Here is a 72,089-nt window from a genome sequence, read left to right as displayed (position 1 = left end):
CTTTATGTTTTCTTGGGTATGATGACGTGGATTTGTTAGTAATTGATTAAGTCAGATTATAGATTTGACCTAAATCCTCCTCGAGCAAGCATCTGATGACCCTTGGCTGATCCATATGGACAAGTTCACTATACTAAATAGTTGTCACTGATATGTGCCTGGACAATTGACAAATTCAATAGACTAAGGTCCTTTTTTTTATTTATTAATGACGTACGTTGCATTTAATAATGTTAGGAAACTATTCTATTATTTCCGGAAGCGGCATACATGCTAAGGGATTCCTCTTGTTTCCTTGGAAAAATCGATGCAGTCCAAATTAATTGGGTACGTTCACGATGGATGGTACTGCTGCTGATACTATATATATATATATATATATATATATATATATATATATATATATATATATAGTTTAATAATTCACATGGCATAAACAAATAAGAAATCACCAGCAAAATTATCTATCAAATGTCACGATTTAAGATATATCGAATTGATCGTATGAGAAGGACAGTCTCGGGCAGGAAAATGGTGCGAGTTTCGTTGAATATTGCATAGTAATATTGAAGTGATAGTAGACAAGTCCTCGCAAATTAATAAATAGGTTCGAAGTTTGACCAAAGAAAATGGTAGGTGAGATTTTGATTTACGTGTTTTTGGCATCGCAATTGTTTATAAGTACAATATTGTTAGCTATGAGGCTAAACAATAGTTTTTCTAACACATGTTTCTAAGAATACATTTATTTCGCGAAAAAATGAATAATTTAAAAAATATTTTCCTAAAAGTGACCACTTATATTGCCTACAAAAATGAATGAACCAAAAATATTTTAATAGTCATCGATAATGTTTAGACATAAATTATTGTTGATAATAAAAATATTTTTTATTGACTAATTATTTCATACGATAAAAGCAATTATTTTTATGAAAATATTTTCCAAATCATTCATTTTTCTTAAATCTTGACAATTATCTTAATTTTGTAAAGATCTGAAATAAAATATATTTCTCATTAATTGCAAGAGATAATTTCGTATAATTCATGATCGGAAGGGATATTAAAAGTAAAAGTTCACTAATCCACTCATTGATTATATTTGATGGTGATCCACCTAATGATCTGTAAATGTTGATATATGCATTTGCTAAGTAAAGTGAAACCATTGTATAATAAGCATGGGCTTATGTGGTCTTGTGTAGATATGGATCAAAGCCCATTAATGTTTCTACATATTTGAGTTTGATGGACAGATCTTCATGTCCGAACCTTAGTTTACTTCATATTTTATTAGTTTTATTCCTTGTATTCCTAGATAATTAAACTTCTTTTGATGTCGCATAACTGGTTTAATAAGGAAATTAAACACAATAATATATTATAATATGATATAATTACGAACAAATCTAGATAGACTTTACTAACCACGTGTGCAAGTGACTAATCATATTGTGTTTACATCTTAAAACTAACGCAGTCGAGCTAGGAGAAGGAAATTAGATTGTAATTGTGGACTATCTAGATGTAATATGGCTCTTAGAAACTCAGTTTGTTATGATGGTTAGATGATTTATCACTAAATATAATGTGAGTCAAAACTTTGATATGTGAATCTAACTCATCCTAATCATGCTTTTGGTTTTTGAACACATGATGCAGGGTGTGACCACACACATACAGCGAGAAACAATGCTGAACTTCCCTTATTTGTGAATAAGCTAATAATAATTAACTTACTATTGAGAAACCCAGAAAGAAAAATGAAAAGCACATTTGGAACGAATATGCATGTAAGTTAAATATTAAAATGTACGTGCAGGTTATATCAGAAAAGTTTCACATCAAAGAATTGAAGTGGGGTTAAGTAGTTAATAAATCATAATTGATCCATAACTCATTGGCTTAAGTTTCCCATTGAAGGTGGATTCAACTGAATATATTGATAGACTCAGATTTATGCTCTTTCTTGGCTATCTTTCTATTTAAAGGTATCGGATATTTGCCGTACGCTCTCAATAATATTGCCATGACAAAATAGCTTTGTTCGGGGAACATATGTAAAAAAGAAATTACTAAAATCGAAACCACAATAGGAGAATAATTCTTAAAATCAACCTCATGAGAAAACCTAAATTTGTGATTTGTTGATCATTAACCTAACTATGTTAAATAAACTAAACTAAAAGATCTTGAGGACCCATATTGAGGGTGAGGGAAAGTACACAGTACTTTCTAGTACCATGCTCCCAAAGGTATGTAAATGTACTGCTTTGTTTTCAAGTGTGATTAAATGCAGTGAAGTCTGGATCTTCCTCATACTCTTCTTCTCTTGCTTTCATCACGATCCATTATGCTTCTCAGTGACCTCCCACTCTCATTTATATGAGGTCACGAGTTGACACGTATCTTTCGACTGTTTTGTATGCTATGGTGCCAGGAGGTAAGCTTTTTTGCCTTGTTTTCAACCAGTTCAGTTTCTTGTGCTCCTTCATCTCACACATTCATGTCGTGTAGTGTAACCGATACGTCCCTAGCCGGAGCAGGCACACACACGGAACCCACATGCACAATTAATACAACTTAATCATCGCCCACACAGACGGGCCATTATTGCATGACAAAATTGTGCACTGGGCTTTGCCCTCGTTATATCACGTAACTCTTACATAGAATCCTCACGACAGTAGTGAAATCAAGCTTCCTTCCGCTTGTATATATGTAGTACATTTTCTTTCAATCCTTATGCATATCAGTTTGTTGAACTCATCTTTTTCATATCAGTTTGTTGAACACTGGCAGTATAATCTAATTCAACATCATTCGAAAGGCTTAAGCATTTAATTCAACATAGCCAAGTGGGTCAACCTCTTATGCGTTTGGAGTGATTGCACTTATCCATTCAGTGGGATAGTGCCAAAAGCACCATGCACTCCACCATGCGAATCCATTATTCCATGTCATCGACCTTTCTTTTGTCTTTCTTTCTTCTTTGGCACACCAAGCCTTCTTCTTACTCCTCTACTATGCATTAACATTCTTAATACTGCAGACATGCATTAACATAAGGTAGGAGAATTTCCAAAAATGTTCTAAACTTATAGTATTGCGGCCAATTTAGTCCTAAATCTTTCAATTGTGTCAATTTAGTAGTAAACCTGTAGACGATTTGCTAATGTAGTCTATTCGGCCAATTTTGGCCGGAAATCACTAAAGTGGACACTGCAGCCGGCGCTGATGAGGATAATTTTCGCAAATTTTTAAAAATCTTATGAATTATTTTTTTCTTTATTTTATCTTTTCTTTTCATTTTTCTTTCTTTTCCATTATCGCCGGCACAATGAAAAAGAAGAATAAAAGACAAAAAAATTCAGAAATTTTAAAAAAAATTGCAAAAATTGTCCATGTCAGCGCCAGCCGTGCCATTTAGGACGGTTGGCATTCACATCAGCAATTTCTTACCAAAATTAGCCAAAATGACTACATTGACAAATCATCAAAAGGTAATAAATTTAGGATTTTTTGGACAATTTTCCTCTACACACACATATATATATATATATATATATATATACACGCGGCCCTTATCATGTGCCATTATTCCTTTTTCCAAGAGCTCCATCCAAGTTTTTTTTTTTTTCACGTGATATCCCTTCAGTGTGACGAGAAATCAATTATTCAACTATTTGCGCGTTCAATTAACAGTTGTGTTACATATGTACCACATGCACACACAATAAAGTAGACGATGCTAAACAATTTGCCATGATTCGCGCAGTAAATTAATTAAAACGAAGACAAAGGTCGTCCATGACCCGCTGAGGTCGATCGAGATTCTTTTGGGTAAGGAAAAGGATTTTTTTACAAATTAATTAGTCCTTTTCGACTTAATTATTCGCGTAACTTTTGTCTACATCTATCTGGTTGGAATCAACTGAGAATGGGTTAGAGCCCGAGCCTTCATCTGGCGTGCCAGACTCCTCCTTTATCGGTCTCTAAGAAAAGCTGATTGATGCACGTTTCAGAAGTGTATCAGCGGGTCAAACATGAGCAACTTATATAAAAACGACAAATTTTTTACCTTCTGCACAACCTTGTCTACTGCATCATTCGTGCATATCTGTAACATGAGACTGATGCTTTATTTGGCTCCTGCCTGAAAGGGGTGGATCTGGTGAAGGCTTAAAGCTTATCTGGTTTACGTAAAGAGACTGGCTTACCGGAAGGCTGCTGTTTCCACATTTGATCTGGCCTTCTAGAATCCGGTTTGTGCACGCACTGTTTCTTGTCAAAGTCATATTCTCTGTAACTAACTCATAAATAAGAAAGAAATTTGGTTTTTTCTTCTTCGAATATTTCGTCTCAATGGATTGATTCCCAGAAATCTTGTAGTGGATCTTTTTTCCTTTTGGGCAAGTAAAACGTTGGACTGAATCATTGGCTTCTCTTTTGACTAGGATGATCTCATTTATGTTGTCAGGTTCCACATTATTTAACCTAAAACGTGTCTTTATAGCAAATATAATTATCAAATGAAACAGAACATGGTCAATTACCTAGTCGGCCCACGGAATGTTATAGTAAATCTAGAGAACAAGGTCGCTGCCATGCATGCGACAAGCTAATTTAGTCCACGATTGTAGTGACTAAGAGAATGGCCACGTTACGCTTATCTTCTATAGCCCCCACATGACCAACTTTAATAATTTAATCGGCAATCACGCAAGATAATTCCACTAGAACAAGCTTCATCGATATGACATGGTAAGCTCGTTTTCAGTGTTCCCAACTAACTTACCTTGTTTTCGTGCTCTTATTGTCATGTGATAGGACGGTCAATTGAAACGGTGTCTCGTGTCGTGGAGCGAACATGTCAATTGAAAAATGATTGCTTAAGGAATGAATTACACGCCAATGAAATGGTGTCGAAACCCAGTAGGAAACTTCCATAGGATAGGTTTGTGGCATCAATTTGAGGAAAGTGTCTACGCGCTTCAAATATATACATTGCCTTTCGTTCTCCCAACATTCTTTTGTCGATGCATCCCCAAAAGCAGAACTCTGACGAGGGAGATGTTTTAGATGCAACGTAAGACATTCCCGTCCTACCAAACTGATAAATTATGGGTCAAAGTTCATCAGAAAAAAATACACAACACTTAATATGTGATGATTCATTTGGATTGGTTATTGATATTGTGCGGGAGAATTACCAAAAAAGTCCTAAATTTATTGCATTTGTGTTAATTGAGACAAAAATCTTTCAATTGTGTCAATTGAGTCCTAAACCTTTAACGATTTGCCAATCTAGTTTATCCGGCCAAATTTGATGGAAAATCGCTGACATGGAACGGCTGCCCTACGTGTCATGGCCGGCGCTAATATAGATAATTTTAAAATGTTTTTTTTGAATTTATTATTTTTATTTTATTTTATTTCTTTACTTCTTTTTTTTTTTTTACAACTCTAGGCCGACGAAGGTCGAGGTCACCAAACCCCCACGAACTTGATCCTAAGCCGTCGTCCATGGTGTCTCAACCATAGATTCATGGTCGCTGAGCCCATACTAACTCGATCCGAGGTCATGGAAGCCATGGACAACCTTGAATGAGGTTGTCGTCCACGGCAGGTCGACCTTAGATTCGAGATCGCCGAGCCCTGAAGTCGTGGAAGCCATAGACTACCTCAATCGAGGTTGTCATCCATGACGGCTCGACCTTCTCTTGTGAAGCTCGTAGGCCGCAAATCTCGCTTGTGAAGATTTCCCTCGTCCTTGCTCCTTCAACTTTGCTCATGAAAGTTTCCCTTCATTTCTAGAAAAGAAACAGAGAAAAGAAGGAGATGATGAACAGTAGCAAGAGAAAGGAAAAAAAGGATACAAAGAGAAAAAGTAAAAAAATTCAGAAAATTAAAGAAAATGACTTGGTATCGATTGAGCTGTACATGTTAGATCGCTAGTCATGTAATATAGGATGGCCCGCAATGATTAGACCGTCCCGTCAGTGATCTCTAGCGGTAATTTACTGAAAGAACTAAATCGGAATTTCGTACAAAAATTTAGGACTACATTGGTAAAATTTGAAAGTTTAGAATTGAATTGGAATCCATCCAACATATTTAGGAATGGTTAGGAAATTCTCCATAAGATTTTATGTAATTCTTTTTTGAGATTGAGAAATAATTTTGTGACGAATAGTGAGGGTTAAATATTATGTGCGTTATTAGGTTTAATTAGGGGCTAGAAAAGATAATTGTTTGAGTGATTTGAGTATGGTTGTAATTTTCATTATATCATTTTATTTACAGTAAAATTTTGTGTTACTCTCCTCGTAAAGGGAGTCCTATCTGATGGAATTATATAAATTTAGTGTCCTATTAGTTTTCTTATTTTATTTATTTTGGGCAAAATTTATTTTGTTATTCGATGGCTTGTTTTTCCCAACATAACGTTGGACCACGGTACGGTCAAAATTTTTAGGCATGTCTCGCTTAAAAATGCTCCGAGTGAAGCTTCCCTTGGTTTAGAATGTCCCCGGCTTCCGATTGGGGGGGGGGGGGGGGGTGCATTAATTGTTGTAAAGAAAATTGACCAGATGTGTTATCCTCGCTACAATCCAGTCAAAGCAATATAATATGCAACTTGCCTAACGAATCATGATCACACCCACTGAATCCCTAGTCAAATCTTGATTGAAACGGCGTGCTCATCAATCAAATCTCGGTAAAGTTCGACCGTGTACACCTCACAGACGATTGGTAGAAGCAGCCATCGCTATAAGTCGTTACCTGACATCGGGAAAAATCACATAAAACCACAACCAAATTTGGCATTGTCTCCTTCTTTTGAAGGTTATGATTTGCACCATGAAATTCCAGAAAAAGAAAATTTGCACGTTGGAGCCTAAAAATGCATAGAAAATCTAAGGGTGCCAAATATTCTCCATAAACGATGCAAATTTGGGGGAAGAAACAAGTATAAAGTGAGGAAAAGTTTAAGATAATTTTTCTAAAGGGTTAATATTACAAAAACCTCAAACCAGTACATCTGTGACAAATTTACCCTCAATTAGTTTCCATTAAATCTTACAGTCAAATTGATGAATTGGATGACACGTGACAGTTAACGAGTGTATCAATTTAGGATTTTATCCATCTGTTTGTTACAGATTTACCCATTTGTTATTTTTCTGGTATTAATTTAATTTAATAGAGGATAAATTTGTCACAAATGTATCAGTTTAGAGTTTTTGGTGATAAAAAATTTAGTTTAGGATAAATTTGTGATAAATTTACCAATTTTTGGATTTTTCGTGGTATTAACTCTTTTCTAAATTCTTTTATGTTACAGGAGAATGGTAATTTTTGTGGTTTATTTTTACCTCAATAACCTAGGCAACTTTTGGCCAAAAAAAATGTATTTACGCACTTTAAAAGATTAGGGTTTCTGAAAAGGCAGTTATGCATTTTAAGGAATAATTGGATTGGTAAAATTTTTATTTACACATGTCATAGGAAAGTCACCTCTTAAAAAATTAAAAAAGTTTTCTTTTTTGGTTGCTTAAGCTGACTGAATAAATGCTCTCAAAAGATTCTCCAAATAAGAGAAGATATCATGCGTGAAGTGTCTGCATCGCATAACTGGTGACGCGCAATAAGGCACAACTTGCCTTCTTCACTAGAGCACCTAGAACATTAGCTAGAATTGTGTACAAAGTTATTCTTTCTCTTTTTATATTTGATAAACCATTATAAGAAAAAACGTTTTTCTCTTATGCTTTCATTTTTCTCTGCTGAATATCTCTTGCCAATCATGTAGATCCTAGCAACTATAAAGGTGTAGGGCTTGCGCAACTTACCAAACAAATCATAAACAAACCGACTAATCCCTAGTCAAGTTAATGATTCATACCACCTCTCATTAATCAAATCATGTCCGGATCCGCTTTTGTATGCTTATATGTCAAGAGCAAGATCAGAAGAGAGATTTCGTACACGTTTCTATTTCGCGAAGGAATTGAAAAAGCATGGTCTATAAACAACCCTACTACGTACCTTACCTAAAAAAAAAAAAAAACAACCCTACTACGTAGATCTTATAGAAAATGAGTAGAAGCAGCGATTATAAAACCCATTTTTTAATTCATATGTGATAGGCTGAGTTATTATATGGATTAATTATATTTAGTAAATGAGTCATAAATTGATTTAAAATGGTACAGCCCAATGAAATATTGGTATTAAATGAGTTTACAACTTAATTAGACCTAACTTACATCTACAATTCTCTCTTCATTTTCTCTCACCCTCACTCGAACTCGCACTCTCTCATTCCACACTGTCACGTCTCGCCTCAATTTATGTATGAATTTTTCTAAATTTGCTTAAATATTGAAGTGTTTTAGCAATATGGGTCGGATCGATTCAAGGTTGCCAGATTTGTATTGCATGTAAATAGGTCAAAATGGGTCTATTTGGGTTGGACCAAACCCAACCTGACTCGATCCGCCCGTTTGACGGGTCTAGCCATGACTATAAGCCATTATTTCACTTCAGAAAAATAAACCAGACTCGCTTTTACATTCCTATATTTTGCAATTTGCATTGTCTTCTTCTTTTACGAGCAATCCTCCACGAAAACATTGACGCCTATTGGTCTCCAGAAAAGAACGAAACAGGAATCGGTAGCGAGTCTTGAAGCAGTTGATGAGCGCGTCAAGAAAATGTTTTTTTTTTTTTTTAAGTTCTCTCTCTTTCTGGCTGGTGTGACTAAGTAAGATGAGAGAAGTTTGTCAGCTTGTTGCTCTGCGGTGCTCTTTAGCCAATCTTCTTCTTCTTCTTCTTCTTCGTGGAAACACCGGAAAACGAGCATGAGCCCTTTAAAAGACAAATGCCAATTTTTCTTGCTTTAAGTTTCATTTGTTGTGAGGTCAAAGGACACGTTTCTGTGGCCGCTACGACGGCTTCGTTAGTCAGACAGCGATTGCTAAACATTGAAAGAAGTTCCCTATAAATAGCCCCTTTCAATGGAAGGGGGAGGTCACAAGAAGAAAGAGACTTGAGCATAACACAAAGTCTCCTTTCTTAGTTCTGGATCAAGTGATTGGTACAAGTTCAGAGAGAGAGAGAGAGAGAGAGAGAGAGAGAGGATGGGAACATTTCTAGGGTATTCGTTCACCTTGACCCTGCTCTTTTGCATGGCTCAAGGCGAAGTCCTTCACTATGATTTTGTGGTAAGTAGGAACATCCCCTTCTTGAGTACTTGAAGTGCGTCTTTTTCGGGCCATACAGAACATTTAGTGACAGCTCGCACATTCGTTACAAGTTTTAGACTAGTTTTAAAGCATTACAATTGATCGTAATCTCATAATTCGTAGATGTTATCGTATTAGGGAATTCAATGTAAGAATCTCTTTATTTCACAGACGTTCTTTACAATTAAATCTTCAGCTAGCTAAGTCTTGGACTATGCCCGAGCCCGAGTATTACAGCTATCAAATACCAAACTACATGCATTTTTTCTGATGATTTCAACTTCTTGAGAGTTTGGTAGTAATCCCAAAATGTCTACAGCTGAATGGTTTATTTACTTATTCTTTTGGGACGCGCTTTCCAACCCATTTGGAATCTTTATTCGAGAAGAAAGTGCAGATGCGGGCCTTTGAATTAAATAATGTTACTAGTAAATAAGGATGTGCCAAAACGATTCTGCGTCAATTTGATAAGAGAGATTCTTTCGACGGTCCTAGTTGTTTAGGATGATTTTTTATTTGTTGCAGGTGAAGGAGACACCTATTAAGATGTTGTGTGAGACGAATCGGACCGTATTGACTGTGAATGGTATGTTTCCTGGGCCGGAGATCCGTGCTCACAAGGGCGACACCATCTACGTTAATGTCACCAATATCGGACCTTATGGAGTCACTATTCACTGGTAAAAATAAAACCACCCTTCCTCCACCCTCACCCTCGCTCCCTCTCTCCCTCCTAATATTGTACACACATGCAGGCACGGAGTGAGACAATTAAGGTATCCCTGGTCTGACGGTCCGGAGAACATCACACAATGTCTAATCCCTACGAACTCAAGCTTCCTTCAGAAAGTCATACTCACCGAAGAAGAAGGCACGTTATGGTGGCATGCTCACAGCGACTGGACACGTGCCACTGTACACGGCCCTATAATCATTTTGCCTGTCAAAAACATCAACTACCCTTACAAATTTGATGAACAATACACAATCGTGATCGGTATTCTACTTTCAACTAACTCAATTGACAAAAATAAGTTTTTCACTCACACACACAAATAACAGTTTGTATTGTTTTTCTTAATGAAACTATAATTTTGGATGCAGCTGAATGGTATGCGAGAGATACAAAGGCCATAATCGATGAAGCTCTTGAAACCGGTGGTGATCCAGACTTGTCCGTGGCCTATACCATCAATGGTCAACCAGGAGACAGTTATACATGCTCTAATGGTACTAATTCTTGTGTATATATATGAGTGTGATTTATGCTATTAATATTAAAAAGAATAGGTCTTATTCAAAGGTAATGAAGTAGAACCTTTTTACTCTATATCAATGAAATGAGATCTTGCGAAATTATTATGCCTTATAACTAATTAATGATGATTGATATACAGTACATGTAATTTCAAGATCTCCATCAATATTATTAAACAAGGTGTTTTCCTTTTCTTTTGCAGGTTCGATGTACAATATAACGGTTGTGCAAGGAAAAACGTATCTCTTTCGGATCATCCATTCTGGGATGAACGAAGAGATGTTTTTCGGCATAGCCAAGCACAATCTCACTGTGGTCGGAATGGATGGAGCTTATCTGAAGCCACTGAAGACCAATTACCTCATGATAACTCCTGGTCAAACGATGGACGTTTTGGTCACCGCGAACCAATCCCCTGGTCACTACTACATGGTTTTCAGTCCATTTGTGGACACCAATGCCCCATCCAATGAAAATGTCACAAGGGGAATATTCCAATACAACGGCAGTTATAACCATTTGGAGACTCCTGCATTACCCGAGCTTCCAAGTTTTACCAACAAGAGTGATGCCGGAAACTTCACTATCCAGTTGAGGAGTTTGAACAGCAAAGATCACCCTTCCACGGTTCCAACCCACATTACTAGGAACATTACGATCACGGTATCTGTGAATCAGCAGCCATGTCCTGCTAATAAAACATGTACCGGTCCACAGGACAGTATGCATTCGGCAAGCTTGAACAACATAAGTTTTTCAACTCCGTCAATTAGCATTCTCCAAGCATACTACAAGTAAGTAAATCATTATACTACCAACTTTGATCCTATTTGTTTGGATTGAATATTTTCTTAAACCAATAGAGTTGATTCGGGTTGAAATATTTTCCAAACCGAACCCATTTAACTGGTTAAAACCTCCATTGTCTTGGAGCGAAGGCGTAATTCAACATCCAAATGTCTCTATAACATTGTGTTTGTGGTGTGTGCAGCAATATAATTGGAGTCTACAACAAAACTTTTCCGAATAAACCACCTTTCGTGTTCGACTACACCGGGAATGTATCAGCCTTAGGGGAAGCTGCCTATGTAAGTACCGAAGTGTTGATGATTAACTATAACGAGGAGGTTGAAATAAGATTCCAGGGAACCAATTTCGGAGCAGCGGAGAATCACCCCATGCATTTACACGGCTATAGCTTTTATGTTGTCGGAATGGGCGACGGAAATTTCAGCGACTCCTATATATCAAATTACAATACGGTGGATCCGCCTTACGTTAACACCGTTGGACTCCCCAAAAATGGGTGGACATCGATCAGATTCAAGGCCGATAATCCAGGTACTATGATTTTATCGGTGGAAACGCATAGAAACATATAGTTTGCACGGATTTAGACTTTTATATGAATGCATAATTGACAGATTATTATTTCATGGGTGCTTGTAGGAGTGTGGTTCATGCACTGTCACTTAGAACGCCATGCGAGCTGGGGAATGGACACGGTCCTCGTCATCGGAGAGGGGCCGAACAAGGATCAGAAGATGCTTCCGCCACCCGAACACATGCCTCCTTGTTCCGGGCTTTAATCATGACGCCATTTGCTCTGAGTTCATCTACATAATAACATCGAAGATTCGCAAATGTTGGATCATTCTAACAAGTTTCAATTGTAAACATGGCAAACAACGTGTTGGAAAACTTTTGTTTAGGATTTATGACAGTGACATATAGTATAAGTTACGTAGCAAATAGCAATAAATTTATCATTTTAGAGGGCTTGTATACTATCATTTTATTGCCACTCTGCAATAATCAATGAAACACTATTTTCCTGCCCGAGACAATTCTTGTCAAGCAACCAATTGGACACATCTTAGATCATGACAAATGACAACTAATTATTGGCAATTGTTGACATCTAATTTTTAGCCGACTCGTCATTAAAAGCAGAAAACTCGAGATTAGGGTTTCCGATTGCGACAGAACCAGTTTCTTAAACATAAAGTGTCAATTTTTTATTCTGTTTGTTGGCCTAGCTTCTGTAGACGATTTTCTATTCATTTCATGTAAAAACCCGAAAAGTCAAATTGTTGACTTTCGCGTTGACTTTTTGATCAACCCTTTGACCAAAAGTCAACCCCGGGTCAAATTGAAGCTTTTCGCATAAAAAGATTCCTTTCAAATTCAATTTCACTTTGGAAGTGGAAATTTCAGAAAAATTCAAAGATTTGATCATAAAATCAAGCTCCTAGTGAAAGGTCAACCAGGATTTGACTTTTGATCAAACCTTTGACCAAAAAAATTGAAATATACAAAAATCCCAAAATTATCTTATTTTACATTCAATTTGACTTTGGCATTTGAAATTTTACAAAAATCGGTTTAGAATCAACTTTTTCCCAATTTGCGGAATTTGGTTCAAATTGGCCAAAAATGAAATTACTTCATTTCTAGTCATTTTTTAGGTTAGTTTCCTTCATGACATTTGATCTAGAGGTTGTATTACTTTCAATTTTGGAACCAATTTTGTGATTCCAAGCCAAACGCAAAAATCCCCAATTTAGGCCCTAATCAGTGATTTTGATCAATTCTTCATGATTTGTGCAATTGAGACACGAATGAGCCTAATTTCTTATATGAAATCCAAATTCGAAATCAAATTTGGAAGATTCACATGAATTTGAGCCAATTTGATCAATTTAGTGATCCAATGATTGAGGAGTCTAAGAATAATTGGTCCAATTAGTGCAATTCAACTTGACCCACTCTAGACTAACATTCAATTTGATGAATTGAGACTCAATTTGGCTAATTGGACTTCAATTAAATTCGCTAGTCTAGCTTGGCCATGCAATTAACTCAAATTCAAGAACAAATGAGCTAAACAAGTTAAATTGGATCAATTTGTGCATGAATTTCAAATTGGTTCAATCCAATTTAATCGAATTCAATATTGATTAGGTCAATCAATCATGATAGGGATTAAATTGCACAAAATTAGAACAAATTGGACCCGAATTGAACCGGTCTGATCGGACCGGCCATTTTCCGATCGAAAATCCGGCGGCCGGCAGTCCATTTCGACCAACCAAGGCCGGCCACATCCCTTTGAGCCCAAAATGACAAAAATGCCCTTAAATGAAAATTAAAAAAATGCCCCTAAGTGAAATTACTAAAATGCCCTTCCTTAAGGATTAAGCAAATTAATTAAGGGTAAGCAAATTAATCATGGCCATTCATTCAGAATTGATCATGGCCATCCATAATGCCATGTCACCTATCCTTAGTCCTTAAGGAATATTCTTAATCCTTAAGGAAGCATTATAGGCCATTAGATCAATCTAAGAGCTAGGATTGAAGGTTAAGGGGAGAATATAGGCTTTTTTCCCTCCAAAATTTTGGAAGGTCTCACATTTTTTCAGATCTAAATTCTCTCTCCTCCCTGCCCTCTCTCTCTGTCTAGCTCACGCTTCTCTCTCCCTCTTGATCTCTCTCTCGGCCGCTGGCCTTTCCACCTCCCGCCGGCCGTTTTCCGGCGAGCCACCGCCTCACCGCCGTCCTCCACGGCGGAACAAGGCTGGTCGCAAGACCAATTGTCCTTGCTGGTGGCTGGAACTGCTCTGTCCAGCGTGATCTCCTCCACGGCAACATCACCGGCATAGTCGCCGGTGATTGAATCAGCCGGTTCAAGCGGCTGAATCAGCTAGCCGGCAGTCCCTCCGGCGATCCCGAACCTCCAGCAGCCTTCCTTGGTGTCTTCACGTGGCTGTGGTGGCCAGCTTCCCGCTGAACAGCCACCGGATCGCTTCTTTCTACTTGATTTTTCGTTATTAGTTCATTAGTGCGAAATCGAGTCGGTTCTCACTATAGCTTGTCCACTCGATTCTCATAGGTTTGTCGAGCTTTCCGAGACTTCTCTGTGCTGCTCTTGATCTGAATACGGAGACCGGATCGCTCGATTGCGCGTCGAAGCATCATTATACAAGGTGAGTTCAAATCTGTCATTCTCGGATCCTGATGATCAATCTGCTCGTGATGGCGATTTCAGCTTGTAAACGTCGAAATCTTGCAAAGTGATGAACTAGAGAATCGTAAAAATCATCTCAAGCTTCGATTTGATATGTCGCATGCCTTAATTGGACATCGTTTGCTAGGTGAAAATCACTTCGTAAGCTAGGATCAGAATCTGGAATGTCATGTTCTATTCTGTTTTGATGATTTCCTGATTGACGTCATGCTGTTCTACAATCGTTTTTTGAAGAAAATTTCTTCATGAAAGTCATAGAACACATCGTAATCTGTTCATCATAAAAATTTCATAAAATTTCAAGCCTGTTAGGACAGGACGATTTACAACGCCATTTAGATATAGATCTGATGATAGATGAGTTTCTGACTGACCTTCGTGTATTCTTTGATTTTTATAAATTCGTGTGTTCAAAATATAAAAAAATGTTCTTCATGAAAGTTCACATTGAGATCAAGAGCTTTCCAGTGATACTAACTTTATCAAGATCGGAGTTCATGTGGATCTTCAAAAGGAATTTTCACGATTCAATCAGTATCTGTGTTCAGATCTGATTTTCATTCCTCTGAAATCCAGAGTATGTTTCTCCGAATTTGATAAAGTTAGAGTCCTCCTTTGCAAAAACTCAAAACTACAAAGTTGTTCATTGGGGTCTCATTGTGTTGACTGGAAATTTTGAGGGCCTAATAGCAATTTTTAGAGGTCAATTTGCTAAATATTTCATATAAAGTCTTCTCGGGTTAAAATTTGATTTGCAAATGAGTCCTTGGTGAAAAATGAATTTTATAAAAATTTGTAGGACTTTATAGCAAAAACTCAAAACATAAAAGTTGTCACACACGGAGAATCCTAACTGTGTAAAAATTTTCACACGGTTTTGATAAGGTTTGTTATTTTTTCTGCCATTATTTTGAAATTCCTAACAGAACCGGGTCCAGACTGTCACCGAATGTAAATTTATCATTTTCGTGAAAATCGGCGAGGAATCAGAAAAAATGGTCTTCTTGACTTTTGATCCTCATGACATAAGCTTTCATTTGTACATCATTAGGTGGATTAATCATATCTGAACAGAAATAATCCAAATTAGAAAATAACTGAATAAGTGGTCTCCTTATGAAGCCCACTTCTCATTGCTTGATTGATTGAGAAATAAGGCCCATGGGCCTGAATGCATGCTTATTTCATTGCTATGCATGTGCTTGCTAGATGTATGTTAGGCCCGATGTATATTCGGCGGGTAGCCCATTATGGTCACTTAAAATCCGACTTTAGGGGTTAATCGATATGAGTTGCCGTTTTTTGAATGCAAATGGTAGCCCGTTGTCATTAACCATTAATCAAATAATGTTAAATGATTAGGAGGGTGGGTGAATCGAAATGCATGTAAAGCAAAGGTCGACCCCTTGGCCGGTGTTTGATTAGTAAATTGTTTGTGCCGTTGCTTTTCTTTGGTTGTTCCTTTGTGTATTGTTTGTCGTGAATGTATGTTGTGAATCTAAACGCCGACACTCGAGAGGCAATCCATGGAGGGGATAATCCAAAATTGTAAAAGACCAAGGCGATAGACCGATGTCCAATCCGGTCTCAATTTGTATTCACTTGACGATGACAATAGACCAATGTCCGATCCGGTTTCAATTTGTATTCAATACATTCGTCCCTGATCATGTCTCGGGTTTTCAATTTGTATTTTAATAAGCACCCGACGAGTTGCGGGTTTTACTTTCTCACACTTAGAATTAGCTTGTCTTTTCAATACTTTGAGTATTTACTTTACGAAATGTTTTTTCAATACAATAGTTTGTTTCTTTCTTTTCTAGACTAAGATAGGATTAGTTTAGAATCTTAAATGAAAACACAAAAACAAAACGCATGATCACGTAGTGGACTAAGACTTTAACATGAAAATGGTAAAAAAATAAATGCACGACAACTTAGATAACAACCGTGATAAGTTTAGCGGTACTGAAAGGGCGGTAATAGAAATATTAACGTAAGCTAGTCCCCGAACTCATGATCTCTGGTTTTCGTAGAAACCGAAACGAAACTCCCGCATTTCGGTTGGGTATTATAGCCGACCCCCGACCTAGGCTAGTGGCGACTCCTTAAAAAAGATAAATCGATCCGCTGTCACGCGAGGTATGGATTTAGGGAAAATCCACGTTCATGATCAATGGACCATATGGATGACCAAAAGATCGATGCTTCGGTAAGCCGTCTTTTTATGATGTGCCAAACGAACCATATGGATGACTAAAAAATTGACGCTTTGGTAAGCTGTCTTTTATAATGTGCCATGCGGACCGTATGGATGACTAAAAAGTCGATGCTTCGTAAAGGTTATCTTTTGTGATGTGCCATATGGACCGTTTCATGAACACCCACCTCTAAACCCGCTTCATCGAGTTCGACCCTCAAAAAGTAGGTCACGACAGCAATTACTTACTTGTTTATACCACGTGCATTGTTTCTTTTGAGAAATATATATCTAAAATATAAGCTGCAGTACTGTGCAATGTGAACACGCCAAACTATGTTGGACTGCACGAGATTGCCAAAAATACAAGAGGAATACCTTGGAATATGTGCCGCTTCTGAAAATAATAGAATAGTCTCCGTGGTAAGAGGTTGAGAAAAAAAGTAAGTTAGGGTTTAAGGTTTTAGGTTTTAAGATTTAGGTACGCAATCAATACAAAAGGACCTTAGTTTGTTTAAAATTCAATAATCTCCGTATTTTCTACATTTCAATTTTTCGATGTCCCGACATACGTAAGTGACAATATTTAGTATAGTGTGACTTGTCCATATGGATTGGCCAAGGGTTATCAGATACCAAGTCAAATATATATATATATATATATATATATATATATATATATATATATATAATCTGACTTGATTAATTAATATATAAACTTTACATAAAAATCCAAGTCATCTTTCCCAAGAAAAAAATAATATAATGTAGTAGTTAAATCCAACTACTTAATTAATCGTTGCTGACTGCTCATTGACAAAAGAGAAAAAATGGTTGATGATTATATTTTTTTTTTTTGGCCATAAAACATAAAGAATAAATCAGAGGTGGATGCTTTATTATAGTTAATTAGGTATATGGGCATTACAAATTGGAAAAAGTTTGCTGATGTCAGTGGAATTAAAGCTAAACAGAGATCAAAGCAGGTAGGTGTCCGGCTGCCATATGCATTTTCGAATAGAGACAAATCTATTTTGATTTAAAATCTCTACATTGCTAGCAAAAAGAACACACCTTTATAGATGTGAAAAATTTTAAACAAAAATTTTATTGTGTAAAGTAAGAGTGCTGCTATTTCCACGCCCTATTTAGCAAAAACACACTATTCATATGTAAACTGACCAAATTACTTTCGTCACAAGATTTTGTTCGATATAATTAAAATTATCTCCTGTTTCTTCTTCTCTCAGTAAAATTTGGATCATGCTTATTCCACACTCAAATGAGCTACACACCCTAAACAATTAGGTGACAAAAGTACCTTAACGAGTCTACAATGCCTTTCTTTATCACTCAGCCTAAAAAAGACTTGCCCCTCGGCTGGCCTTCTCACTTTGCTGCCATCATACGCCACTCATCACTTGCCTACGCCCCAGCTCACATCTATGCACTAAAATTCTCATTCTCTCTCTCATTCTCTCTCTCTCTCTCTCTCTCTCTCTCTCTCTCTCTCTCTCTCTCTCGTGTGCACCTTGCCCTTGACCGGAACCCCTCTCTGTTTCAAGATCGAAGCGCATACGGTCGTGATCACTCGGATTGAGACTGTATGAACCGGTAAACATTAGATCGACCTAGAACTGGGATTGCAGAGGTCTTGGTGACAACCTACGTCATAAAGCTAGACTTTAAATTTAAGAGATTCTTAATCAAGACAAATAAATTTTGATAACTCAATAGAAAAAATTATATATTATAAAGAACAATTAAATATTGATAAGTAACCCAAATGAGACCTAATAACTTAAGGAAGTAAAACCATAGAAATCTTTTTTGATCGGTAAAATCCCAGAAATTGCTAACTGTGATATATAACCTAAACTAATTGATCTTGACGTCTTATAGTGACGGTGAGGGAAAGTACACTGTACTATGTAGTACAACTTATGCTCCTCAAGGTTTGGACATGTACCGCTTAGTTCTCTAGTTGGTGATTAAATGCAATGAAGTCTGGATCTTCTCCACTCTTCCTCTCTTTGCTTTCATGATTCTCAATAACCACTCACTCTCATTTATACTAGTTCTCGAATTGGCACATATCGATCGACTGCGCTGTATGTTATGGAACCAGGAGGTAAGCATTTTGTCTTGTTTTCCACCAGTTTCATTTCTTGTGCTGCTCCATCTCACTTATTCATGTCGAGTAGCGTAGCCGATACATCCCTAATTGGAGCGCGCACACAGAATCCATGTGCACAGTGAATAAAACTTGATCATCTCCCACATAGACGAGCCATTATTGCATGTATTGGATTTTGCACTGAGGCTTTTCCCTCATTATATCATGTAAGTCTTACATAGAGTTCCCACGACAATTGTGAAATCAAGCTTTTTTCCGCTTGTAAGCTTTATGTAGTTCATTTTCTATCAATCTTAATGCATATCAGATTGTCGAACTCAAATTTTTATGGTTGAGTTATGCCAACACTCCTTGTATGACAATTTTCGGTTCCAACTTCCAACTATATATATTCCCCTCCAAACAAAAATTAATAATTTCAATTTTATTAGGGAAAATTCTAGAAAGGGACTCAAAGTGAAGTCATTTTCTTAAATAAGGGCATGAAGTGCACATTGTTTTAAATAAGGGCCTGAAGTGGCTAAATCGTCTCAAATAAGGGCATGAAGTAGTCAAATCGTCCCAAATAAGGACGTTTAGCCGGTCGGTGACTACTCTGTTGTCGGAGAAGAGGTATTTTAGTCAAAAAAATTATAAGTATATATATATAGTTTACTTTCTTTTCCTTTTTCCTTTTTCGTTTTTCTTCTTCCCTCCCAACCATCATTGCGCTGGCCGACGACCTCCGCTGGCCTCCGGCAAGGGCTGCCCAGCCCGCGTCGGGCGAGGGTCGCCTCACCTATGCCAGGCAAGCAGGGGCAACCCTCGCCCGCCCGGCCCAGGCAAGGGCGACCCTCGCCAAATCCGGTGAGGGCCACCCTCGCCCTAGCCTGGCCTCACCAGCCAAGTCGAGGGCGAGGGTTGCCCTTGCCGACATCGGGTGACCCTGAGCTGGCCTCGCCCTCGCTAGCCCAGGCGAGGGCGGCCTTCGCCAGCGTCGAGCAAGGGTCGCCTCGCCTGGGTTGGCCTCGCCCTCGCCAGCCTAGGCGAGGGCGGCCCTCACTCGACGCCGGCGAGGGCGACCCTCGCTAGCCCAAGTGAGGGCCGCCCTCGCTTGCCCAGGCGGGGCGAGGGTGGCCTCCGCCTGAGGCCGGCGGAGGGAAGAGAGGAAAAAAAAGAAAAGGAAAAGGAAAAAACAGAAAAAGGAAAAAAAAAAAAAAGAAAAAAAATTTCAAAAAAGTAAAAGACGAAAATACCCTTTGGCCGGTGGGGTCAGGTCCTTATCTGAGACTGATATGGCCACTTCAGATCCTTATTTGAAAAAATGAAGACAATCCAGGCCCTTATTTGAGACAATGTCCACTTCAGACCTTTATTTGAGAAAATGATTTCACTTCGAGCTCTTTTTGGAATTTTCCCATTTTATTATTAGGATGTCTATCTTCATCCAAAGCAATAGACTGGGTAGTATAATCTAATTCAACATTATTCAAAAGGCCTAAGCAATTAATTCAATGTCGCCAAGTGGAGTTCTAAATCTATGGTATGAATGTCAATTTAATCCTAAATTTTTTAATTTTGCCAATTTAGTTCTAGACCTTTACGTAAAATTTCAATATAATTTTTTCGATCAATTTTCATCGAAAATTGCTAATGTAGCTGTCCAGTCATCACCGATCATTATACGTGACAGATGATCATGTCATCAACCTTTCTTTTGTCATTCTTTCTTGGGATAATGACACAAACAATTCTTGAACTTTGGCATAATATGCCATGTGGCCCCTGAACTTTTAATTTGTTCAATGTAATCCTTAAACTTTATCCTAATGTTTAATATGGTCCATGAACTTTTAATTTGTTTAATGCGGTTCTTGGATTTTTGGTACATGTTCAATGTAGTCCTTGAATTATATGAAAATATTCAATGTAGTCCCTGAACTTGAATTAACAGAAGGACTATATTGAACACTTTTTTTATAATTCAAAGACTAAATTAAACATGTATAAAAATTTAAGGATCACATTAAATAAATTAAAAGTTTATGAATGACATCACATATTGAGTTAAAGTTCAAGGATCATATTAAATAAATGAAAAATTTAGAAATTACATTACATGTTACGATAAAGTTCAGTAATAATTTATGTTATTTTTTCTTTCTTTCTTCTTTTACTCGTCTACAAATATCCTCCATTATTCCGTTGAACATTTTAGTGCTGCAGACATACGTACACATAAGAACAATGATTCTACTGCTCTCAGCACGGGCCTTTATTTCCTCTTTCCAAGAGCTCCACGCAAGTCTTTTCTTCAGGTGCTGTCCCCTCTTTCTGAAAAGTAATCAATTATTTAACTCTTTGTCCGTCCGAAGTAATAATTGGAAAGGATGCTAACCATTTTAGCCGTGATTCATGCACCGAAAAATTTCGATGCAGACAAAGGTGGTCCACGGCCAGCTGATCTGAGATCGAGAAGATCCTTTTGGGTAGAAAAAGGAGATATTTTACAGATTATTTAATCCTTTTTAAATAATTATTTTTATAACTTTTCTTTACATCTATCTGGTTAGCATCAACAGGAAATCGTACAACGAGCATGCATCTAGAGGGCTCGAACTAGACTCCTCTTGATCAATCTCTAAGCAAAGCCAATTGATGCACGTTCCATACGTGTGTCAGCGGGCAAAAAATGAGCTACTTCTAGACATAGGATCATCATTCGATCCGATGAAGAGCAACAATATTTTAACGCTAATCTTGTTATGGTGTTACATTAGAGGCATCACTGCATGCGTATTTTTATAGATAGCGTAGATCAATACCATTTCAATCAGTAATTGAAAAATTCACATAATCAATAATAGAGATGGACTTGATATAGATGATTTGTATATAAGTCATGCAATGTTTAACTTGGGTCAAGAGTAAAACCCTAGTTGTGATTAGTGAGCCGGTTTACTGCCTAGTTCGTCCAATTCCTGAACCGGAAACCTTTTGCTTCTACAGACGATCTGGCCTTCTAGGATCCTGTTTTTTCACGCACTGTTTCTTGTCAAAGGTTTTTTCACTACCTTGGACTGTATCATTTGGCTTCGCTTTCACCAGCATGATCTCATTCATGATGTCTAGTCCTGTATTATTTACCCAAAAACGTGCCCATAGAGCAAACATAATTATTATATGAAACGCAACATGATCAAACATACCTAGTTGGCCCACGGAACATTATAATAAGCTGAAGAACAAGGTCACTTCCATGCAGGCCACATGTTAATAAAGTCCAAATTTTGAGTGATTAACAGGTTAACCTTGTTACGCTTATCTTCTAATTGCCCCATACAACCTTTTTTAATGATTTAATCGGCGATAACATAAGATAATTCCACAAGAACAAGCATGATACGACAACGCAAGCTCGTTTTCAATCTTCCCAACCAACTTTATTTTTGTCTTCGCTGTCCTTCCTATACTCAAATAGCAACCTACTCCATTGGTTTCGCTTAAAGTTTAAAAATTCATGCAAAAAAATATAACATTTGTTAGGAATTATTTTATTATATTCTCGAGGACACTACTAATTCTTTGAATAATCTTTAATCCACATCCCTGAATTATAATAAAGACGTTTTATATAATCGTCATGGTAAACTCCCGTTTATATCATAAAGATGTCTTATTATTATATGCATTGATAATAAGCTCCGTGTATTTTTTTTCTTTCTTTTTTGCCATGATAATAAGTTACATTAGTCTCACCGTACTTTTGAAAATTTTAGTAGCGCCTTGACTAATTAAAAGCTACAACATTGTTGTCCATTCGTGCTCCGGAACATTGCATGTATCCGAGGAAAATATGTAGTTCCAATCATGGCGCTTGTGGTGTGAGAAACGTGTTTTTGGGTGTCTTGTACGAGCACGCAATGATGTCTTGTGTTTTGCACGGAACATGCCAATTACAAAGTGATTGCTTAGGGAGTGAGTTGCGTGCCCAGGAACTGGCGTCGAAATACACGAGGATACTTCCATAGGATCTTGTCTGGCTTCGGAGGCAATATCGGGAACAGCATCAATTTAAGGAAAGTGTCTACACGCCTTGAATGTATGTGCTAGGTATCGTTCTTTCTAGGGAAAAAACCACCAAAAACCCCAAATTTTGTCATCCGTGACACATTTACCCCAAAAATTTTTTTGTGACACCAAAAACCCCGAACTTTGCTTTTTGTGACACATTTACCCCAACGTATTTAGTCCATGGGCATTTTCGTCTTTTTTGCTTTTTCTTTTTTTTTTCTTTTTTTTGCCTTTCCGGCTAGGGGGGCCTCGCCGGCGTCGGGCGAGGTTCGCCCTTGCCTGGGCGAGCGAGGTCCGCCCTCGCCTGGGCGAGCAAGGGCGGCCCTCGCCCGATCCGGCGAGGTCGACCCTCGCCGGCGTCGAGCGACGGCCCGCCCGCTCCGGCGAGGCGGCGAGCCGTCCGCGGCCTCGCCCGGATCCGGCGAGGGCGGCCCTCGCCCGATCGGGCGAGGGCGACCCTCGCCGACGCCGGCGAGGATCACCCTCGCCCGATCCGGCGAGGGCCGCCCTCGCCGGCGTCGGGCGGCCCTCGCTCGCCCGGGCGAGGGCGACCCTCGCTCGACGCCGGCGAGGGTCGCCCTCGCCGGCTCGGGCGAGGGCCGCCCTCGCTCGCCCAAGCGAGGGCGAACCTCGCCCGACGCCGGCGAGGGCCGCCCCGGGTCGACCGCGCCTCGCTGACGCCGGCGAGGGCCGCCCTCGCTCGCCCGGCGAGGGCCCCCTCGCCGACGCCGGCGAGGGCGCCCGGATCCGGCGAGCCCCTCGTCGGAAAGGAAAAAAAGAAAAAGCAAAAAGACAAAAATGCCCATGGACTAAATACATTGGGGTAAATGTGTCACAAAAAGCAAAGTTCGGGGTTTTTGGTGTCACAAAAAAAAGTTCGGGGTAAATGTGTCACGGATGGCAAAGTTTGGGGTTTTTGGTGGTTTTTTCCCTTCTTTCTATTGTTAAATCCATATTCACTCAAAAGCTTAAACTAATAAGTTATGTGTCAATTATGATGATATTAACTGTTTCATACTATACCAATTCTCCGATGTGGAACTTTAATCCAACTCACCCGTGCAATTCAATAATTTACTCTTCACGTGTGAGCTTAGTGTTAGGATTGCTTCCTCTTAATTTCTTATACATCAAGACATCTCAACTTGATTATCTATCAACGCCCAACTTCATTCATAGTCTTTCTCCAGATTTAACCATGAAGTCTGTCGTTGGGTTTGCATTGCTATACCACAAAGCCCACCGCTCGAAAACTGAGTCGGTTACCAGAAAGACCTGACATCTTCACCTTGGGAGATTGTCAAGGAGGAGTCCAAATTCTAACACGTCAACATATCTAGTTGGACTCACATTTACTCAGAAACTTAAGTTAATGAGTTGTGAGTTAACTATGATAATATTATCTACTCCATGCCACACTAATTCTCCGATGTGGGACTTTAACACAACTCACACGTGCAACTCAATATTTACTTTCTTTTGTCGATTCACTGGTTGAAGCAAAACTTTGACGAGGGAGATAGTCTTAGATGCAACATAAGACATTCCCGTCCTCCCATACTGATATTTATGTGCCAAGGTTGATCGGCTCGGAAGAAAACTGGAAAATACACAATATTTAGTATGTAACGATTTATTTGGATGAATTGTTGATGTTGGGCAATCAGCAGTGTATATATGTTTCTATTGGTGGGGCGTAGAGGCCGTGATGACCGATCTCTAGGTACCATTGGCTTTTGGATTTCTTGAATTGACATCCTCTAAAGAAAAATAATTATTTGTTCATGTGTCAAATTCTAATTAAATTTTAGACAATCATGAAAAAGTTATATGTAAATTTACGTGTCAAATTTGTATATCGTGAGAGTTTTCGATATTTCGGGATAAGAAAAAGTCAAATATGTTCATTACAAGATTTAGATTAAGCAAAAAGAAAAAAAGAAAAAATTAGAGAATTTTCGATTGATTGGAGGCAAGGAGATTTCTAGTTAGAAATTAGAGGTTACAAATTCGAATCTCATTGATTACGTGTAAAGTACTTTGGATTAAGGCTCCTGCACAAGCCACAGATTTCGAATTAATTGATTGATGAAACGTGCATAGTGTTTTATGAATCTCTAATTAGCTATTCCCACGTTCGTGCTTTTTGAATGTAAAAAGCGGTGGTAATAAAATATATATAGAAATGATTTTAAGGTTTTCGGATGTGGCATCTCGAGGTTCACTGTTGAAGTAATAATCATGTCGGATCACACAAGCTTCGTTTCCTTTCATCTTTATTGGTCAATCGGCCGTATAAAGTTAACTCATGCTACTTTGAGCAATTTTCAGAATCAGTCGGTATTTGTCCCTTCGTGGCTCGAGTTCCTCGTTTTACTTTTCTCAGGACTTTTTAGAAATGGTGTTAATATTACAAAAAATTTCACAAAAAATTTTAAATTGATATATCGATGACAATTTTATCTTGAATTAATTTTATACCGTTAGAAATTTTAAACTGATACATTTGTGATAATTTTATTCCAAACTAATTTTTTGATCACCAAAAACCCTAAACTGGTACACCTGTGAGAAAATTTTCCTTCCGTTAGTTTCCGTTAAATTTTACTGTCAAATTGCTAAGTTTGATAACACATGGTAGTTGACAGGTATATCAATTTGGGGTTTTACCCCTCTGTTTGTCACAAGTTTACCAATTTGTGATTTTTCATGATATTAATTCAATTTAACGGACACTAACAGAGGGTGAATTTGTCACAAATGTACCGGTTTGAAATTTTTAGTGGTCAAAAAATTAGTTTGGGAGAAAATTGCCACAGGTGTACCAGTGTAGGGTTTTTGGTAGTCAAAAAGTTAGTTCAGGGTAAAATTATCATAAGTATACCAGTGTGGGGTTTTTAGTGGTCAAAAAAATAATTCAAGGTAAATTTATCACAGGTATACCAGTTTAGGGTTTTTGGTGGTCAAAAAGTTAATTCGGAGTAAAATTATTACAAGTGTACCGGTTTGAGATTTTTCGTGGTATTAACTCTTAGAATTGTTATACATAAAAAATTATACCAAAAATTCACGTATCGGAAAAGTTTGTACCCTAGCGTTTTATCATATGTACAAAAGCACACGTTAGGTATTAATTGATGATTCTATTGGGAGATTATACGATGCAATCACCAAGTATCAAAGTGAAGGGTCTTCATATAAAAAAAAGGAATGAATCTCGCGATGGCGTTTAAGGATTTTTCGGATACTAATGTTGCGCGACGATGTTTATGACATCAACTTATATCACTCGAAAAACGGTGTTTCACATGTACAAAGCAATCATGAACAACAAAACCCTTAATTTTTCAGGCCGTGTTTTTTGTTGAAAACTGCTGCGAGTGAATCATCCCTTGCCGCAGGGTCTAAATGATTACATGTCGAGAATAAAATCGGAAAAGAGATTTCGTAGGCGCGTCTGTTTCATGAAGGAATTGAGACAGCTTGGTCTAGGTAAAAACCTACAATATAGACCTCGTAGAAATTTGGTAAAAGTAGCCATTACCATAAGCCATTATTTTCAAATTGCAAAAATAGCATAAACCACACCCAAATTTGCTTTTACGTTCCTCTATAGTTTGCAATTTGCATCATCCTCGTCTTTTGGAGAAATTAATTTCCTCCATGAAACTCCAGAAAATGCTTTACTTCAATAATTTACACATTCTTTGGAAAAAAGAAGAAGGTATTTACAGGCTTTATAAGATAGAGGTATCGTAAGATTTCACAAAAGACAGGCAGCCATTTCAAGGAATGATTGGATTTGCAACACTTTTGTTTGCAAATGCCCCAAGAAAGTCACACGTTGAAACTCTGCAGAGTTCTGTTTTTTGATTGCGGAAGCTGATTGAATAGGCGCTCTGGAAATATTCTTAAAACACGAGAAAACATCATTTGAAGTGTCTGGAGTGCATTACAGCTGGAGCCAACAAAGATAGTTCGCATGAATTCCGGTGATTCTTCATTCAACTTAGGGCAAAAACTTGCCTTTTTGACTAGAGCACCTAAAACATGCACTGGACTAACTGTAGGAGTTAAATCTTTTTATCTTTTCGGTTGATAAACCATTAGAAAGAACAGTTTTCTCTTATGCTTTCCATGTTTTTGAAGGAAAAAAACCACAAAAAATCTCAAAATATATCTATTGTGATACATTTACTCTAAATTTTTTTTTGTGACATCAAAAACTTTAAATTATGCACATTATGATACATCGTGACATATCTATCCTCTATTACACTTCCGTCGAAAATCACCGTTAAAAAGCTAACGTGAATTCCACGTGACACTTTAAGAGACATGTGGTGCCACGCGAGGGCCACATTGAAATAAGAAAAAAAATAAAAAAAATTCACTGTTCATCGTCTTCTTCACAGCTTCGCGAGCACTGTTCATGACGTTCTTCGTCTTCAATCGGTTGGCCAAACTCCTCCGACGCTCTTGTTTCGCTGGCCACTGCTACCTAGACCTCCGGCGGCTCTCGTCGGCGGTTGCCCGACCATCCACCAACTTCGAAGATCGAGGTTCATGCCAAGCTTCGAAGCTCATGGCCGTCATCTTCAAGCTCGAGCAGTCATGGCGGCCGCGAGCTTCGAAGCTCGACCTTCAAGCCAAGCTTCAAAGCTTGGCCTTGGTCGCTTGCGACCACCCGGGAGCTTCGAAGGTTGAGGTCAGACCTCAAGTCAAGCTTCGAGCTAGAGCGGTCATGGGCCCGCGAGCTTCGAAGCTTGGCCATGGTGGCTTGCGACCACCCATGAGCTTTGAAGCTCGACCTTCAAGTTTCTTCGCAGCTTGTCCTTGGCGGCTCGCGACTACCCACGAGCTTCGAACGTCGAGGTCAGACCCTCGAGCCAAGCTTCGAGCTAGAGCGTTCCTGTCGGCCATGAGCTTCGAAGCTTGGCCATAGCGGCTACCACTCGCGAGCCTCGAAGGTTGAGGTCAGACAAGCCAAGCTTCGAGCTGGAGAGGCCATGGCGGTCTATCAAGCTCGACCTTCTTGAAACTTCGTTTTTGTATCGTTCTTCCTCGCGGGGAAGACGATGAACAGTTTTCTTTTTTTGTCCTTTTTCCAAGGCCAAGCTTCAAAGCTTGGCTTGAAGGTCGAGTTCGAAGCTCGCAGCCGCCATGGCCGCTCGAGCTCGAAGCTTGGCTTGAAGGTCGAGCTTCGAAGCTCGCGGCCGCCATGGCCCCTCGAGCTCGAAGCTTGGCTTGAACCTCGATCTTCAAAGCTGGTGGATGGTCGGGCAAGCGCCGACGAGAGCGGCCGGAGAGGTAGCAGTGGCCAACGAAGCAAGAGCGTCGGAGGAGTTTGGCCAACCGATTGAAGATGAAGAACGCCATGAAAAGTACGCACGAAGCTTTGGAGAAGACGATGAACAGTGATTTTTTTTTCTTTTTCCAATGCGACGCGCACGTGATGCCCCATCATAGTCATGTATCTCTAAAAGTGCCACATGAAATTTAGGTCAACTTTTTAACGGTGATTTTGGACGGAATTGTAACGGATTGTAGATGTGTCACAGTGTACATAATTTGAGATTTTTAGTATCACAAAAAATAATTTAAGGTAAATTTGTCACAATAAACGTAATTCGAAAAATTTGGTGATTTTTTCCCTTTTTTGAAAGACACAATGTTCTCTGCTGCATATCTCTCGACTTCTAGTGGCTCTATTATTCACAACTGAAACATGGGACTGCTCGTCTAGTGTCCAGGAACAAAAACATGGGTTTTGATCGGGAAACTTCATTTAAATTCTCTCTTTCTTGCCGGTACGACTAAATAAAGAGAAGTTTATCAGCTCGTTCTTCTGCCGCGCTCTTCAACCAATCTTCTTCTTCGCGGAAACACGGCAAAAACGTGCTCGAGCCAACGAAAGACGAATGCTCAATGTCATAGGACACGTTGTTTTGCAGGCAAAATGACGACTTTTTCTTCACGTGGGGGCAGACAGAAAGCGTCTAGACAGAGATCACCAAGCATCAAAAGAAGTTTCCTATAAGTAGCCCCCTTCGATGGAAGGTGAAGGTCACAAGAAGAAAGAGACTGAGCACAACACAAGTATCCTTTGTTGTTCTGGATCAAGGGATTTGTACAAGTTCAATTTGTCTTGTTGAGAGAGAGAGGAGAGCCGATGGGAACATTTCTAGGGTTTGCGGTCACTATGACCCTGCTCTTCTGCATGGCTCAAGGCGAAGTCCTCCACTATGATTTCGTGGTGAGTAGGAACATCCCCTTGTTGAACATTTAGTGACTACTTGAGCGTTTGATTGTTACCAGTTTTAGACTCTTTCAGAGGCATTAAAGTTGACCACGAATCTCGTCATTTCGACAATGATCTTCGCATCTAAATCTTCAGCTAGCTAAATCGGGGAGTATGCTCGAGACCGAGCATTATAGCATTCAAATACCAAACTACATGCAATTTTTCTGAAGATTTCGACTTCTTGAGAGTTTAGTAGTAATCCGGCAATATCTACAGTTGTATATGTTATATATTTTATTCTTTTGGGATGTGGTTTCCAACCCCATTTGGAGTCTTTATCCAGAAAAAGTTCAGCTGCAGGCCTTGCATCAATTTAATAAGATAAATTATTTCATGGATATAATGGTCCAAGATTCATAGGATGATTTTTGTTGCAGGTAAAGGAAACACCTATTGATATGTTGTGTGAGACAAACCGGACCATATTGACCGTGAACGATCTGTTTCCTGGGCCGGAGATTCGTGCTCACAAGGGCGACATCATCTACGTTAATGTCACCAACATAGGACCTTATGGAATCACTATTCACTGGTAATAATACAACCCTCTCTCTCTCTCTCTCTCTCTCTCTCTCTCTCTCTCTCTCTCTCTCTCTCTCTCTCTCTCTAATAATATACACACATGCAGGCATGGAGTGAGACAAATCCGGTATCCTTGGTCTGATGGCCCGGAGTATGTTACGCAGTGCCCAATCCCTACGAACTCAAGCTTCCTTCAAAAAATCATACTCACTGATGAAGAAGGCACGTTGTGGTGGCACGCGCACAGCGACTGGTCACGTGCCACCCTACATGGTCCTATAATCATCTTGCCTGTCAACGACACCAACTACCCTTACGAGTTTGATGAACAACACACAATTGTGATTTGTATGCTACTTTCAACCAACTTAAACAACATAAATAAGTTTTTCACTCAATTAAACACAAGCACATTTATTAATAGTTTGCATTATTTTTCTCAACAAAATTATGATTTGCCATGCAGCTGAATGGTATGCTAGAGATGTGATGGACATAATCACCGAGGCTCTTGAATCTGGAGGCGACCCAGACTTGTCCGTGGCCTATACCATTAATGGTCAACCAGGAGACAGTTATCCATGCTCTAACGGTACTAATTCTTGTATATACATCAGTGTGTTGTATACTGTTATAGTAAAAAGAAAAGGTCTTATTCTTTGCTAATGAAAGAAAACCTTACTGATCTATAATTAATGAAATGAGATCTTTGCGAAATTATGATGCCTTAAAATTAATTAATGATGATTGATATATAGTATGCGTAATTTCCGGATCTCCGGTAATACTATTTGATATGGTGTTTTTTTTTTCTTTCGCAGGTTCGGCGTACAACATAACGGTTGTGCAAGGAAAAACGTATCTCCTTCGGATCATCCATTCTGGGTTGAACGAAGAGATGTTCTTCGGCATAGCCGAGCACAATATCACTGTGGTCGGAATGGACGGAGCATATTTGAAGCCGCTTAATACTGATTACCTCATGATAACTCCCGGTCAAACAATGGACGTTTTGGTCACCGCGAACCAAACCCCTGGTCGCTACTACATGGTTTTTAGTCCGTTTGTGGACACTACTGCCCCGTCCAACGAAAACGTCACAATGGGGATATTCCAATACAATGGCACTTATAATCACTCAGAGACTCCCGTGTTACCCGAGCTTCCAGGTTTTACCAACAAGAGTGATGCTGGAAACTTCACTATTCAGTTGAGGAGTTTGAATAGTGAAGAACATCCGTCCATGGTTCCGACCAACATCACTAGGAACATTACGATCACAGTATCCGTGAATAGCCAGCCGTGTCCTGCTAATAAAAATTGTAGTGGTCCAGATGGCGGTATGCATTCGGCAAGCTTGAACAACATAAGTTTTTGGGCTCCGTCAATTAGCATTCTCCAAGCATACTACAAGTACGTAAATTGCTAGACCTACCAATATTGATCCTATTTGTTAGGATTGAATAATTTTCTCAAACCGATAGAGTTGATTAGGCTGAAATATTCTCCAAATCAAACGAATTTAACTGGTTAAAACCTTCATTGTCTTAAAGCGAAGGCATAATTCAACATCTAAATGTCTCTATAACATTATGTTTGTGTTGTGTGTGCAGCAATCTAAAAGGAGTCTACAACAAAACTTTTCCGGATGAACCACCTTTCGTGTTCGACTACACCGGGAATGTGTCGGCCATAGGGGAAGCAGCCAATGTGAGTACCGAAGTGTTGATGATTAACTATAATGAGGAGGTCGAAATAAGATTTCAAGGGACCAATTTAGGAGCAGCAGAAAATCACCCCATGCATTTACACGGCTATAGCTTTTATGTCGTCGGAATGGGCGATGGAAATTTCAGCGACTCCTATGTATCGGATTATAACACGGTGGATCCACCCTATATTAACACCGTCGGACTCCCCAAAAATGGGTGGACAGTGATCAGATTCAAAGCCGATAACCCAGGTACTACGATTCCATCGATAGAAACGCATAGAAACATATAGTTTTCGTTTTAATTGAATAGCATTTATTATCATGTATCTACCATTTTGGCATTAGTTTTGCACGAATTTAGATGCATATGAATGCATAATTGACAGATTATTCTTGTATGGTTGCTTGTAGGAGTGTGGTTCATGCACTGTCACTTAGAACGCCATGCAAGTTGGGGAATGGACACAGTCCTCGTCGTTGGAGACGGGAAGTTAAAACATCAGAAGGTGCTTCCGCCGCCCCGAGACATGCCTCCTTGTACCGTGTCATAATGTGGATGTTGTTTGCTTTGAGTTCATTGCTAGCGCAAAAGGCTATTGACATGCCAATGGGAATAAATCATCTGTATTTTGTACCGAAGTTTGCACGTTTGCATCATTATAATAAGTTTCTATTGTAACATATGTTCGGCTTGTAAGAAGTTTTTGTTTGATTCAGAATAATGTATTTTTGTTCTATAAATGATTCGAACCGTATTTGTACATTGCCGACGATGACTCCAAATTTAATCGATAGGGGCAAAATTTGGGAAAAGTGCTGAATAAGTCCTAAACCTTTTGAGAAAGTGCCAATTTAGTCCTAAACCTATTTTTGGTGCTAATTTAGTCATAAACCTTTTGATATAGTGCCAATTCAGTATTTTTGGCCGGATTTTGCTGACGTGGACGTCGGCCGGCCGGCGACCGGTCACCGGAGCTGACGTGGATACAATTTAATAAAATTTTAATATTTTTTGAATTTTTTTTCTTTTTTTCTTCTTTTTTTTTTCTTTCTCCCTCTTCCTCCAGCCGGTCAGCGGAGCGGCGACCAGCCGGAGGCCAGAGGCCGGCGAGGTCGACCTCGGGCGAGCCACGCCGGCTACTGGCGAGGCTCGCCCTTGCCGCCGATGGCGAAGGCGAGCCTTGCCATGGCTGGGCGAGGCTCGACCTCGCCATGGCTGGGCGAGGCCTAACCTCGCCAGATCTGGCGAGGTCGGGCCTCGCCCAGTCATGGCGAGGCTAGCCTTCGCCGTTGCCGGCGAGGGCGAGCCTCGCGCTGGGCTGGCGAGGCTGGCCCAGCCCTCGCCATGGCCGGGCGAGGGTCGACCTCGCTTGATCCGGCGAGGTCGGGCCTCGCCCGCCACGCGGTGAGGCTCGCCGCGCCTCGCGCGGACCTCGTGACCTCCGGCGAGGGTCGGGCGAGCCTCGCCGCGGCCGGGCGAGGCCCGACCTCGCCGGATCCGGCGAGGTCGACCCTCGCCCGGCCATGGCGAGGGCCGGCGAGCCTCGCCATGGCCGGCGAGGCTCGACCTCGCCGGATCCGGCGAGGTCGGGCCTCGGGCGAGGGCGAGCCTCGCCAGTAGCCGGCGAGGTCGATCTCGCCGGCCTCTGGCCTTCGGCCGGTCGCCGCTCCGCGCGACCGGCTGGAGGAAGAGAGAGAAGAAAAAAAAAGAAAAAAAAAAAGAAAAAAAGAAAAAAAATTCAAAAAAATATTAAAATATTATTAAATTTTGTCCATGTCAGCTCCGGTGACCGGTCGCCGGCCGGCCGACGTCCACGTCAGCAAAATCCGGCCAAAAGGACTGAATTGGCACTATATCAAAAGGTTTAGGACTAAATTGACACTAAAAATAGGTTTAGGACTAAATTGGCACTTTCTCAAAAAGTTTAGGACTTATTCAGCACTTTTCCCGGCAAAATTCTCAACGATGTCGACTAAAAGGATCATTTACTATCCGTTGTTAATAAGTTCGTCAAACATAAATCAGCATAATTAAATCAATTAACATGCAAAAGAACATAAGTAATTAAAAAAATTGCATGCCAACTTGCGGTGTTGACATGGAAAGAGTGAATACAAGCGAAACCAATTAATATCTGGACCAATTCTCCATTAAATTACCTCGTTTTACCGACCACGGATGACAGTTAATTTTAGCTGGTGGGGATTATCTATTTTGTGAATTAATTACTGCATTTTGTCAAAATATCCATGGTGCTTTCTTACTCGTGCAATTAAACATTAGGAGTTTGCTTTTGTGCCTATGAAATAGTGAAAAGGGACATTAAAAGTGTCATAATTTTCGTAAAGTGCTCACTTTTTTAGTATCGAAACTTTTTACCAGATCACTTCAATATTACTTTTGTAACAGAAATAGATCACTCAAGTGCCATCGCCGATTTGGGACCCTCAAAATCCGATGTTACCATTTTTTTCCAATTGACGTGGCTTGCCGGCGCTCCAAGTCAGCATTAATAGCCCTCAGCGACATTGCTCAACTTGTTTGCCCCAAATTTAAACCATAACTTGAACAAATCAAGCCATTTCCCAATTCTTCAAACCCTAATTCGGACCAAGGCAATTTAGGGAAAAATTAAAATTGAATCTTGCAATGGAGAGTAAGAGTAGGACAAGTGGCTCAAATTCATTTCAACAAAGCCGAGACGAAGGTGAATATATTGTTGACGTAAAATTTTCAAGTCGAGCAACAGAGGTATTCAACGAGAATTAGGGCAAAATATTTTATGTTGTGCAAAATTTTCACCTCTTTCTTCTCATCTTTCTCGCTTCACTTTGAAGAGCCTCCCCATGCCTTACTCATATCCAAATTATGGTGTTTCCCCAACGCTATGAGCTCAAGCTCGAAACTTCCGTTCCTAATCTTCAATGTGAAGTGATAGTCCGTCAATGGCGAGCCTACCGCTTTTGGTTGCTGCTTCAGCGTCTTGGTGACCGAGCGAGTCTTTGAGTTAGCGCTTGCTTGCGGACCAAGCGAGTCAAAATAGGTAACAAGAGAGAGCAGTCAAGAGAACGATGTTGAGAAAGAGAGAGATTAAATTCCTCTACTGTGTGGCATCGTTTTTCATTCTCAGCATACATGGACTTTCTTTCTTTCTTTTAATAAAAAAGCCACATAATATTCAAAATTTAATTAAAAAAACCACATAAAATTTAATATTTAGTTAAAAAGGTCCATAATATTTTTTGTTGGATTTTGTTGCCTGTTGCACCTAAGTGATCGATTTTTCTTTAATATGGTGTTGAAGTGATTTGGTGAAAAGTTTTGACATTAAAGTGAGCACCGTACAAAATTATAGCACTTCAAGTGTAATTTTCTCCTATTAAATATATGTGGTTTGGCACAATAAGTTGCCTGTATGTATTAGTTGGAAGAAATGTGGATACAAATATGAATCAACTCATTTTAGGAGAAGATACATCACCTAAAAAATGAGAAAATCATCCAAAAAGTGTTAAACCTGTTGCACTTTTGTCAACTGAGTCTTAAATCTTTTCATGTTTTGCCAATTGAGTTCATCTAGCTAGATTTTGCAGGATTTTGCTGATGTGGGCGCTGGCTGTTCCTCATAAGACGGCTGGCATTAACGTGGATAATTTTTAATAATATTTTAACAAAATTTCGAATTATTTATTTATTTATCTTTTTCTTTTTGCTTTTTTCTTTCTTCTCTTTCCTTCTTTATTTGTTTTTATTGTGGGTCGCTGGAAACTAGGCGAGGGTCACCGACTACCATCGAAGGCTGCAAAACCCTCACTCAGATCCAGGCAAGACCATTGAGGCTAGCTGTCGCTTGCGGCTATGGATGCTCAAGCTTTGAGCTTGCATTTGCCATGGAAGCTTGAGCTTCGAGCTCGTGGTCACTATGGTCACTCGAGCTCAATCTCTAAGCTCTCAGGCGTGGACACTCGAGCTTCGAGGTCTCTCACGTTTGGAGCTTGCTTCTGCGGCCTTGGGTGAGGCCAGCCTCACCATGGCCTTATCGGCCACAGGTAAAGAACAGAGTCAGCTTCTTGTCCTGTCTGAGCTCGCTTGGCCTTCCCAGTGGCCATCTCGATGACCATACGACCAACGCTCCACCCATCCGACAAGAAACTCTGCTCATCGTTATGAGCCACTTCCGGTGCCATAAACATTGGCGTACTTGAGAAGACGTCGGAGGAAATTATCGTGTGCTCCGAAAGCATGCCATTTTTGTCCACACGCATTGTGGGTCTCTTGTGAGTATACGACTCGATTGTCTTGTTTCGACAAATCTAGTGCGACCCAAATCTGCAATCTTCCAGGCCATCGCTACCCATCAGCAAATTTTGGATGAGCCCAAGATTCGATCGCATTGCCAAGCCGGATCTAGAGATCCGCCCCGATCCGTTCATTATATAATATTAAAAATATTTTTTTAAGAAAAAAATTATTAAAAGTTACGAATTTTTTTTAATTTTCTGAAAATTAAAAAAAATGGTTTGGACTAGGGAATTGCCTTTTCTTACCTTCTAATGTGAGTTGTGCCATGTTTGGTCACGTGTTGTTTGGATCGCACGTTTTGAATTGCGTGTTCAATTTGATCTTGCATGTAGACGATTAGAGGTATGTTGGGCCATTCCTTATGCACTTCTTTTTGGCGCTAGCCTAGTTGGGAATGTGTTGAATTCTTGCTTTTCCTTGCAACTTATTTAATGCTTCCTCGGTTGCTAATTGTTATTTTAACGATTGCTCACCCTCATGATCACCTCACATGTTAGTGGATAGGTTTAAGATCAATCCAGACTGCTTAACAAACATTTTATTGAATTGAACAAGGTTAGGTATCGAAATGACACTAGTAATCAAGTCTCCGAACTTATTGAATCTTTGGTTCGTATGAGTAAAACAGTTCTCCCGTTGCCTTATTTGGATATCTAATCGACCCTCCTTAAACTGATTAGTGGTGACTCCTAGATAAAATTGATTGGCATGTTAATAACTTAAACCTTAGGTCGCGAGTTTGTAAGGACTTTGGAGAGCCCAAGTTAAGTACTAGGTTTAGACTTAGCAATTCATTAGCCTCAAACCCCGGGGTCGATTAGCAGGGAGGTTGTGACAATCACAATAATTAATTATTCAAAATCATCTCTTGTAATTAATTAGAACTATAGTTTATTTTAGATATTTACAACCTAAGATGGTTATCCAGATTTCCGACCCTTCTTTTATAAATTGGTTAGAGAAACTTTATGGACCTTTAGGCTCCGTTTATTTTGCAAAAAACATAGTATTTTTGGAAATTGTTTTTTGGAAAGTCATTTTTCGGGAAAATGGCGATACTTTTAGGTGTTTGGCTGAAACTTGAAGAGGAACTGAAAAAAAATTTCCGTCATTTGAAAAGGAAAATCTGATTTGATTTTCCTAAATATACATACATTATTCGCGCACTAGTAACTTGCACATTGGCAGTCGGGGAACTAAGCACGGGCACTAGGATCCCATATCCAACCTTAATGGACCACGACCCGAGGACTTGGCTGGTGCCGACTGGGAGAGAAAAAACAAGCCGATTGAGGCTCAAACACACAACCGCAATCAACACAACACCAAAGGTAGCACACCACGACAACCAGGGAAGGCTCGCCGATGCTCGAAAATGAGTGCAAGTGAGTGTCGGCCTCTATTGGCCGCGACAAGAAAAATAGAGCAAAAATAAAACAAAACGGGGGGGGGGGGGGTCGGCGGTGAGGTCTCTACCTGGCTCGGAGGTGGCGAATGGGGTCGAGTTCAATAGATCGGACTATGTTTGGTCACCTCACACGCCTCCAGGCCGGAATCCTCGGGAAATCGACTCAAAACCGAAAAAATCAAGAAAGAAAGGAGCTGAGATCTACTGTGGCTTTGGCGCAGGGAAAAGTAAACTATCAAGATCGCCAGCCAAGACCTACGCCCGGCTGTTACCAGAAGACACTCGCTCACTCTCGGCCTTACCCTCTCGCTCTCGGACTCTTTCTCTCGCTCACGGTCTCTCTTAGTTCCCGCCTGAACGCTCTCTCTCCGACCCTTTTAAGCCCGCTGGCAGGCGCGCATGGCCCCTGCCACTGCCAGCTACCTTGCCGGTCTGGCCCCCCAACCGCTAGCCTTGGTTGGCGCTGAAGCTCTGCCCCGCTATGCCTCTGTACGTCCTTGAATTGCAGACCGCATGCGAGGAGCGAGAGGAAGGAGTAAGGGGGAAGGGACCGGGCCAGAGGAAAAAGATAAAAGAAATGGGCTGGGCCAGCCCAGGTGGGAAGAAGAAGGAAAAAGAAGGAAGGAGGTTGGGCCGGCCCGGTTTCGCTTTTCTTTTTTCTTTTCTTTTTCTTCTTCTTTTCTTCTATTTTTTAAAAAACTAAAATTTAATAAATCCTATTACTATTAATGCAAATGCTCATAATATTTATATGCTATGCAATTAAATGAGAACAATTTTTGTATAGGTTCTAAAGTTTAACCCTAATTTTCTATGCAATTTATCATTAAATTGGTAGTCAAAATTTAGGTGTCAACAGCCAGTCATCACTTGCCTCCGCCCTAGCTCGCATCTACGCCCTCAAATTCTCTCTCTCTCTCTCTCTCTCTCTCTCTCTCTCTCTCTCTCTCTCTCTCTCTCTCTCTCTCTCTCTCTCTGTGTACACCTTTGCCCTCAACCGCAACCTCTTGCTACTTCAAGATCCAAGCGCATACCATTGTGATCACTCGGATTGAGACTGTATGAGGTGGTAAACCTTAGATCGACCTAGATCTAAGGTTGCAGAGGTCTCGGCGACAACCTACGTCATCAAGCTAGACTTTAAATTTAAGGGATTGCCAACCAAGACAAATAAAATTTGATAACTCAATAGAAAAGTGCATATATTATAAAGAACAATCAAACATCGGTAAGTAATTCAAACGAGACCTAATAACTTAAAAGTAGTTGGTAGTTTATCCTATTTTAGGTTGGTACTTTAATATTAGCGATTAATATGTTTAAAAAGTTATCCAAATAAAATTTGATAAGTTGGTACAAAAATTGGTAATTTGCAAACTACAAAAGTAGATGGTAATTTCAATAAGAGAGGGTAAATTCCCAATAAGTTATTTGGAAAAAAAGTATAAAAAAAACGTCACATATCATTTTTTAAACCAATAATTCTTTGATATTTATTAGCACTTACTGAAATTTACTAGGATGGATAAAAAATTAATTTGTTTTTTGTCACGGAACAATATAATTCTGCACATAAAATAGATAGTTCCATATCTCTTCTCGGTAATGTCTTGTTTCCATGGCAAAATAGTTTCGTGTACAGAATATATATAAAAAAGAAATTGTTAAAATATAAACGACCATCGGAGGATAATTCTTAAAGTCAACCCTAGAAATTGCTAATTATGATAAATAATCTAAACTAAAAGATCTTGAGGGCTCATAGTGATGTTGAGGGAAAGTACACTGTACTATGTAGTACATCTTGTGCTCCGCAAGCAATGAACATGTACTGCATGGTTCTCTAGTTGGTGATTAAATGCCATGAAGTCAATAGATCTTCTTCACTCTTCTTCTCTTTGCTTTTATGCTTGTCAATAACCTCCCGCTCTCATCTATACGAGCTCTCGAATTGGCACATATCGATCGACTACACCGCATGTTATGGAACCAAGAGGTAAAGCATTTTGTCTTGTTTTTCACCGGTTCAATTTCTTGTGCTACTCCATCTCACTTATTCATATCGGGTAGTACAGCTGATGCATCCCTAACTGGAGCGTTTGCGCACACAATATCCATGTGCACAGTTGATACAACTTGCATCATCCACATAGACGAACCATCGCTAAATGTTCGGGATTGTGCACCCGGAGTGAGACCGGATTGTGCACCGGGACTTCTCACTCCTTAAATCACGTAAACCTTACATAGAGTCTGCACGGAGTGAAGTTAAGCTTCCTTCTGGTTGTAAACTTCTCTTAATGAACTCTATTATTGTGCAATAGATATAGAGGAATGATTTACGGGTCTGGGCTTATTTACCTAAAGCAGGCTTCCTCGTCATCATATGAAAAGAATGTTAAGGAATAGTCAAGTGAACTGAAAAATTACCAAAACAATCATAAACCTATTGCAATTATGCTAATTCAGTCATGAACTATTTTTTTTGCTAATTCAGTTCTAAACCTTTTGTATTTATGCCAATTCAGTCCATCCGGCTAATTTTGGCAGGCTGGTGCTAACGTGGACGCTGTCCGGTGCCGTCCGTCCGGCCAATACTGACGTGGCAAAAAGTTTTTTTTTTAATTAATTTTTAATTTTTTCCTTTTTTTTTCTCCTTCTTCTTCTTCAACCTCTAGTCGGTCGCCGGATCGGTGACCGGCCAGAGGCTGGGGCTGGTGAGGGTGGCCCTGACGGCTTCTAGCGAGGCCGACCTCGCCAGCGGCCGGCGAGGACGAGCCTCGCTAGATCTGGCGAGGTCTTGTCCTCGCCGGTCGCTTCGAGCGAGGCCGACCTCGCCTAGCAAGTGACGGTGAGGATGAGCCCTCGCTAGCAACGTTGCTGGGCGAGGCCACCAGCGAAGTCGTTTTCGCCCAGCAACGTTGCAACTGGGTGAGGCCGACCATGCGAGCGGCTGGCGAGGACAAGCCGCGACAGATCTGGCAAGTTCTTGTCCTCATTGGTCGCCCTCAACCAAGCCAAGCTCAGCGCCAAGAGTACGGGGCCCGACACCAGGAACGACCCGACTCCGCCTTCTCAGACACTTCTCCGGCAGAACCCGTAATCGCTCAGCGGGCGCAACGTCTGCTGCCAGATGGTGCAAAGGACGTCCAGCACGACCGCGATCGGGCTACTCCTCTGCTACTCGAGCGAAGACGGGGGCTGCTGCGCGTGCCCCGCATTGCCGGACGCTGCCGCCAGGACTCGGCATCGGCGCTTCTGGGGTTTGATGGGGAGGCAGGGCAAGCAATTTGGTGAGCTGCGAGAGGGGAGGGCATTCGGCTTCAACAACGTCGGGCCGATCGAAACCCAGACAAGCGTGCGCCCGACCATCGTACTCAAAGAACGGGACCCCAAAACCCTCGGATACGAATGGGAAAACCCAAGCTTTAGAACATCGATCGGAGGGCCAAAGGTGCGAACTTGAGAGCCATGCCCGCGGTAGATCGGAGCTCAGTTTGCCGGAACCCTTCGTCGCCAGGTTTGGCGAGGCTCGTCCTCGTTGGCCCCAGCCTCTGGCCGATCGCCAGTCCGGCGATTGGCTAGAGGTTGAAGAAGATGAAGGAGAAAAAAAAAAGAAAAAAATTTAATAAAAAATTCGAAATTTTTTTTTTGCCACTTCAGCGTTGACTGGATGGCTGGTGCCGGAACGACGTCCACGTCAGGACCGGCAGGACAAAATTCGCCGGATGGACTGAATTGGCACTAATGCAAAATGTTTAGAACTGAATTAACAAAAAAAAATATTTAGGACTAAATTAGTACAATTATAATAGGTTTAAGACTATTTTGATAATTTTCCCTCAAGAGAACACATGCGATATTTTTTTCATAAGTTTAAGCTTTATGTAGTTCATTTTCTTTCAATCTTAATGCATATCAATTTGTTGAACTCATCTTTTTATTATTGGGCTGCCTATCTTCATCCAAAGCAACAGGTTGGCAGTATAATCCAGTTCAACATCATTCAAAAGGCTTACGCAATTAATTCAATGTTGGCAGGTGGGTGAACGTCTTGAGGGGAAATTTTCTCAATCAGTCCTAAATCGATGATACGATATCAATTTAGTCATAAACTTTTCAATTTTGTCATTTTAGTCCTAAACCTTTGCGTGAAATTCTAATATAGTTCTTCCAGTCAATTTTTGCGGATATTAATTTAATCTTAAACTTTTCAATTTTGTCATTTTAGTCCTAAACCTTTGCGTGAAATTCCAATAAAGTTCTTCCGATCAATTTTTGCTAGAAATCACTGATGTGACGATCCAGTTATTGCCAACCATCCTACATGGCACACTACCACGTCAAAGATTTCTGGCAGAAATTGGCCAAAAGGACAATATTGTGATTTCGCACAAAGGTTAAAATTGAAAAATTTAGGACTGCATTGGCATCCGTACAATATGTTTAGGACTGATTTAAACAATTTGCCCACATCTTATGCGTTCGGAGTGATTGCACTTAGTCATTTTATAATTTCAAGTGAAATTACATTTGGTGGGACAATGCTAAAAACATCATCGACTCCACTATGCCAATCCTCCATCGTTCCATGTCATTGTCCTCCTTTCTTCTTTGGCACACCAAACCTTCTCCTTACCCGTCGGCTACGTCTGAACATTTCAGTGCTGCAAAAGAACATGCGCTCGGCATGGGCCTGCCTTCCTCTTTCCAAGAGCTCCACGCAAAGTCTGTCTCTTCACGTGGTGTCCCTTCAGTCTGAAAAGAAATCAAATTATTCAACTCTTGGGACGTCTGAAGTGATAATTGTGTTGCATATATTACCACGTGCAAGTATCGTAAGGTAGGGTATGCTAACCATTTTGCCATGATTCATGCACCGAACAATTTCGATGCAGACAAAGGTGGTCCATTGCTCCAAAAACAGCAAAATAATTTCGATGCAGACAAAGGTGGTCCATTGCTCCAAAAAAAGCAAAATAATTTCGATGCAGACAAAGGTGGTCCATTGCTCTAAAAAAAGCAAAATAATTTCGATGCAGACAAAGGTGGTCCATGACCAGCAGAGCTGAGATCGAGAAGATCCTTTTGGGTAGAAACATGAGATATTTTTACTAGTTAATTAATCCTTTTTACGTAATTGCATTTATAACATATTGTTTACATCTATCTGGTTGAAATCAACAGGGAATGGTTACAGCAAGCATGCATCTAGAGCGGTAGAGCTAGACTCCTCTTGATCAATCCCTAAGCGAGCTAATTGATGCAACGTTCGGTACGTGTGTGGGCCGGTGAAAAAACGAGCTACTTCTAGGAATAGGATCATCATTCGATCTGATGAAGAACAACAATGTTTTAACGCTTATCTTGTCATTTTTTTACGTGCCCCATCATTGGTGGTAGTGCCACAGAAATCATCGCATGCGTATTTCTATAGATAACGTGGACGAATACCGTCTCAATCATTGATTGCGGAACCCACATAATCAATTATAGAGATGGATTTAATATATTTGGTCTGTATATAAGTCACGCAATGTTTTTCTCTGGTCAAGAGTGGGAATATTTGAACTTTGAACACCAATTGTTTGGAAGCGAAACCCCGGTCGTGAATAGTGAACCGGTTCACTACCAGCATGATCTCATTCGTGTTGTCTAGTTCTGACTTTTTTGCCCAAAAACGTGCCCATATAGCAAACATAATTGCATGAAACACGACATGATCAACTATACCTAGTCGGCCCACGGAACATTATAATAAACTGAAAAATAAGGTCACGTCCACGCAGGCCACAAGTTAATCTAGTCCACGATTATAGTGATTAACAGGTTAGCCTTGTTATGCTTATCTTCTAATTGCCCCGCATGACCTTGTTTAATTATTTAATCGGTGATTACGCAAGATAATTCCACAAGAACAAGCTTGATGATACGACAACGTAAGCTCGTTTTCAATCTTCCCAACTAACTTCGTTTTTGTCTTCGCGTTGTTATTATCATGTGATTGGACGGTCATCAGTGTCCATCCTATACCCAAAAATAGCATCACAGTCCATTGGTTCCGCTAAAAGTTGAAAATTTCACGCAAAACTTAGAACATTCGTGAGGAATTATTATTATTTTTATATTCGTGAGGAATTAAATCCTCACAACTTCATTGGAATCTCTCATTTTGTGAGGCCCATGATTCTTGATTGCGTTGCCAACGCTACTAATTCTTTGAATAATCTTTCATCCACATTCCCGAGATATAATAAAGACATATTCTATGATCATCATGGTAAACTCCAATTTATATCATAATGATGTTTTATTATTGTATACACTGACTCAAGCTTAGTCTGATCTTTTTGCTTAGTACTAAGCGTGAACATATTTAATTGAGAAGGTAAATTGAGCGTATAAAAATTTGAACTTAAAACGTTCAGCTCTGATACCATATAAGATTTTGTGAGATCACTGTCAATTATTCTAAAAACTTAAATTATTAGATAAATACATGATTTAATACATAAATATTCTAACAGTTCCATTGGTTTTACGCTACTTTTGAATTTTTTCTTGGTAGCGCGCTGACTAATGAAAAGCTACACCGTTTTTTTTCCATTTGAACCCCAGAACACAGTGTGTACCGGAGGAAAATATGAAGTTCCAATCATGGCGCTTGGGGTGTGTGAGAAACGTGCTTTTCGGATTCTTGTGCGAGCATTAAATGGCGTTGAAATACAGGACGATAAGGATCTTGTCCGGTTATGCAGGCAACAACAAGGTGGGGACAGCCTCGAACGTATGCGCCCGGCATGGTATAATGTGAGTTTATATGTGAGTTTACATGTCAAATTGGTATAATGTGAGAGTATCAATTATTTTTGGATAAGAAAAAGCCAAAGATATCCATCGCAAGATTTAGATTAAGAAAAAGAGATAAGTAAAAATTAGAGAATTTTCGGTTGATTGGGGCATTGGGAGATTTCTAGCGAGAAACTGGAGATCACATTTTCGAATCCTACTAATTGTGTATAAACTACTTTGGATTAAGGCCCCTGCACAGGTCAAAGATTTTGAATTAATTGGTTCATGAGACCTGTAGGGGTTTTTGTGAATCTCTAACTAGCTATTTTCACGCCCGTGTACCTAGATTATAAAAAAAGTGGTAATAGATAAAATTTTTTATCCATACATGACTTTTTTATGGTTTGCGGATGTGGCATCTTGAGGTTCATTGTTGAAGCAATAATCATGCGGTTCACACAATTTTCTTTCATCTTTATTGGTCAATCGGACGTCCATAGTTAACTCATGCTACCATGAGCAATTTTCAGAATCAGTCGGTATCTGTCCCTTAATGGCTTGAGTTTCTCGGTTTACTTTCTTCAGGAATCTTTAGAATTGTTATTGACCAAAAATTATACCAAAAATTCACATTTGGGAAACAGACTGTACCCTTCCATTTTATTACATGGACAAAAGCATATGTCGGGATTAATTGATAATTCTATTGGGAAATTATACCACGCAATCACCAAGTATCCAAGTGAAGGATGTTCACAAAAAATTGGATTAATCTTGTTAAGGTGTAGTTCATATTCCCCATTGACAAGAAGGCACGAGGGGTCGCGCCGGCGGGGCTTGCAAGGGGACAGCGTCCCTGGGCTGCCATAGTGCCTTTATAGTTTGGGTCCGAATTTTGTTGGTACTTTGAGCTTGGGCCCATGAATAGCTACCTAGTGATCTATATAAAATCTCTTTTTCTTATAATTGAGAGTTGCAACAAAGAGGTGGGAAGCGCTAATTATAGTGGAATCCTTTGCTGGATATAGCCATAGTTTAAGGGTAACCCGGAATAAAATCATGTGTATCGATTTCTCTTTCTCATGTCTACTCTCTATTTTATTGTGTTTGTGCACCAAATCCTAACAAATCTCGGGATTGCGTTTAAGAGTTTTTCTGATACTAATGTTGCGCGACAATGTTTATGACATCAATTTAAATTACTCGAAAAACGGTCTTTCACGTGTATAAAGCAATGATAAACAACAAAACCCCCAATTTTTTAGGCCACGTTTTTTTTGAAAACTGCTGTGAATGAATCATCCCTTGCCGTAGAAGATCCACGGCCTGTGGGGGGGGGGGGGGGGGTCCATTTCATTGTTGCAAAGAAGTAGCCATGACTATAAACCATTATTTCACATTGCAAAAATAACATAAACCACACAAAAATTTGCTTTTACGTTCCTCTATATCTTGCAATTTGCATTATCCACGTCTTTTGGAGAAATTGATTTTCTCCATGAAATCCCAGAAAATGCTTTACTTCGATAATTAAAAAATTCTTCGGGGGGCCAAAAAAAGGGTATTTACATGCTTTATAAGATGGCTGTATTGAAAGAGTTTCTCCAAAGACTAGCGGACACGCAGACCTTTTAAGGAATGGTTCGATTTGTAAAACTTTGGGAAAATTGTCAAATCAGTCCTAAACCTATTGTACGGCGGCCAATTCAGTCCTAAACCTTTTAATTTTGCCAATTCAGTCCTAAACCTTTTAAATTCTTGCCAATTGAGTCCTTCCGGCCAATTTTGGCCTAGCAGTCTTGACATGGCCGGCGTGCCGGCATGCCATCCATCCTCGCATTGACGTGGCAATTTTTAATTATTTTTTTTTTCAATTTTTTAATCTTTTTTTTTCTACTGCCTCCCCTCTGGCCGGTCCGGCGACCGGTGGCCGGCCAGAGGGGAGGGCCGGCGAGGCCTCTGGCGAAGCTCGCCCCGCCGGCCACCGGCTGGGCGAGGCGAGGTCGACCTCGCCTCGCCGTCGCGACCCAGGCGACGACAAGGTTCGATCTCGCCTCGCCTCGCCTCGCCATCGCCTGGGTCGCGACGGCGAGGCTCGCCCTCGCCGGTGGCCGGCGGGGCGAGCTTCGCCAAAGGCCTTGCCGGCCCTCCCCTCTGGCCGGCCGCTGGTAGCAAGACCGGCCAGAGGGGAGGCAGTAGAAAAAAAAAGAAAAAGAAAAAGGAAAAAAAAGATTAAAAAATTGAAAAAAAATAATTAAAAATTGCCACGTCAGTGATGACCGGACGGTCGACGCCGGCCGGCGGCCACGTTAGCGTCGGCCGGCCAAAATTGGCAGGAAGGACTCAATTGGCAAAAATTTAAAAGGTTTATGACTGAATTGACAAAATTAAAAGGTTTAGGACTGAATTGACCGCCGTGCAATAGGTTTAGGACTGATTTGATAATTTTTCCGTAAAACTTTTGTTTGCACATGCCACGAGAAAGTCGCACGCTGAAAATCTGGAGAGTTTTGTTTCTTTGATTGCGACAGCTGACCAAACAGGCGCTCTGGAAATATTCTTAAAACACGAGAAAACATCGTGTGAAGTGTCTGCAGTGCATTGCAGGTGGAGCCAATAAAGATAGTTCGCATTAACTCCGGTGATTATTCATTCAACATAAGGCAAAACTTGCCCTTATGACTGGAGCACCTTGTAAAAACCATTAGAAAAAACCATTTTCTCTTATGCTTTCCTTTTTTTTAAAAAAAAAAATTCATTTTTCTCTGCTGCATATCTCTCGACTTCTAGCAGCAGTTAAGAGAAGTTTATCAGCTCGTTCCTCTGGGGTGCTTTTCAACCAATCTTCTTCTTCATCGTGGAAACACGGGAAAAACGAGCACGAGCCTTTGAATGACGAATGCTCATAGATCACTTGTTTCCGTGGGCTGTACGACGGCTTCGTTTTCGAGTGGGGCAGAGTCGAGGAAGAAATAGGGTTGGGACAACGATCACCACACTGAAGGGAGTTTCTCCTATATATTGCCCCCTTAAGTGGGAGGTGAAGGTGAGCATAACACAAGTCTTCTTTTTAGTTCTGCATCAAGTGATTGGTACAAGTGAGAGGGGGAGAGAGAGAGAGAGACGATGGGAACATTTCTAGGGTTTGCGGTCACTCTGACCCTGCTCTTCTGCATCGCTCAAGGCGATGTCCATTACTATGATTGGGTGGTGAGTAGGAACATCCCCTTGTTGAACATTTCGTGACTACTCGAGCATTTGATTGTTACCCGTTTTAGACTCTTTAAGAGTCTGTAAAGTTGACCACCAATCTCCTTATTTTGACAATGATCTTCACATCTATATCTTCAGCCAGCTAAATATTGGAGTATGCTCAAGGCCGAGCATTACAGCATTCAAATACCAAACTACACGCAATTTTTCTGAAGATTTCGACTTTTTGAGAGTTTAGTAGTAATCCGGCAATAGCTACAGTTGAATAATTTATATATTTTATTCTTTTGGGATGTAGTTTCCAACCCCGTTTGGAGTCTTTATCCAGAAGAAAATTCAGCTGCAGGCCTTTGAATATATTAAAAAAGGATTCTGCATCAATTTAATAAGACAAATTATTTCATAGTTATAATGGTCCAAGATTCATAGGGTGATTTTTGTTGCAGGTAAAGGAGACACCTATTGACATGTTGTGTGAGACAAATCGAACCATATTGACCGTGAATGGTCTGTTTCCTGGGCCGGAGATCCGTGCTTACAAGGGCGACACCATCTACGTTAATGTCACCAACATAGGACCTTATGGCATCACTATTCACTGGTAATAATACAACCATCTCTCTCTCTCTCTTCTCTCTCTCTCTCTCCCTAATAACATACACACCTGTAGGCATGGAGTGAGACAAATCCGGTATCCCTGGTCTGATGGCCCAGAGTACGTCACGCAGTGCCCGATCCCTACGAACTCGAGCTTCCTTCAGAAAATCATACTCACTGAAGAAGAAGGCACGGTGTGGTGGCACGCGCATAGCGACTGGTCACGCGCCACCGTGCACGGTCCTATAATCATTTTGCCCATCAACGACACCTACCCTTATGAGTTTGATGTACAACACACAATCGTGATTTGTATGCTACTTTCAACTAACTTAAATGACATAAATCAGTTTTTCACTCAATTAAACACACGCACACATCTTCATAGTTTGCATTATTTTTCTTAACAAAATTATGATTTGGCATGCAGCTGAATGGTATGCAAGAGATGTGATGGACATAATCACCGAGGCTCTTGAATCTGGAGGCGATCCGGACTTGTCCGTGGCTTATACCATTAATGGTCAACCGGGAGACAGTTATACATGCTCTAACGGTACTAATTCTCGTATATAAATGAGTGTGATATATACTATTAATAGTTAAAAGAAATGGTCTTATTCATAGGTAATGAAATAAAACCTTACTAATCTATAATTAATGAAATGAGATCTCTGCGAAATTATTGTGCCTTAAATTAATTAACGATGATTTGATATATAATATGAGTAATGTCAGGATCTCCGTTAATACTATTTGATATGGTTTGTTTTTTTTTTCTTTCACAGGTTCGGCATACAATATAACAGTTGTGCAAAACAAAACGTATCTCCTCCGGATCATCCACTCCGGGATGAACGAAGAGATGTTCTTCGGCATAGCCGAGCACAATATCACTGTGGTCGGAATGGACGGAGCTTATTTGAAGCCGCTTAATACTGATTACCTCATGATAACTCCCGGTCAAACAATGGACGTTTTGGTCACCGCGAACCAAACCCCTGGTCGCTACTACATGGTTTTTAGTCCGTTTGTGGACACTACCGCCCCGTCCAATGAAAACATCACAATGGGGATATTCCAATACAATGGCATTTATAACCACTCAGAGACTCCCGTGTCACCCGAGCTTCCAGGTTTTACCAACAAGAGTGATGCTGGAAACTTCACTATTCAGTTGAGGAGTTTGAATAGTGAAGAACATCCGTCCACGGTTCCAACCAACATCACTAGGAACATTACGATCACAGTATCCGTGAATAGCCAGCCGTGTCCCGCTAATAAAAATTGTAGTGGTCCAAACGGCGGTATGCATTCGGCAAGCTTGAACAACATAAGTTTTTGGGCTCCGTCAATTAGCATTCTCCAAGCATACTACAAGTACGTAAATCGCTAGACCTACCAATATTGATCCTATTTGTTAGGATTGAATAATTTTCTCAAACCGATAGAGTTGATTAGGCTGAAATATTCTCCAAATCAAACCAATTTAACTGGTTAAAACCTTCATTGTCTTAAAGCGAAGGCATAATCCAACATCTAAATGTCTCTATAACATTATGTTTGTGTTGTGTGTGCAGCAATCTAATAGGAGTCTACAACAAAACTTTTCCGGATGAACCACCTTTCGTGTTCGACTACACCGGGAATGTATCGGCCATAGGGGAAGCAACCAATGTGAGTACCGAAGTGTTGATGATTAACTATAATGAGGAGGTCGAAATAAGATTTCAAGGGACCAATTTAGGAGCAGCAGAAAATCACCCTATGCATTTACATGGCTATAGCTTTTATGTCGTCGGAATGGGCGATGGAAATTTCAGCGACTCTTATGTGTCGGATTATAATACGGTGGATCCACCGTATATTAACACCGTCGGACTCCCCAAAAATGGGTGGACAGCGATCAGATTCAAAGCCGATAATCCAGGTACTATGAATTCATCGGTAGAGACGCATAGAAACATATAGTTTTTGTTTTCAAAGGAATAGCATTTATTATCATGTATCTACCATTTTGACATTAGTTTTGCATGAATTTTGTCTTGCATATGAATGCATAGTTGACAGATTAGTCTTTTACGGATGCTTGTAGGAGTGTGGTTCATGCACTGTCACTTAGAACGCCATGCGAGCTGGGGAATGGACACAGTCCTCATCGTCGGAGACGGGAAGGAAAAGCATCAGAAGGTGTTTCCGCCGCCGAAAGACATGCCTCCTTGTACCGTGTCATAATCTGGATGTTGTCTGCTTTGAGTTCATTGCTAGTGCAAAAGGCTGTTGACATGCCATTGGGAATAAATCATCTGTATTTTGTACCGAAGGATGCACTTCTGCACCATTCTAATAAGTTTCCATCGTAACATATGTTCTGAATGTGAGAAGTTTCTGTTCCATCCAAAATAATGTATTATTACTACCATGGTGCTTTCTTACTCGTGCAATTAAGCATCAGGAGTTTCCTTTGTACCTATTAAATAAGGAAAATGATATTAGAAGTGCTATAATTTTCAAACTGTAGTGCCAAAATTTCTTGTCGAATCACTTTAGTTCTACTTTTGTAAAAGAAAACGATCATTTAGTTGCCATTGCCGATTTGGGGTGTTGAAAATCAGACATGGCATTTTTTTTTTATCATTTTTTCCAACCGACGTGGCTCACTGGTGCTCTGAGTCAGCATTAATAGCCCTAAGCGATATCGTTTAACATGTTTGCCCCAAATTTAAATCCTAATTCGGACCAACGCAATTTGGGACAGTATTAAAACTAAATCTTGCAACGGAGAGCAAGAGCAAGACAAGTGGCACAAAATTGTTTCAACAAAGCCAAGATGAAGGTGAATATACTGTCAATGCAAAATTTTCAGGTCGAGCATCAGAGGTGATCAAGCAAGATTAGGGCAAAATATTTCATGCTGTACAAATTTTCACCTCTTTCTTCTCATCTTTCTCACTTCACTTTCAGTGAAGAGCCTCCCATGCCACAATCATATCCAAATCAGGCTAAAATCTTCCATTCGCGTGCTTCAATGTGAAGTGATAGTCCGTCAATGGTGAAGAATTTGCTGGTCTCAAATCTTCCGCACCTACTGCTTTCGGGTGCTGCTTCTTCGGCTCCGATGTCTTGGCCTGCGAGTGAGTTCTTGACTTAGCACTTGCTTGCGGAACGAGCGAGTCAAAATAGAGAGAGAGAGAGAGAGAGAGAGAGAGAGAGAGAGAGAGAGAGAGAGAGAGAGAGAGAGAGAGAGAGATTAAATTTCTTCACTAAGCGGCGTCGTTTTCTGTTCTCAGCATACATGCACTCTCTCTTCCTTTTTTTTTTTTTTTGTAAAAAGCTAAGCGGTGTCGTTTTCTGTTCTCAGCATACATGCACTCTCTCTTCTTCTTTTTTTTTTTTTTGTAAAAAGCCCACCTAATATTTAATATTTGTTGACACCTAATTTTTAGCTCATTTTTTTTTTCATATTTTCAAAGAATTTCAAAATTTTCAAAATTAGGACTAGGAATCTTGGCCAAGCCTAGAAACCTATTTCTAAACCAAAAAAATAATTTTTTAGCATTTTTCCTTAATTTATTTTAGTCAAAATAGGCGAGAAAATCAAGAAAAATAGCAAATGAAATCAGAAAATTCCATAAAAATGGTCATTAGTCTTATTTTAAATCCAATTTAATAAATAAATTATCAATTTTGAAAAATCTCAATTGGGTATATGTTATTCCCAAAATTGGGCAAAATTAAACCCAAATTGAACCAAAAATACAATTAAATTTTTTCTAGTCATTTTTAAGTCATAGTGTCTTCATAACAATTGATTCTGGCACCTTGAATTGCATAATGGTCGGTTCAATTGCACAATTTGACATAAAAATAAAAAAATCCCCAAAATTTGATTGAAAATTAAGAATTTTGAACTCAAATTGGGAATCGTGCCCAATATGAAATTGTTGAAATGTGAGACCATCATTTTTAGGGTTAATCAGGTGTGGGTAATTCAATTTTGGCATCGATTTTGCCTAATCAGGTTATTAGGACATCAAATTAAACAAAACCCTATTAACCCGAATATAAAAATGAGAAAATTTGAGACACAATTATAATAAAAATTGGGGCACATTATATATTTGGGTTTGGAATATGATGAGGAATTCAATTTTGGGGTTAAATTTAGAAAATTGGGTCAAAATTGGGTCGAATTTGAGAATTTGGACCAACCCAAGTCTGCCGGGTCGGTCGGGTCAACCCGACCCGACCCGGGTAGATCATCTTCTTCACCCAATTTAGCCAACACGTGCACAAAACCCAGAAAACCATTCCAAACCCGAGACTTCATCGATCATTTCTAGCTAATTTTGGCACGTTTTAATCGATTGTGCCAGCTGGAAAATGTCCGGCTGGCACCAGTTAATCGATCCCAACCGATCGGTAATCGGTTTTAATCGAATTTAGGCGGGAATCGATCAACAAAAAATGAAGAAAACTGACTCGAGGAGAGGGGAACTTGTTCGACGAAATTCCAGAGAGAGAAAGAGAGAAACCAAGCAAAACCAGAGAGAGAGAGAATCAAGGAACGATCCTTTGGGGGGCGGATCACTTCAACAATTTCGTTTAATCGTCCGACGAAGAAGGTAAACTTCGCTCGCAATCATGTTTTTTTCCAGAAATTCGAGAATAGTGTTTTGGTTTGTTTGTGCATGTTTTCCTATGGTTTTATTATATTAGGTGCCTAAAATGTGTTCTAATCATGTTTTACTTGATTTGATTACATTTTTTTATTGGAAAACCCGTATAAAAACGTCTCGGTTGCTCATTGAATCACCTCACCGGAGATCGGAAGTCCTCGCCGGAGTGTCGCCGTGGCTTTATGTCACTCAAGTCAGTATTCTTTGATCACTTGTTTGATGTTTTGATAATTGTTAGTACCGATTTAGATGGCTAGGGCGGTTAGTGTTACGATTAGTATTCTGGAAAATCTTGTTTAGAATAGTTTACAAATTAGGTTGTTTAGACCGGTTTTTCGCCAGCCGGCGAACGTCCGGCAGCGATCTGATACTGCAACATATGAACTTGATAATGGTGTAAACGGAACGGTGAGATAGTCGCCGGAAGGTCGCCGACGATGGGCTCAAAGTCGTGAGCTCGAGAACGTTGAAATGGAAATAGTGCATACCAGGTGTTTGCAAAAATGCTTCAATGAAAAACACCCAATACGATGCCGTTTCGGCATTGGGTTCGCCAAAGGGGGTGATCGGCGACCGGTGCCGGCGACGTCCGGTTCGGCCAAGTCGAATCGGGTTGAACCGGGCTGGTCCGGTTCGTTTCCCAGGCGGGAAAATTTAAAAAATTTCTTAAAAAAAATAAAAAAATCCAAAAAATAAAAAAATAAAAAATCACAAAAAATACATAAAAAAATTAGAAATTTTTTTAAAAAATCAGAAAATTAGAAAATTTCATAAAAAATTCAAAAATATTTCAAAAAATTCAGAAAAATCCAAAAAAATTCGAAAAATTCATAAAAATTTAGAAAATTCGGAAAATACAAATAAAAAAATAAAAAAAATTCAGAAAAATCAATAAAAAATTGAAAAATTGGAAAATTCATAAAGAATTTCGGAAACCCATAAAAATCAGTTCTCGATTTTGATTAAATTTTTCCGAAAAAAAATAAAAAATTTTGAAAGTTCACAGAACGGTCCAAATTCATCGTGGCCAACCATAAAAAGTGAAATTTGAATTTTCGGAAGTGCCCAAGTGGCATTTTTAGAAAATCCCAAATTCAGGGGTTATAACTCCTAAAAAATCCTAAAACCCTAAAAATGTGTAAATCATGAAATGAACAAGCTATTAGAGCTTCATTAGGGTTTGTGTATTTTGATTGATTTTCATTTTAGAGACCACTTAGGATTGATTGACTTGATTGACTTTGATTGTGCATTTAATGCTTGTTTGGTTTTTCCTGCAATTAGAACAGACATGATCAGTGGGTAAGCCTCGAAAATTCGCATGACACGTTAAACATCATATCATTCTTAGTACCGAAAGGGCATTAGGGATCTCAATTTGGGATCAATAACGTAACCAAGTCCCCGTACTCAGAAGCTTTGGTTCGTAGGATCGGGGTATTTTTCCTGTACCTCCATTAGGTTTCTAGTCTACCGATCAATAATGACCAGTGGCTACTCCAAAATTACAAATTTAGAAATCACCTTCCACTGTCACGTGAGGTATGGTCTGGGAGAGACCCTTATACTGAAATACCTCCTTAGCGCGCAAATCCCGAAAAAACCCCCAAAAGCGCGGCGTGACAGGCTTGGCGACTCCACTGGGGAAAATGAACCTTTTCTAAGTGGACTTAGGCCTACATAGAATGATATGCTTGTATTTTGTGCTTGCAAGGATCCCAGGTACGTCCCGCTAATGATAGTGTTAAATGGTTTTGCAGGCGGGTGTTATAAGGGGTGTTGTCTTTGTTAATCCTTGTTTTGCAGGATGATGTTGGGATTGAATGTGTTTTAAATGAATTTTAGAAGTGTTGTTTGATCATTAATTGCTATGCATGTCTTTAAATTGCTTTAGCACTACACCATTAGCACACACCACCCGTGGCCCAACCCCGGCTACATTTAGGATTACCCTTAGGAGGTATGTGTTTAGGCGGAACTATGGGCCGATTACTCATAGGATCATTTAAATACAATGCCGATCACCGAGGTGGAATAATATTCCATTACTTTAGGCCGATTGCCTATTGGAATGGAATCCCTTATCCATTAAAGTGATGACGTTGAGCCTTTAGTATATCCTACCCTTTTAGGCGTCAAAACTTATTTGGTTGTATTCGCTTGTTTTTGTGGTTGGTATACCTAAAACCAAACCAAAATATCATGGTAAGCAAGTATCGTTCCATTCCATTCTTTTACAATTATGCATGATAGTTGACACATTTTTAAAAAATGCCTAAATGACAATGAATGCTTGGTCTAAATGCCCTTCATTTTAGAATGCATGATTAGGGCGTTATACTCCATTTGACCATTCTTTCATTTTTAGAAGAAATGTATAGGTCCATGGCGAATTTCTCATGTAATTCAAATGCTTATTTTAATGTGTTTGAAGTTGCAACTCATAGTTTAAGACTTTATGGTCTAAATGGAGTATGACAAAATGGCATTTACATCACATATTGAATTTGTCCATAATCTCAACTATATGCTCTTTTAAGGTTTGAATGGACTTAAAATGACATTTGCATTACTTTCGAGACATGCAAGTGTACTTTACCTCCTTTTCACCTCAAAAGAACATATGATTGAAATGGAGGTATTAAAATTGATTCGCAATCCATGGTGACTAATGACAAATCTTTTTGCATAACTAGGCTCAATGGGAAAACTAGACATCCAAGTAATTCCCATTCCTTGAAAGGAACTTGTTACTTGGTGGAAAGGCATGTCCAAAGACAACCAAACTTATGTCCAAGAAAGGCTTAGATACATTCTCGAACTTATGCATGTGGAACATCAAGCCAGTTTAGTCCAAGCTTTGGCGCATTTTTGGGAGGCTTCCGCCGCCACATTTCATCTTGGAGAACATGAATTGGTACCAACATTAGAAGAATATCAAGCCGCCATTGGAATTAATTCTAAACCGAGGGTCATAGAGCCGCCCATTGGACTTAATCCTGTGAGCCTTTTAGCCAAACTCCTTAACCTCAAAACTTCCAAAATCGAAAAGTTAGTCAAATCAAACACGGGTAGATTTCCATTATCCTTCCTAGTGGACAACTTTTCAAAACTTCCTAAGGAAATGGGGAACACTTCAGCCCGGGTATTCATTTTAGATTTTTTCGGCTTTGTTCTATTCTCCGTGTCTAGAACGGGATTAAACCCTTTATCGCAAGACAAGCATGTCTTAAATGGGGCTTTTCTAATATGCTTCTTGCCTAAACCGTCATCTCCTTAAACACATAGCAAAATCATGGGAATGGTATCTTTTAAGCTTTTACTGGTCTTTTGTCATTATGGTTCATCTCACACATTCGACCTTGGTGTCGTTTCATGAACATTCGCGAAATTTGTTCGGCGATAAATCCAATTGAGCGATACATTCGTATCCAAAACAAATTGCCCAAACAATCTTTCTTAGATTGGGCCAATTTCATTAGAGCCTTAACTCCTGATCAAATCCAATGGCGGATCAATTGGCCAAAGATTAGCAAAGCGAAGATCACGAGCCGAGAGGGAAATGCGGTACCATTGCTTGGTTTGAGTGGAGGAGTAGCTTATTGCCCTCTAAGGGTCATTAGACAATTTGAGATACTTCAGCAAGTACCACCAGTATGAAATCCCGAAGAATTCGCCTTTGACATCCCAAGTGGAATTATACCCGAGGAGGAGAAGAATGTCCTTCAAGTCAAAATTCACAAGATCATCCTATCCCTGGATAACCCATTCAAACAAATAATCAAGTGACCAAAAAGTTTGGAAGAAGACATGAAGATTTGCATGGCCTCTAAAGAATACATCAAATGGAAAGAAAATAAGCGTCCAATTGATGTCGAGCCATATGTCCCGTTGAGCATAGTACCGGATCCCATGGAGGAGTACATTCCAGAATACATTGTTCCAAACATGCCTGGAGTGGAACCCTACATCCCTGAAGAGGTCGTGATTGATATGGAAGAATGGGAGTCTCGAGCTAAGGAATGGGAAGAATACCAAAAGGCGGAAGCTATCTTACCTAGCAAGAAGCCTAGGATTGGATGATTTAGATTCTCATTTGAGTTTAAAATCATGATGTCAAACATTTTCAAATTTTATATGCAATGATGGATTGATCATTTTTTAAACATGATTTCAAAACATAAAGGAATCACCATGGATTGCAATTCTTTAAATTGTATGATTCCTTGAGAAAGACATTGATGAAGAATTTTATACAAGGCTAAGACTTGTATAGAATTTCTTATCTTTGACAATCTCATGACATCATACAATTAAAAGAATGTAGGGTTTCATGATCACTTTACTATGCTGATATTGGGTCTTTTTATAAAACAGGTTGTTTAGCAACGGAAGGTAAAAGACCTCGAACTCGCTTACAAGTTAGAATGGCGGAAGAAGAAACCCGTGCTCGACTAGTTGAAGTCGAGAATCAAATGACCCAAATGATTGCAATGATGGCGGAAATGAAGGCCTTTATTCTCGCATCTCGAGGATCTTATCCTACTACTCCAAATGTAGGAACTTCAAACGCTACCGAAACACCAATTGAAGACCCAGTTAGATATAAAGAATTGGTTCAAGAAAATCTTCCAAAGACTACACCTGAGGTAGTGAATTTAGAAGAGGATGATCAAATAAAAAAGGCATCCAAAACAAAGGATGGGGAAGATGCCAAGAGATTAGCTAAAATTGAAGAATGCCTAGCAAGTCAAGGCTATGAGCTTCAAAGGTTCGACAAGTTTTCGCCATACGCAAAGGTGGTTGTTCCAGAAAACTATAAGGAACCAGAGTTCCTGAGCAAGTATGATGGCACTGGTTGTCCCAAAAGCCATTTGAAGTATTATCTCTGTAAGATGGCAAGATATTCAGACAATATGCCACTTCTTATCAGTACATTTCAAGATAATTTGAGGGGGGCGGCCCTTGCATGGTATACAGCCCTCGACATAGAAGACTTCACTGAATGGGATCATTTGGCGAGAGAATTTCTTCACCAGTACAAGTTTAATGTTGAAGTACTCCCAACTAGAGAGGATCTCGTCAGGACCGAGAAACGAAGGAATGAAGGGTTCAGAGCCTATGCTCAGAGATGGAAGGCCATTGCCTCGCAAGTAAAGCCCACCATAAGTGAAGACGAGCTCATCGAGCTTTTTCTAAAATCATTGCCAACTGAGTATTACGACAAGCTTCATGTATCAGGCTGTCAAACATTCACCATGTTGGTCAAAGTAGGTGAGAGAATTGAATGGGGTTTGAAAGAAAAGAAGGCTCAAGAAACAGTAGCACGGAGGCCTTACCCTGGGAAAAAAGACAAAAAACCCATCCGAGAAGTGGCTATGGTGTCGAGCCCAAGTACTCATCAAGCATCATTTCCGAAGCAATCAAATGTTGCTTGGAAAAATCCAAAGCAATTCGAGCCAAATAAAAGGCCCGTAAAGCAATATACACCGTTGCCCCGACCCTTGTCAAAACTATTACCAATGCTTCTGGAAAGGTATTTGGTGGCCAAGGAAGTACCGAGAGACAATCTTGCAAGATTTTCTTGGTATGATGAGTCGAAGACTTGCGCCTATCATATGGGAGAAAAAGGACATGATGTAGATAATTGTCCCACTATAAAGTACAAGGTTCAACAGCTCATTGATAAGAAAATATTGAACTTCCAAGAGCCCGAGCCAAATGTACATCAGAATCCTCTTCCTGAGCATAATACGGTAAACATGATCAAGGATGGGGAAACAGTGATTAAGACCAATGATGAGGATGAATATGAAGTCAGGATTAAAGCTTCTCGATTAGGAGATGCTTGCTTCCGTCAAGAAGCACTCCCAAAAGGCGAAATTGTAGACAACTTACGAGAAGACTCCGGAAAATATAACTTCCAAGTAAAATATACCCCACCGCCATGGGCGTTCAAAAATGAAGTAATTGTGCCTGATAGCTGGGGTGGTATGGATGATGAAATCAATCCTGAGGAGAAAGCTCTATCCAAGAAAGAAGTGCTTCAAGATGAAATAGATCCGGATGAAAAGGAGAAAAAAAAGGTCCGTTAAGGTGAAAGGCATTTCACCCAAAAAACAGCTAGGAAAGGCGAAACTGTAAACCTACTCGGTCAAGACAGTGGTAAATACAATTACCGTGTCAAATATATACCTCCTTCATGGGCATTCAAAAACGCCTGATGGTTGGGATGGAATGGATGCTGACGAAGCCAACAGAAGCATGGTATCCATGATTACACCATTTATAATCAAGCTTCATGAGGTGGATAAATATAAGGCGGAGGAAGGTCCCATCACACCAATCACTATTCAACTTCCCATGGATCAGCTAAGGATCGAGGAAGAAAAAACGCAGCCTGTGATAATCGCTCTCCCTCCAAAAGAAAAGTTTGACACTAAGTGTGTACTTTGGGACTACTCTCCCAAAGAAGTCGATGCCATGACCCGATCAGGAAGATGCAATGTCCCGAAGGACAGTGAACATGAAAAGAAAGGAGTGACTGAAGAAGATGTCAAATAGTTACTTTTGGTCATGAAGACGAGTAAATTTGAGGTAATTGAACAGCTAAAAAAGATGCCGGCACGGATTTCTTTGTTGGATCTCTTCAAGACTTTAGAAAGCCACAAAATGGTGCTTATGAAGCTTCTCAATGAGGTGCACATCCTGGAGACGATTAATGAGGTACAATTGGAAGACTTTATTGGCGTTATTCTTCTAAAGGATCAAATTGCCTTCTCTGATGAAGATTTCCCAATTGACGGGCGTTCCCACAATAAAGCCCTGTATATTGCCGTCAAATGCCAGGGCATGGAAGTGTCACGGGTGCTAATCGATAATGGTTCCGCACTTAATTTGTGTCCACTAAGCACACTGTATCGCTTGGGGATTAGTGAAGAACTCATCAAACCTTCTAAGGTAACCGTGCGCTCGTTTGATGAAATGAAGAAAGACGTTATTGGTGATATCGAACTCGAGGTAAACATAGGCCCAGTGCCTTTTCTGATTGACTTCCAAGTGGTAGATATTCCAAGGACTTTCAACTTGTTACTCGGAAGACCTTAGATTCATATAGCTGGCACCATTCCTTCAAGTCTCCATAAGAAGGTCAAGTTTGTCATTAATGGCAAAATGATCACTGTATACGGGGAGACAGATTTCACTGCCTACAAGGAGAGTGCAATACCATATATCGAACCCGAAGTGAAAGAAGAATCAAGTTATCATTCCTTCGAAATGATCTCAATGGTGCAAATTCCTGCCAATTGTATCATAATATCCCCGGAGTTTTCAACATCATCCATTATGTCTGGAAGAATGTTATGCCAATATGGACTTACTCTCGGTAATGGTCTTGGATCAAAGTCTCAAGGAATCAAAGAACCTATCACTCCTCTCGCTACAAGGATGAAGCACGAAATATGTTATATTCCAAATAACTCTAAAGATCACCATGAAGACCAAGGCCAGGATCGAAAGAACCATGAAGGCCGTAGAGGCCGAGGCAATGGCCTCATTAATCCATCTATATAGAAGGGTAAAGCTAAAGAGCTTTTCTATCATCAGATTCACATCAAGGAAACTTTTCCTGGACCTTCCAAGTTACTTCAAGAAGAAGACTTACATGCAGAGGAAAAATCTGTTCTGCCAAACTTATTCGAAGAGAATACCATCAATGTTATCATAAGTAAGGCGGAAGTTACCTACGCACTGGAGTAGGAAGATTCTCTTGAACTCTTGCTACTAGCTTTTTTCATTGCATTTTGTTGATTGCCATTTCAAATTTCCTATGATTTCATTTGCAATTTCAATTCAGTTGCAATTTACATTCCTTTTGATGTAGATGTAATCGTGTTTTTCAATTCAATAAAACTGATCAAATGTTTTGTTAAGGATATGTAGAAACAAAACCAAACCTATGATGAACATTATCCTCATTCATAAGGCTTGAGGCTTTGGGTTTCTATATTGCTCCTCATTGCGAAAATGATTTTAAGAGCAAGGAAGTCTGATGATACGAGGACTAGCTCTGTCTTTATGTTCTTTCAAAACAAGTTTCAAAATGAATTTCCAAAAAAAAGTTTTTCATAGGACCATGTGTGTTACTTACTTTGTATGCAATTACTAATCATGTTTGTTACATGTCAGGCATGAGCATTCGCATATCCATAATAGGTTCATATATGACCCAAATCTTTCCAAGGAAATTACTTGCGATATTGAAGTGGATAATGAAGATGAGGAATGGATCTGAAGAGAATGGATCCATATGAAGAATCAAAACCACTCACATTAGAGAAAATGATTACTGTTAATCTGGGTGATAAAGAAAATCCCAAAGAGATTAAGATTGGAGAAAGTCTTCCCCCAGCAGAAGCAGAAAGAATCACAGATTTGCTCAAGGAATATCAAAATATATTTGCATGGTCTTATGTTGACATGCCAGGCCTTGATCCAAGCATAGTTGAACATGCTTTGCCAATTAATCCAAGTATTCCACCAAAGAAGCAAAAACTGATGCGAACAAAGCCAGAATTGGCAAAAAAAATAGAAGAAGAAGTGATGAAATTACTCAAAGTCGGTTTCATCGAGGTAGTACCATATCCAGAGTGGGTTGCCAACATAATGCCCGTAATGAAGAAAGATGGTCGGGTGCGGGTATGCGTTGATTATCGCGACCTAAATAAAGCAAGCCCTAAGGATGATTTCCTGCTTCCACATATCGATGTATTAGTGGATAGTACTGCTAGATTCGAAACATTTTCATTCATGGATGGCTTTTCAGGATATAATCAAATCCTCATGAAGAAAGAGGATAAGGCGAAAACGTCATTGATAATACCATGGGGCACATTTTGTTATAAAGTGATGCCTTTCGGTCTAAAAAATGCTGGTGCCACGTATCAAAGGGCAATGGTAACTTTGTTCCATGACATGGTGCACAAAGAAATCGAGGTATATGTGGATGACATGATTACAAAATCCAAACAAGGAGAAGATCATGTTGAGGTGTTTCACAAATTGTTCGAAAGAGTTAGAAAGTACAAGTTGCGATTGAATCCCAACAAGTGTGTGTTTGGGGCAAAATCTAGCAAACTGTTAGGATTTGTGATTAGTAATAGGAGAATCGAAATTGATCCTTCCAAGATCAAGGCAATATATGACTTAAAGACTCATTCTACGGTAAAAAAGTGAGAAGCTTGTTAGGGCGATTAAACTACATTGCTCGTTTCATATATCAGCTTTCTGAGACTGCTAAACCATTCTTCAAACTGTTGAAGAAAAATACCAAAGTAAAGTGGGATGCGGAATGTCAACAAGCTTTTGACAAGATCAAATAATATTTGGTATGCCCACCGGTGTTGGTACCACTAATTCCTAGAGTGCCCCTGATCTTATATTTAATGATTTACTATGAGTCGTTAGGAGCGATGCTTGTACAAAGAAGATCAAATGATGATAAAGAACAAGCCATTTATTACTTGAGCAAGAAATTCACAACATCATAAGTGAATTACCCAACAGTTGAGAAGACATACGTTGCATTGATTTGGGTATTACACAGATTAAGACAGTACACCCTTCACCACCAAATTTTGCTAGTGACCGAGAATGATCCAATTAAGTACTTTCTTGAGAAATCCTCCTTGGTTGGGAAATTAGCAAAGTGGCAAGTCTTGTTATCTGAGTTCATCCCAAAAATTAGTCAAAGGACAAGTGATAGCAGACATGTTGGCAGAAAATTCGCAGAATATCGCCAGTTCATAATAACGACTTGATGACCACATATTGACACTGGTCGATGATAAATGGACCATGTATTTTGATGGTGCAACTAACTTATCTGGACCAGGAACTGGGATAGTACTGATCTCCCCAGAAGGTCAACACTATCCGGTATCTGCGAAATTGGTATTTCCATGCACCAATAACGTCGCTAAATACGAAGCATGCATTCTCGGCTTACAATTAGCCCTTTCAATGAGGTAAAAAGGTTGCAAGTATATGGAGATTCTATGCTCATCATATTGCAAACAACTGGTGAATGGTAAACTCGAGATGCCAAGCTGATTCCTTATTACAGATATTTAGAAGAGATGATAGAAAGTTTCGAAGAGATTGAAGATGGTATGGATATAAAACCATTGAGAATCAATATTCTTGAACAACCAGCTCATTGTATGACGGTCCAAGCAGAGTTCGACAACGAACCATGGTATCATGACATCAAAAAATATCTTCAATCAGGAGAATTTCCTGAAGAAAGCCAACCAGGTGACAGGAAATTCATAAGGAAGATAGCCAACAAATTCTTCCTCAGTGGTCAAATCCTCTACAAGAAATCATTTGATTCAACCTTGTTAAGATGTGTGGATGCTATAGAAGCTGAATAAATCATGAAAGAAATTCATGAGGGTGAATGTGGACTGCATATGAATGGACATCTTCTAGCCCGAAAGATTATGAGATTGGGATAATACTGGATGACAATGGAAACAGATTGCATCCAACACGTGAGATGTTGTCATCAATGTAAGGTTTATGGAGATAAAATCAATGCACCGCCAAATGAGCTACATCAAATGTCCGAGCCATGGCCATTTTCAATATGGGGTATTGATATGATTGGTCCAATCAACCCCAAGGCCTCAAATGGACACCGGTTCATCCTGGTTGCTATTGATTATTTCACTAAATGGATTGAAGCAAACTTCTATATAAATATTACTGCCAAGAATGTTGCCAGATTCATCAGGCGGGACATCATTGCTAGGTATAGAGTTCAAGAAGCAATAATTACGGACAATGGCTCAAATCTAAATAACAAAATTGTAGATGATTTACTTGAGCATTTTCATGTCCGACATCTGAATTCATCTCCATATCGTCCACAAATGAATAGAGCAGTTGGAGCGGCAAATAAGAATATCAAGAAAATACTGGCCAAGACAGCCGAAAATTATCGTAATTAGCACGAAAGGTTGCCGTATGCTCTGATGGCATACCGAACTTCAATTCGAACATCAACTGGAGCAACCCCATTTTTTTTTATTTACGGAATGAAAGCAGTGCTACCTGTTGAAGTGAAAATTCCTTTATTAAGGATACTATCTCAGTTAAAGCTTTCAGAAGCTCAGTGGAACCAACAAAGGTATGAACAACTCAATATGATTGAAAAGAGATTAAGAGCTATATGCCATGGGCAAGCTTATCAGAGAAGAGTGGCTAAATCCTTTAATCGAAAGGTGAAACCGAGGAATTTCAAAACAAAAGATTTAGTAGTGAAGAAAGTCATCTTCAACAATTCAGATCCTCGTGGCAAATTCACTCCGAATTATGAGGTCCATATATTGTCAAGAAGGTTCTTCCGGGAGGAGCATTGATTCTTGTAGATATGACAGGAACAAAATTGGCCTATCCTGTAAACGCAGATGCTGTCAAGATTTTCTACCCATGAAATGAAGACAAATATTCAAGAAAAGATTCGGATCACTTTAGAACATGTGCATATCATGCATATCATGCACACCATGCATTTCATGATCATGTTTATCTGTTTTGCAGAAGAAAGCAAAAAGAATTCGAATCAATTGATGATTTCAGAATTCCCAATGGAGTTATCAAATAGTAGAGGGAAGTATCATTTCCAATTCTATTTTCCATTGATATCCTCTAATGTGCTTTCCTTTTTATCATCCCCAGAGAGACAAAGAAAATGGAGCAACAACAGAAGAATACCCAGTGTAACCGAAGCAAAAACATGTAAACAAGAGGGATCTTGGTAAGTTGATAAGACAGGTATCCCTAAATCGTGAAGGCATGTGCTAAAGAGGTTGCCTTTCTAAGAGAAAAATCAAACCTTTTCTTCCCCAAGCGGAATGACACTAAGGCTGAGTAAAAACAAAACAAATTGTTTTGAAAAGGAAAATACCTTAGAAATGTTTCAATCAAAAATTTTGAAACACGCTTTCTTTGAAAATGCACTAAGCATCAAAATTCCCTAAAAGGGATAATTTGACAAAAGGTTTTGAAAAATTTCATACAAAAAGTTTGGATCAAATTGAATGGAAAGACCTTCAAATGATGAAAGGTAAGCTATATCCAAACACGTCCCTTATACACTCAAAGTCAAAATAGAGAAGTGAGTGAAAAAAAATCATCTGAAAGAAATAGGGGATATTCACAATGATTACATGGATTGAAATGATGAAAAACAATCATTTCACTATCTCAAACACATGCTTATCCCTTGCAAACCAAATTTGAGCCAAAACAATAGAAAAGTTTTCCCAAAATACCCTGTTAAGAACCACTCCACATTGGGGCAAATCAGGAAGTTTGTGGATTGATAACTATGGAGAATAGGATCAAGAAAAATTTTATTGCATACTCTTGCATCAATCTTTTTGTGATAACTTCATATGAAGTCATATGGAAGCTCAAGACATCCCAAGAGGAAGAAGAGCACTTCATTTCTTATACCCAAACACATTACCTTTGACAAAACCCAACTGAGCCTGAATATTCATTTCAGAACCCCAAATTGGTGATCATCTTTTCGCACTGGAGCATGAGCATATGATCCACTTTAATAGATAAGAAATAAAAGGGCAGAACACAGTGTCCTTAGAATTTGAAAAGATCAAAGACAAAGGAGTCTGGGGCATGAAAAAGCAGTGTGCCTGGTAAAAGCAAGGCCAAATGCCCAAGAAAAATGAGAAAGAAAAGAGAGTGCAAAAGAAAGCTCAAAACGACAAAAAGTCGTGACAAAGCAAAGTCAATATCATGAGAGATCATAGATCACAACAAGTGAGAATGATCAAAAGAAAAGAGATTGTGATGAATGTTTAGAGGACTCTGATGTTCATAGAAAAGATCTCTAGTGAAAAAGAAGAGAAAAAAAGGTGGTGATGCCAAGCAGATCACAAATTTCATGAAAACTTTGAATTCAAACAAATGAGCCTTTTGAGCCTACCCAATACCAGCAATACAACCTCTCCCCAAAGACTCTTCAGATTGGAATGTTGAGAGTAGAAACATGACTTTATGACAAGAAGTCATCACTAAAAGAAGTATATGCAATACTATCTTGTCTTATCCTCGAGGTTCTTAACTTGTAGACCCGAAGTCAGATATGATAAAATCCTTTTTCTTGGCCTCAGAATGCCTATCCTTTGAATAGCCATTGACCAAGCTAACATTACAACCCTTTGAAAGACCTTATCGGATCAATTGGATTGTATACATTGCGAATATCTCCGAACACCTAATGATTGGTTAAGAGAGATAAAATTGAGGGATATCAGATCAGTCCCCTTTCAATCAAATGAAGAAAAGACCAAATTTATAAATTGAAACAAATCCTTTCTAATGAAGGTCTTCCAAACGATTATTTCAAGCATTTTTTGAAAGTTTGCAAGCATTTTGTTCAAATAATTCCTTGAAAAGGAAATTTGATTGCCTGAAATGCATTTAATACAAAGAATGCATATTTCAAAATCAGGTTTCAAAAAGTTTTTGGTCAACTTAAAACCAAAATTTCAAATAGTTTGTGGTAAGCTAAAAGAAAAACCACATATCAAACGGTTTTGATTAATTTCAAAACTACTTTTCAAAATAGTTTTTGGTCAACTAAAAACTATATCAAGATTAGTGAAACCTCAAAATGACAAAACTCACGGTTAAGACATCATTGTTTGAAGTCTTTCCAAAGTCCTACCGGTAAAAAACCATTAGGCAAATCCCAAAGTCCTATTGGCAAAGAGCCTCTAGGCGATTTTCAAAATCCTATGGGTGAGGAACTACATGGCAAGTCTCCAAAAATCCAAGTCCTATTGGCAAAGAGCCTCTAGGCAATTTCCAAAATCCTACAAGTGAAGAACCACATGGCAAGTCTCAAAATCCAAGTTCTATTGGCAAAGAGACTCTAGGCAATTTCCAAAATCCTACAGGTGAGGAACCACATGGCAAGTCTCCAAAAATTCAAAGTCCTATATACGAGAAGCCCCTAGGCAAATTCAAAGTCATACAGGCGAGGAGCCCCTAGGCAAATCCAAAGTCCTACAGGCGAGGAGCCCCTAGGCAAATTCAAAGTCCAACAGGTGAGGAACCCTTAGGCAAATTCAAGTCCTCAGGCGAAGAGCCTCGAGTGTTCATGGTTCGTGAGTTCGTCCTTAAACCACGAAATCAGAATAACCATCATAATCATCACCATCATGAGTTCATGCCCTTGGATGAGCAACAAAGAAAACTCTCACAAACAAGTAAGTTTCTCTCCCTCAATCATTAAGAATCTTACAAAATGTGTTCCGAAAAGAGAACCTTTGGATTAGATCACAGGTTTCAAAAGCAAGAACCCTAATCAGTTATTGTGAAATTTCCATCTTATCTTGTTTAGTGAGTCGACTAAAAATTCAGGTGTCACATTGTCGTTGAGATCAACCTCTAATGAGCTCAATCTCAAAGAGGGGCAGCTGTTGACACTTAATTTTTAGCTGATTTTTTCCATATTTTCAAAGAATTTCAAAATTTTCAAAATTAGGACTAGGAATCTTGGCCAAGCCTAGAAACCTATTTCTAAACCAAAATGTTTCAGGTCGAGCATTAGAGGTGATCAAGCAAGATTAGGGCAAAATATTTCATGCTGTACAAATTTTCACCTCTTTCTTCTCATCTTTCTCACTTCACTTTCAGTGAAGAGCCTCCTATGCCACAATCATATCCAGATTAGGGCATTTTTCCAATGCTATGAGCTCAAGCTAAAATCTTCCGTTCGCGTGCTTCAATGTGAAGTGATAGTCTGTCAATGGTGAAGAATTTGCTGGTTCAAACCTTCCCCACCTACTGCTTTTGGGTGCTGCTTCTTCGGCTTCGACGTCTTGGCCTGCGAGTGAGTTCTTGACTTAGCACTTGCTTGCGGAACAAGCGAGTCAAAATAGGGAGCAAGAGAGAGCAGTCAATAGAACGATGTGGAGAGAGAGAGAGAGAGAGAGAGAGAGAGAGAGAGAGAGAGAGAGAGAGAGAGAGAGAGAGAGAGAGAGATTAAATTTCTTCACTAAGCGGCGTCGTTTTCTGTTCTCAGCATACATGCACTCTCTCTTCTTCTTTTTTTTGTAAAAAGCCCACCTAATATTTAATATTTGTTGACACCTAATTTTTAGCTCATTTTTTTTTCATATTTTCAAAGAATTTCAAAAATTTCAAAATTAGGACTAGGAATCTTGGCCAAGCCTAGAAACCTATTTCTAAACCAAAAAAATAATTTTTTAGCATTTTTCTGCATTTTTCCTTAATTTCTTTTAGTCAAAATAGGCGAGAAAATCAAGAAAAATGGTAAATGGAATCAGAAAATTCCATAAAAACAATCATTAGTCTTATTTTAAATCCAATTTCATAAATACATTGTCAATTTTGAAAAATCTCAATTGGGTATATGTTTTTCCCAAAATTGGGCAAAATTAAACCCAAATTGAACAAAAAATGCAATTAAATTTTTTCTAGTCATTTTTAAGTCATAGTGTCTTCACAACAATTGATTCTGGGACCTTGAATTGCATAATGGTCAGTCCAATTGCACAATTTGACATAAAATTAAAAAACTCCAAAATTTGATTGAAAATTAAGAATTTTGAACCCAAATTGGGAATCGTGCCCAATATAAAATTGTCGAAATGTGAGACCATTATTTCTAGGGTTAATCAAGTGTTGGTAATTCAATTTTAGCATCGATTTTGCCTAATCAGGTCATTAGGACATCAAATTAAACAAAACCCTATTAACCGGAATATAAAAATGAGAAAATCTGGAACACAATTATAATAAAAATTAGGGCAAGTTATATATTTAGGTTTGGAATATGATGAGGAATTCAATTTTGGGGTTAAATTTAGAAAATTGGGTCAAAATTGGGTCGAATTTGAGAATTTGGACCAACCCGGGTCTGCCGGGTCGGTCGGGTCAACCCGACCCGACCCAGGTAGATCATCTTCTTCACCCGATTTAGCCAACACGTGCACAAAACCCAGAAAACCATTCCAAACCCGAGACTTCATCGATCATTTCTAGCTAATTTTGGCACGTTTTAATCGATTGTGCCAGCTGGAAAATGTCCAGCTGGCACCGGTTAATCGATCCCAACCGATCGGTAATCGGTTTTAATCGAATTTAGGCGAGAATCGCTCAACAAAAAACGAAGAAAACTGACTTGAGGAGAGGGGAACTTGTTCGACGAAATTCCAGAGAGAGAAAGAGAGAGAAACCGAGCAAAATCAGAGAGAGAGAATCAGAGAGAGAGAGGGTTGTAGGTCCTCTAAGTATCCGGCGCCGCCTTAGACAGCGGAGCACCGGCGAATCGTGAGTTGATCGTGACCTCCCCTCTCCATTCCAGTCGGGAAAGCCTGACCGTGAAGGCCTGAAACTAGGCGTTTTCCGGCCAATCCAGACCATTTCCGGCGAATCCAAGAGCACCAGGAGGAAGACCAAGTGTCAGGGAACGATCCTTGGGGTGCGGATCACTTCAACAATTTCGTTTAATCGTCAGATGAAGAAGGTAAACTTCGCTCGCAATCATGTTTTTTTCCAGAAATTCCAGAATAGTGTTTTGGTTTGTTTGTGCATGTTTTTCTATGGTTTTACTATATTAGGTGCCTAAAATGTGTTCTAATCATGTTTTACTTGATTTGATTACATTTTTTTATTGGAAAACCCGCATAAAAATGTCTCGGTTGCTCATTGAATCACCTCGCAGGAGATCGGAAGTCCTCGCCGGAGTGTCGCCGTGGCTTTATGTCACTCAAGCCAGTATTCTTTGATCACTTGTTTGATGTTTTGACAATCGTTAGTACCGATTTAGATGGCTAGGGCGGTTAGTGTTAGGATTAGTGTTTAGGAAAATCTTGTTTAGAACAGTTTACAAATTAGGTTGTTTAGACCGATTTTTCGCCGGTCGGCGAATGTCCAGCGGCAATCTGATAGGGCCAGATTGATACTGCAACATATGAACTTGATAATGGTGTAATCGGAACGGCGATATTGTCGCTGGAAGGTCGTTGGCGATGGGCTCAAAGTCATGACCTCGAAAACGTTGAAATGGAAACAATGCATACCAGGTGTTTGCAAAAATGCTTCAATGAAAAACACCAAATACGACGCCGTTTCGACGTTGGGTTCGCTGGAGGGGGTGATCAGCGACCGGCGCCGGCGACGTCCGGTTCGGCCAAGCCGAAATGGATCGAACCGGGCCGGTCCGGTTCGTTTCCTCAGCGAGAAAATTTAAAAAATTTCTTAGAAAATAAAAAAATTCTAAAAAATAAAAAAAATCACAAAAAAAACATAAAAAATTAGAAATTTTTTAGAAAATTAGAAAATTAGAAAATTTCATAAAAAAATTCAAAAAATTTTCAGAAAAATCCAAAAAAATTCGGAAAATTCATAAAAATTTAAAAAATTCGGAAAATACAAACAAAAAAAAATTCAGAAAAATCATTAAAAAATTGAAAAATTGGAAAATTCATAAATATTTTTGGATAACCATAAAAATCAGTTCTCGGTTTTAATAAAATTTTTCCGAAAAAAGAATAAAAAAATTTGAAAATTCACAGAACGGTCCAAAATCATCTTGGCCAACCATAAAAAGTGAAATTTGAATTTTCGGAAGTGCCCAAGTGACATTTTTAGAAAATCCCAAATTTAGGGGTTATAACCCCTAAAAAACCATAAAACCCTAAAAATGTGTAAATCATGAAATGAACAAGCTCTTAGAGCTTCATTAGGGTTTGGGTATTTTGATTGATTTTCATTTTAGAGACCACTTAGGATTGATTGACTTGATTGACTTTGATTGTGCATTTAATGCTTGTTTGGTCTTTCCCGAGATTAGAACAGACAGGATTAATGGGTAAGCCTCGGAAATTCACATGACACGTTAGACATCATATCGTTCTTAGGTACCGAAATGGCGTTAGGGATCTCAATTTGGGATCAATAACGTAACCAAGTCCCTGTACTCAGAAGCTCTGGTTTGTAGGATCGAGGTATTTCTCCCGTACCTCGATTAGGTTTCTAGTCTACCTACCAATAATGACTAGTGGCGACTCCAAAATCACAAATTTAGAAATCACCTTCCACTGTCATGTGAGGTATGGTCTGGGAGAGACCCTTATATGGAAATACCTCCTTAGTGCGTAAATCCCGAAAAAACCCCCAAAAGCGCGGCGCGACAATATTTAATTAAAAAAGCTGCATAATATGTAATATTTAATTAAAAACCACATTATATTTTTTTTCCGGATTTTGTTGCCGGTTGTGCCTAAGTGATCGTCTTTTCTTCGATATGGTATTAAAGTAATTCGGCGAAAATTTTTAACATTAACGTGAGCGCCGGAAAAAGGGTTATGGCACTTGGAGTGTCATTTTATCCTATCAAATATATGTGGTTCGGCACAATAAGTTGCCTGTATGTATTAGTTGGAAGAAATGTGGATACGAATATGAATCATCTCATTTTAGGAGAAGATACATCACCTAAAAAATTGATAAATGCATACCATCGTGAACACGTACAAGAAAATAAAACAAATGATTTGTTTTTGTCAAATGCACATACAAAGCTATGCTTTAAATGGGATTTTAATTCTCCTTAATGTAGGTGTTAAAGATGGATATCGGGCTTTGTATTAGATTATGAGATGGCAAAATTATATTTCTTAGCTCCCACGTGGTTCAGCTGACGGAGGAATGAAGAAACAAGTTGATAAGTTGAACATGTCGGATGTCTTAGGATAATTGTTGGCACGACAAATCATTTGAATGTAATCACCATCTTTAATCAGCTCCTTGTTTCCAATTTGATTGTGATGTTAGGCTAATAGACGTAATCGGGATAAAGAATTAATCGTCACAATTGTGTAACTTTTGTCTTTCCCTTGGGACCTTATGTCTAATGAAGGTCTCATCATTCCTCGAAGTTTAGATTGACCTTGTCTGATAGAATTCGTTGCGCAAATCTTTACTAACTACTCGATAGAATTACTGCATCTACAAATGAAGCTATTGGTATTTTGCAGCGATTCTGCAAAAGAGTTACTTTACTTTCTCAAAACAACCTATTCACTCCGTTTAGGTTGTTGTGTTGGTCTCTTCAATTGGTATTGGAGCAAGTTGCTCAAGTTGTCAAAGTGTTATATTTCAAGAGCAAAAGGTTCTTTTATAGCTAACTTTATGAGAGCCTATTTTTGCGAAGGACATTCTATTATTTACCTCCTATGTTTAAAGGAACTAATTATACTTCTTGGAAATGCAGGATGAAAATGTTCATCCAATCCATGGACCATGTGTTGTGGAATGTGATCGAAAGAGGTCCATATATTCCAACAAAGAGGAAAAGAAATCCCTGGAAATGCATCAACACAAGCTACTGATTCTACATCCGCAGCTGATTCTACACCCACTGCAGAAGAAACGAGAAAACTTACTCTAATATCAAAAGTTGTACATATTTGTCTTGTATTATATCTCCTATTGAGTTTAATAAATTGCCTCTTGCAGGTAGGCAGAGGAAATTTGGGACATGCTCGAACTTACCT

The 72,089-nt window shown here is 39.4% G+C and overlaps 2 protein-coding genes and 2 long non-coding RNA genes across 9 annotated transcripts; all 4 read left to right on the top strand.

The window, feature by feature from the left end:
- Positions 1 to 9,028: 9,028 nt before the first annotated feature.
- LOC115686363 (laccase-14-like) lies at positions 9,029 to 12,351 on the top strand. The gene is made up of 7 exons (XM_030611630.2): positions 9,029 to 9,233; positions 9,780 to 9,934; positions 10,010 to 10,251; positions 10,359 to 10,484; positions 10,715 to 11,306; positions 11,504 to 11,853; positions 11,962 to 12,351. Exons 1-7 carry the CDS (start codon positions 9,150 to 9,152, stop codon positions 12,099 to 12,101), a joined length of 1,689 nt encoding a protein of 562 aa, XP_030467490.1. The 5' UTR covers positions 9,029 to 9,149; the 3' UTR covers positions 12,102 to 12,351.
- A 6,389-nt stretch (positions 12,352 to 18,740) lies between these two features.
- LOC130136914 (uncharacterized) lies at positions 18,741 to 24,578 on the top strand. 4 transcript variants are annotated; one of them, XR_008815608.1, is made up of 4 exons: positions 18,741 to 19,085; positions 21,298 to 21,535; positions 22,854 to 22,960; positions 24,123 to 24,578. It is a non-coding gene; the product is annotated as an uncharacterized LOC130136914 (long non-coding RNA). The 4 variants fall into 4 exon arrangements; XR_008815609.1 differs by having other exon boundaries at positions 24,112 to 24,578; XR_008815606.1 differs by having other exon boundaries at positions 22,854 to 22,971.
- Positions 24,579 to 28,609: 4,031 nt separating this feature from the next.
- LOC115686362 (laccase-14-like) lies at positions 28,610 to 50,150 on the top strand. Of its 3 annotated transcripts, none has more exons than XM_056307512.1 (7): positions 28,610 to 29,188; positions 47,635 to 47,789; positions 47,859 to 48,097; positions 48,216 to 48,341; positions 48,574 to 49,165; positions 49,366 to 49,715; positions 49,881 to 50,150. In XM_056307512.1, exons 1-7 carry the CDS (start codon positions 29,105 to 29,107, stop codon positions 50,018 to 50,020), a joined length of 1,686 nt encoding a protein of 561 aa, XP_056163487.1. In that variant the 5' UTR covers positions 28,610 to 29,104; the 3' UTR covers positions 50,021 to 50,150. The 3 variants fall into 3 exon arrangements, with proteins under 3 accessions (XP_056163487.1, XP_030467489.2, XP_056163486.1); XM_030611629.2 differs by lacking the exons at positions 47,635 to 47,789; positions 47,859 to 48,097; positions 48,216 to 48,341; ... (1 more) ...; positions 49,366 to 49,715; positions 49,881 to 50,150 and adding exons at positions 29,614 to 29,768; positions 29,865 to 30,106; positions 30,225 to 30,350; ... (1 more) ...; positions 31,372 to 31,721; positions 31,884 to 32,213 and having other exon boundaries at positions 28,673 to 29,188; XM_056307511.1 differs by lacking the exon at positions 28,610 to 29,188 and adding an exon at positions 47,005 to 47,185.
- Positions 38,965 to 39,568, top strand: LOC130136913 (uncharacterized). The gene is made up of 2 exons (XR_008815605.1): positions 38,965 to 39,179; positions 39,259 to 39,568. It is a non-coding gene; the product is annotated as an uncharacterized LOC130136913 (long non-coding RNA).
- Positions 50,151 to 72,089: the final 21,939 nt, after the last annotated feature.

Source organism: Syzygium oleosum, unplaced genomic scaffold, assembly GCF_021117445.2.
Source record: "Syzygium oleosum isolate NSW1041296 unplaced genomic scaffold, Sole_v2.1 Sole_v2.54, whole genome shotgun sequence".
In the NCBI taxonomy this organism is placed as follows: Eukaryota; Viridiplantae; Streptophyta; class Magnoliopsida; order Myrtales; family Myrtaceae; genus Syzygium; species Syzygium oleosum.
Note: the sequence above shows the minus strand (reverse complement) of the source record. Positions and strands in the feature narration are given on the sequence as shown.

What these genes read in the sequence shown, in the direction of transcription:
- LOC115686363 (XM_030611630.2), top strand. Translation starts at nt 9,150, where the DNA reads ATGGGAACATTTCTAGGGTATTCGTTCACCTTGACCCTGCTCTTTTGC. An exon ending in CAGTTATACATGCTCTAATG is followed by an intron (nt 10,485 to 10,714) that starts GTACTAATTCTT and finishes TTTCTTTTGCAG; the next exon opens with GTTCGATGTACAATATAACG. An exon ending in ATTCTCCAAGCATACTACAA is followed by an intron (nt 11,307 to 11,503) that starts GTAAGTAAATCA and finishes TGGTGTGTGCAG; the next exon opens with CAATATAATTGGAGTCTACA.
- LOC115686362 (XM_030611629.2), top strand. Translation starts at nt 29,105, where the DNA reads ATGGGAACATTTCTAGGGTTTGCGGTCACTATGACCCTGCTCTTCTGC. An exon ending in TCCTCCACTATGATTTCGTG is followed by an intron (nt 29,189 to 29,613) that starts GTGAGTAGGAAC and finishes TTTTTGTTGCAG; the next exon opens with GTAAAGGAAACACCTATTGA. An exon ending in ATTCAAAGCCGATAACCCAG is followed by an intron (nt 31,722 to 31,883) that starts GTACTACGATTC and finishes GGTTGCTTGTAG; the next exon opens with GAGTGTGGTTCATGCACTGT.